Source organism: Muscardinus avellanarius (genome assembly GCF_963383645.1).
Source record: "Muscardinus avellanarius genome assembly, chromosome: 21".
Taxonomy (NCBI): Eukaryota; Metazoa; Chordata; class Mammalia; order Rodentia; family Gliridae; genus Muscardinus; species Muscardinus avellanarius.
In genome coordinates, this window is record NC_137807.1 from 11,122,588 (window position 1) to 11,185,731 (window position 63,144).

At 56.0% G+C, this 63,144-nt stretch overlaps 1 protein-coding gene across 2 annotated transcripts; it reads right to left on the reverse strand.

Moving 5' to 3' along the window:
* Positions 1–3,848: 3,848 nt before the first annotated feature.
* On the reverse strand, positions 3,849–37,579 carry TESC (tescalcin; the record flags this gene model as incomplete). Of its 2 annotated transcripts, XM_080717730.1 has the most annotated exons (8): positions 3,849–3,926; positions 5,475–5,522; positions 7,960–8,067; positions 8,151–8,212; positions 8,718–8,857; positions 9,873–9,953; positions 16,655–16,724; positions 37,522–37,579. In XM_080717730.1, 8 exons carry the CDS (start codon positions 37,577–37,579, stop codon positions 3,849–3,851), a joined length of 645 nt encoding a protein of 214 aa, XP_080573856.1. The 2 variants fall into 2 exon arrangements, with proteins under 2 accessions (XP_080573856.1, XP_080573857.1); XM_080717731.1 differs by lacking the exon at positions 9,873–9,953.
* Positions 37,580–63,144: the final 25,565 nt, after the last annotated feature.

The following is a 63,144-nucleotide window of genomic DNA, read 5'->3' on the forward strand; positions in this document are numbered from 1 at the left end:
CCCTGCCCGCTCTCGTCCGTCACTCACGTCCCGGGTGGCTGCGGGTTCCCTGAGTTGCTCCCGTTGGGTTCCCGTTGCACCACCCTTGTGTAAATCTCCCCGGTTAAGGTGTGTGTGTCAAACCACTATATTCTTTTATATTTTTTTATTTATTTTTTGGTGGTACTGGGGTTCCTGGAAGCCCTTCTACCTCCAGGCTACACTCCCAGACACCTATTTTATACTTTTTTATTTGGAAACAGGGTCTCTTAAGCCAGCGCAGCTGGCTTCGAACCTGCGCGATCCTCCTGTCTCTGCCTCCCAAGCACGGGGATTACAGGCGTGCGCCCCACGCCCGGCAAACTGCCATATTCTTTTAACACTCAGAAGACGCCGCCTCAGAACTCGGAGCTCAGGTTCTCCGGCCCCGCCTGTGGGCCTGACCTACCTTATCAGCATCCTTCAAATATTGACTTAGTGCTGCGTTCTGCCTGCTTCCTTTTACCTGGCGTGGTTCTAATGGAGGAAGGCCGCAGGCCAGCGTGCTTCTTTGACTTGACTTCGGACACACTTTGGCACATCTGCAGCGACTGCCACAGAGGAGGCACCGTGTTGGGTTCCACGCCCCGGCTGGGCGTGGAGCTGGCTGCTCTAGGTCAGGGTCTCTGCACCAGCTCCCACCCCGGACACGCTGACAGCCCGGCAGGTGACAGGAGCTATTCCCAAGACACCTGCTCCCATCCCGTCACACACGCCGCTGCCCAGACCGCAGGGCCAGCGCCAGGCCTGCGCCCAGAGCAGCCACCTCGGTCTTTTGTTTTTTTGGTACCAGGGTCACCCTATCTCAGAGTTTACCCCCAGCCCTATTTTATCTTTTATTTGGAAAGAGGGTCTTACTAAGTTGCAGAGGACCTAGGTTGCTGAGGCTGGCCTTGGACCTCTGATCCTCCTATCTCAGCCTCCCAAGTACTAGGATCATAGGTGTGGTGCACCTCCATGCCCACTGGGCTGGTATTGGTGTGTGTGTATGTGTGTGTGTGTGTGGGGGGGGTATTGGGGTCAAACCCAGGGGCACTCCAACCTTTGAGCTCTACCCCAGCCCTGTTTTTTATTCATCTTGAAACAGGGTCTAAGTAGCTGAGGCTGGCTGCGAGCCTGTGATCCTCCTGTCTTGGCAGCAGCTCCGCGGGTGCGGGTGCTGGGGGATTACCGGGCCCTGGGAGCAGGCTTGCACCAAGTGCAGCCCCAGGGTGGCTGCCACCGACCAGCGCGGAAGGGCTCGAGGGGATCACCCCGCCCAGCACCTCGGTGCCTGCCTGCGAGGGCCAGCGCCCCGCAGCTGTCGCACGCACTTTCCTCTGAGCGAGGTGGCCGGCCACAGCACGCTGGTCCGCTTTCCATTCCCCGCGCAGGCCAGCCTCACCCAGCGCTTCACAGCTGGTGCTGCTGTGAAGAGTCCCTGCCATGGCCTCGTCTCCCCACCCACAACTTGAGCACAGGGGCTGGGGGAAGCTTTTTTGTTTTTTGGTGGTGCTGGGGATAGAACCAGGGACGTTCTCGTCCAAGCTACACACCCAGCCCTATTTTTGTGTTCTTTATTTTGAAAAAGGGTCTCACTGAGTTGCAAAGGGCCTAAGTAGTGAGGCTGTCTGCGGACCGCGATCCTCCTGTCTCAGCCTCCCCAACGCTGGGATTGCAAGCGTGCCCACCACGCCCGGCTGCGTTGAGGAACTGCCTTTGTTGAACAAAAGGCAAGCCAGCCCCTAGCCGTGGGCGGGGGCAGCGCCCCTGCTGCCCCCGACACCTCAGGTCCCCACATGCACAGCATGGCTTGAGACGCTTTGCTGGACAGGAGCGCAACGCTGCCCTAGTGACGTGCTAGACGCCGACGTCTGGCAGCCGAGACGCTGAGGCCCCCAGAGGCGGGTGGGTGGGGTGGCCGCCTCCCAGGAGACTGCGGGCACCTGGAGAGTGGACACAGAGTCCTCTGCTCGGACCTGTGGCTTACTCCGCCCAAGCATGTGGAATTAAGTCCTGGCCATGGCTTCATACCATCTTCACTTAGAGACTGGGCCTGTGGCTTCTAGCCTCCGACCCACCCTGGGGAGGGGGTGCCAGGCTGCCACACTGCCCCCGCCAGGCCCAGGTGGCAGGTGCACAGCAAGACCCTGGCCGGGGTCCAGCCCGTGACCCCAGCGGGCCTCCCAGCCGCTCACGCCCCTGCGCCCTGGCCCCACAGGCTTCACAGGGTCCCTGAACTCACCACCTACTTTATTTTGCCTTCTAAATTTAGTGGTATTGGGGATTGAGCCCAGGGGCATTGCCTCTGAAATATTTTATTTTAAAACAGGGTCTAAATTGTTGAGGCTGGCCTGGAACCTGCGATCCTCTTGTCTCAGCCTCCCAAGTACTGGGTTCGCAGGCATGCGCCACCACCCCCAGCTTGCCTTTTACATTTAGATTCCAATTTGTACCTCTCCTGATGAGCTGGGAGGTTGTGTGATTATGTCTTATGTTTTTGTGGTCTAAGGACTGAACCCAGGGTCACTAGTTTGCTGAGTCTTGCTAAATTAACAAGGGTAGCCTTAAACCTGTGATCCCCCAAGTACTGGAGTCACAGGCATGTACCACTATACACAGCTAGGTTTTTGTTGTTGTTGGGTTTTTTGTTATTTTGTTTTTTTGGTGGTACTGGGGTTCCTGGAAGCCCTTCTACCACCGGGCTACACTCCCAGACCTGTTTTATATTTTTAATTGGAAACAGGGTCTCCTAAGCCAGCACACACGGCTGGCATCGAACCTGCACGATCCTCTTGTCTCTGCCTCCCAAATGCTGGGATTGCAAGCATGCGCCACCACGCCCAGCTATTTTTTTCTTAATTACACCTGCTGAAAGAAATTCATCCACATACCACCCAGAATCCCTTGGGACACCTTTGGTGGGGATGTGGGTGCAGGGGTGGGGGACACAGGGCCTGCCATCACCCACTGTGACGACTCCCCACAGGCGGGTGGCCAGGGCCCGTCCTAAGGCTCCCCGGGCAGCCTCCGCAGCAGGGGCCACTGGGCCGGAGCCCTCGCCCACCACCTGGGTGTGAGCAGATAAGTCGGGGCACCTGCAATAGAAAACCATCAATGAAAAACTAAAGTGCAAACAGCTGCAGTTGCCAGCTATCAAGAGAACTTTCTTGAAGGTGGCCCAGGCAGCTCCGGGAGAGTGCCGAGAGCCCAGCATGGGCAAGGGAGAGCAAAGCCCGTGTCCACCCACCCCGTGCACATGGCTGTGACCAGCACGCCCGCACGGACTCGACAGCCCCTCCCGTGCGCTCTTTCCCTCTGGAAACAGCACCAGTGATGCCGGCCCTGGGTTTGTAGCAGCCCTGGCTTCCCTGAGGCAGACACCGCGGGCCTCGCCCGCAGCAGGGCCGTCCTGCCTGGGGAGCCATGCGCAGCCCTGGCCGCCGTCCCCGAGGTCAGGGCTGGGCTCCGTGGCCAGAGCTGGGCTCCACCGTGTGCGGGCGGCCAGGCCCAGCCCCTCCGGACACCATGCGGCCCCGCGGCTCTCCTGCACCTGGCCTCCCGGGGCTGACAGGCAGAGGACACCGCCCCCAGGGACACACAAGCCGAGAGCAGCTCGTCAGCCTCACGGGACCAGGCTGCTTTCACAGACAGGAGGAAACGTGAGAAGCAGGGTCAGTAACAAACCTGTTTATTGTTAAGAGGTAAAAACTGCAAAGCCCCACCGCAGGACACGGATAAGAGGGCTCCTGCTGGGAGCGGCGCAGGGCCGGCTGCCTCGGGCCGGGCGGTCAGTGGCAGAGGGCAATGGCCTCCATGTTGAGGAAGCGCCGGCCTCGGGGGCCGGGCGGTCAGTGGCAGAGGGCGATGGTCTCCATATTGAGGAAGCGCACGTGCATCTTGGTCTCGATGTCGATCCCCTGCCAGATCTGGAAGGGACGCAGTGGCCTCAGCGTCCCCGCGCCCGCCCGGCGCCCTCCATGCGCCCCGAGGCTGTGGCTAAGCGAGGAGGGGACGCCCACCTGTCCTGTTGCAGCTATGGGCCCCGACGTCTGGGGTCCCCCCCAGGCACCGTGAGCCGGATTCAGCCCGGCCCCGCGCTCTCCTCCACCCGCCGCCCCCTGGCATCGTACGTGGGGGCGCGGGCACCTGACAGCGCCCACTCCACGGGGCAGTCAGGTGGAGCTGTGGTCCCCCATGGGAGTAGTCTGCCAACACATGGGGCCGTGCGCTCCTAAGGCCACACTAGGCCTTTGTTGTCAATTCAGAGAAACGACAGCTGGTCATTTCAACCTCTCTGGGGTCACCCAGGCCCAAGACCAACAAGCTGCAGCCAGGAGAGGGGTGTGTGGGGTGTTGAGGACCGGCCCCGCAGCATTCTACCTCCGACCTACACCACCAGCCCTAGTTTATGCCTCATCTTGAAACAGGGTCTCACTACGTCACTGAGGCTGCCTTGAAACCTCAAACCCTGTCTCGGCCCCCAGGTACTAAGACCGCAAGTGTGCACCAGCAGGCCTGGCCGGCAAGGTGACTCCCACTTAGCAACCATGCCGTGGGCAGACCTGGCCTGCGCTCACAGCCCGGCTGGCCGGGCCCTGGTGGACACAGGCTGTGAGGCTCTCGGCCCAGGACAAAGCCCGTCACCCCCACAGCCGCGCGTCCCTCCAGCTCCCCACAACTCAGGCCCGGGCGCTGGAGGGGAGAGACGGACGCAGGGCCCTGGTGGGCGGGCGCCTCGCTCTCTGCTGTGCGAGGACTTCAGGGACAGCCCCAGACTGGAAACGGGGACAGTGAGAGCCCACGGGCGCTGGGCCCTTCCCGCCCACGTCACCACCCGTAGCCCGGCCCAGGTCTGGGTGGACTAGACGTCCTCAGGGAAAGGTGCCTGTGTGCTGCTGCTAGTGCTGGGTGACCACAGGGTCGCCCAGGCTGCAGGGGACGAGGCCTGTTCTGCCCTGGCCCCTCAGCTCCCAGGAGGCCATGGAGGCGCTGCGTGGACAGCAGGTGAGGCGCTCCTGCTTCCAGAGACCCTTGGCAAGCCCGCAGGAGCCCGGGAGCACGCCTAACAGCAAGAGCCGGCCCCAGCCACCCACTAGCGGGGCTGGAGCCATCGCGGGAGGAGGATGGATGAGTGGGCGGCGGCCCACAGATGGCGTCAAGACACAGGGAGGGAGCGAGGGGCAGCGCCGCGCACGCTGCTCCAGAGAAGTGTGCACCAGGCACGGGCGGTTCTAGGACCTGCTCACCGTGAATGGGGCTGCCCTGGGGAGGGGCCCCGGGGCCCCACGGGAGATGCTGGCTTCTCACTGGCCACCTGTGTCCTGCTCCCGTTTCTGAGGGTTTCTGAATACTCGCCTTTCAATAACCTGGTGGAGCCAGCTTACAGCGCCTTAGAGGCCGCACTGGTCACTCAGGTCCAGCGGCTCCACAGGTCCTCAGGAGCAACCCAGGCAGCCCCGCCCCCGGGCACCCACCTTCAAGAAGTCCTCGAAAGTGATTCCGTCGTACACCTGGTCCGGCTCCTGGGGACAGCGACATGGCGGGGTGAGCGGCCAGGGCCCCTCCGTCCACTCCCCCGTGCCAAGCACAGTGGCTGGGGCTGCGCAGAGAGGCTCATCGGGGTCTCCCTGAGCCCTGCGTCCTCCCTGAGGCCAGCACAGGTTCACCAGGGTGGGGGCAGAGGCACAGGCCCCTACCCACATGGTCTTCTGCCCCCACCCAGCAGCAGAGATACCCCCCACCTGCCTCCCCGGGAGCTGCCTCGCCCTGCACTGGTTAACGGGCTCCACTGGGCTGGGCGAGCCACTGGTGCTGAGCAATCCCGGCCTCCCCTGCAGCCCTTCTGCTCTGGGGACGTGGCGGTCCCTGCCCCTTACCCTGCCATCTTGGGTTCAGCACAACCAGATATGCAAAATCCTGACTCTGCAGCACCCCGTGAATGCCAGAGTGCTCACCGCTAGACCAGCTAAGTATGCCGTGGCCATCCGCACATGGGCTGCCGGCCACGCAGCTACCGAGCGGGGTACAGGGCAGGTGGCGCATGCCTGTAATCCTGGCATTCAGGAGACTGAGGCAGGAGGATTGCAGATTCGAGGCCAGTGCAACAACTTAGCAAAACCACCAGCAACTTAGACCTCCTTCAAAATACAAAAATAGAGCTGAAGATGTAGCTCGGAGGTAGACTGCCTCTGGGCTCACTCCCCCGTGCCACAGTCATACACCTGTGTTGGCTCTACAGGACCCCCAGGGGGCTAACGCAGGGAGGGGCCTGGGTTTGGGGACAAAGACCAGGGCACACTCGGAGCCTCCTCTCTGACCGCTCTGAACCCTGCACTGTGCTGCAGGGCAGAAGGCAGCCCCCACCCCACCCCAGCCTGGCCAGCTGGCTCCCAGAGCGTTCCTGGGGTACAGGACTTTGCACCCTTTGGGTTTCTTTTTAATATTCTCTTCCTCCTTCCCCCTCCCTATATACATATATATAGAGAGAAAATAAACAGTCCTGCTGGCCTGGGCCAGCCCTGTCCCTGGGGCTGCCTTCCTGCCTGCTCTCCCCAGGGCTTCCGGCTGCCAAGGGGTCTAATTATAGACGGGCCCCTCTGCCCAGAGGCCAGGGCTGGGGGTGGCCACAGGCCAGACGGTGGGGGGGGGGGCATGGCCGGCCTCCAGCTCATTCCAGGTCTGTAGAGAAAGTGCTAGAAAGGAAGGTCCTGCCCAGTCCATAACCGGCTTCGGAAGTCCATTAATGAGGGGACAGCAGGTCGTGTCTTTGGCAGGTGGACAGTGGGAAACGCTAGGCGTCCTCAGAGGCCAGAGGGCGTTGAGGGCTGCGGCTGGCTCAGCTCAGGCTGTTTATCTGGCTGAGGCTCCCACAGCTGTACACGCAGGATCCAGATCTGGAGAGGCTCCCACAGGTGTACACGCAGGATCCAGGGGTGCAGCTGCCGCCCGCCCAGCCACGCCCGTGCGCCCGGCCTGCGCCACGCCGCCTCTGAGGCTGCTCAGATTGAACATTCCAGCAGGTGCCAGCTGCCAACAATTTTACTCCACCAAATTAAGAAAACTGTCGCCAATTAAAACTGGAGTGGGGCAGGGAGCAATTTGAGGAGAATGTAATTAAATCAAGTGGGAATTTGGCTCTGCCACGCAGCGGGGAGCCCTTCCCTGCAGGGGTCAACCTGCTGAGTGGGTGCGCTTGTCAGAGCCAGCGCCCCCCTCAGTCCCCAGGACAGGCATGAAGCAGGCAGGCAGTGGCCCCGCCTCTCAATGGCAGACCCTGTGCGCAGGAGCCATCAAGGTGAACAGACAGCGCTTCGAATACACAGGTGCCGGGAACCGAGAGCACCAGTGGCGTCCTGGAGTTGGCCGCCTGCCCGCCAGGCAGCCCGGGGCTGAGTCGGGTCAGAGGGAGGATCATAAGCTCCACAGGGTCCTTTATGTTTTCTGAGCCTCAGCTTCCCCACCAGCAAAACGAAACTAAAGCTTTATGAAGGGGTGGACAGATGAGGCCTGGCTGCCCTTCGGTCTGTTCCACACCGGCCCTCCATTCTGCCCTCGGGACTGACCCCAGGCCAAGGGGCCTCCCCAGTTCAAGAGACAGCTCCCTGCTGACCCCTGCTAAAGGCCAGAAAGCACCTCTGAGACACCCCTAAGGAAAAAGAGAATCTAACAGGCTTGGGGGCACACACTTGTAGTCCCTGTACTTGGGAGGCTAAGACAAGAGGACCTCAGGTTTGAGGCTACCTATGGCAACTTAGACCCTCAGCAAAGCAAGCCAAAGCCCGGCCGGGTGCTAGCTTCCCTGAGCCTCGCAGCCCCCAGGGCGGGGCCTGCAGTCTCCTAGGGAAAGCCGAGGAGTCTCTGAGCTCTGCTCCGAGCGCTGGTTTGAACTGTGAGCAGGACGCACACAGCCCTGCCCTCTGAGACCTTTCAGAAACACGGGCCGCGGCCGGAGGCGCTCACCATCTGGCCCACGCACACGCTGGCCGCCTCCATCATGGCCCCGTCAGCAATGGAGCGAGCGGATTCCTTCTCAATGTGGGGGTTTCCAGACAGCAGCTCCTCCACTACCTGCGGGCAGCAGAGATACACGGTGACCTCGGCCTCGGCGGAGGCCGGAGGCCGGGAGCCCAGGGCAGGGCGGCATACTTTACATTTCGATATTCTTCCAGCGTGATGCGTCCGTCGCTGTCTGAGTCGTACATGTGGAACAGAACTAGGGAATGACAGGGTGGGGGCAGTTAGGGGGACCAGAGCCCCGGCTGCCCCCTGAAATCCACACCAAGGCAAAGGCCATGGGCTGGTTGGCCGCTTAACCTCCAGTGCCTGGCTGCGCATCTCTGTGCCCGCCTTCGCCACTGCAGATGGGGACAAGGGGCGGCAGATCTGGCCCTCAAGCCCCCAGCGCTCACAGGAGGCGGGTGGATGCCAGGCACCATGGCCGTGGTTCCCACCGGCCCGTAAGCAGTCACCAATCACAGCCAAGCTCCCCTCCCCCACACTGGCATCTTCCTGAGTCGGCGGCTGAGCCGGGTGGGATGGAGAGCGATGTCGAGTCCTGGGAGCCCACGGGGAGAGGAGCAGCCTGGGCCACTGCTTGGACCACAGGCGTGGACCGTGCCAGGGACAGGAGGGTGCCGGCCTCAGGGAGCGTCGCCCTGCCCCACCCCAGATAACCAGCCTCCGGCTGCGGGAGCCCGGGTTCCGGGACTGGCACGCACATCTCAGCTTCTCTTTCCGGGATTGCGTCACGTGCTCCTCGCCCATGGTGACGTCGATGGGCCGGAAGTACGACATGATGGTCAGGAAGTCTTCGAAGTTGATCTCCTCGGCCAGGCCGCGGGGCCCCTTGCGCAGGTTCCTGTGGGGGGGCGCCCGTCGTCAGAAGCTGCTGCTGGGCCCTGCCAACCACATCTGCTGGGAGCCTGGCCCTCCCGGTGCCCGGCCGCGATGGCCGTCCTCACCTGGGCTGTGTCCCAAGGACCTGCTCCGCCTGCACAGGGCCCAGCAGGGAGCCCAGCCCCACCCGGCCTCAGCTCAGCGTGGGCCCTCACGCGTATCCGGGAGACTGAGGCACCAAGCACCCTAGTGACTCACCAGCAACTCTCCTGACCCCTCTTAATGTAGCCCTGGGGCTACAAAGGGCCTATTGCCTATTTCTGCAACGGCCTATCAACTAAGGGTTTTACTCTTGTGTGCACACTGCTGGGGCTCTAACCCAGGGGCAACCTACCACCGAGCTACATCCCACCCAGACTTCCTTTATTTTGTTTTGTTTTGTTTTAGCTTGAGGCAGGGCCTCAGCCTCCCAAGTACTGGGATGACAGGGAGGTACCAGGCACCCAGCTGTAGGCAGTTCACTTTCTTAAGTGGTTAAAAAAGTCTTAAAAATAAAAATCAGAGTAGCATTTGGTAAGAGACGCTCAGCCCGAGACCCTGGCCACCTTTTGCCTGGACCCCTGCCCCGCAGGGGAGGTGAGTTAATATACACTAGGCATTCCCTTGGAGCCGGGGTGTGGCTCAGTGGCACAGCACCGCGTAGCCTTCCCGAGGCCTGGCTTCCCGCGCCAGCTCCAACACACGCCAGGCCGTGGCACGCGCCTGCCATCCCAGCTGCCCGGGAGCTGCGGCAGAGCGCAAGTGTGAGGTCGGCCTCGCCGACTCAGCGAGACCCTGGCTCAAGGCAAGAAGGGCTGGGGAGCGTGGCTCGGCCTAGAGCGTCCCTTGGTTAAGTCCCCAGTACTGAAAATAAGAGGACGGGGCAGTGTGGGGTCTTTGCACCCAGCCAGAGATAACTAATAGCCTGGGGCCCGACACCCACACTCTGAGCAGCGGGGAGCAGGCGGCCTGCCCACCGGCACTCGGGAAGGGCCCACCTGTTGTCAAAGAAGGCACGGATGATTTTGGATCGGATCGGGTTGAGCTCCAGGTCAGGGACGTTGTCGAAGTTCTCTTTGCTGGTTTCCAAGGAGAAGCACCAGGGGAAAGGAGGAGGAAGCAGATGTGGGCCGCACGCTCCGAGGCCGCCGCCCGCCCTGCCGGCCTCTCCTGGAGGCCAGCTTCTGTTCATCTTCTGCTTCTGCTCCGCGGCTGTCCCGGGCAGAGCTTGGGGGCGGGGGGGCACACGGCCAGGCCGGCTGCCCCTGGGGTACGAGAGACTGGGTGGGGAGGTCAACCAGCCTAAAAGCAGCGTTGGGAAGGAAAGTGACAGAGCAGATGAGGACCCCAAGCACTGTGGCGGGAGTATGGAAGCACGCACGCACCGCGTGGGGGGCCAGGGCGCAGCCGCCCTCCCCCGCGCAGCTTCCGTCCTGGCGGAGACAGCGGGCGCCGGGCACAGCCGTGACCTGAGTTCACAGAGCGCAATTCCGAGGAAGAAGACACGCTCAGGCGGCTGGCCCGGAGTGATGGGCTGCCACGGGGCCACAGAATAAGGGAATTCTTTTGGATATAAAAGGAATGAAAGGAGCCGGGCGCAGCGGCACGGCAGAACCCCACTACTCCGGAGGCGGAGGCAAAGGCCAGGGCCTTCAGCCAAGGAGTTCGAGGTCAGCCTGGGCAGCACAAGACCCCATCTCTAAAACAAAACACCCCCAAAGGACTGAAGCTCTAACACCTGCTAGGACAGGATGAACCTCGGAACGCCATGCTAGTGGTGGTGCACGCCTATAGTTCCAGTACTTGGGAGGATGAACCAGGAGGACCGCAGGTTGGAGGCCAGCCTCAGCAACTCAGCGAGACTAAATAACCTAGCAAGATTCTGATTTAAATAAAGAATAATAATACAGCCAGGTGTGGTGGGGCATACTTGTGATCCCAGCACCTGGGAGGCTGAGGCAGGGCCACGGGTTTGAGGACGGTCTCAACAGCACAGCAACTCTCAGCAACTACTGAGACCCTACTTCAAACCAAAAAGAAATCTCAAAGGGGGCTGGGGGCATAGCTTAGAGGTAAAACCCTAGGTTTATTCCCCAGCACCACCACAGCGCACATTCACCACCAGCGACCTGGCCTCTCCTCGACCTGGGCAGCACCCCCAACGTGCCCACGACCCCTCCCGTAACAGGCGTGACACAGAAAGGGCCGACAACCTGCCCGGGCCCGCCAGCTGGACGGCGTCACGCTGGAACCTGCGGGCAAAGGCACACTGGGTCCCCACCCTGAGCTCCCGCCATCCCCAGCTGACAGGGCCTGTCTCCCAAAGTCCAGGTCCCTGGCTGAGAGAGGGAATTCATTCTGGGAGAGCCGGCTCCATCTCGCTGGCTGGCTGCGTGGAGGCGGGGTCTGGGCGCGGCTCTGGGACCAGCCTGGGTTGTACCACTCTGGCCCTGGACAGGGACTCTGCCTCTTGGGGCCTCCATTGGCTCCTCTGGGAATGGGCGTCCCACAGGGTTTTACAGCTTGTATGACAGGAACCAGGTAAGACGCTCAAGGGCTGGCACACAGTGGCCCCATGGACGGTGGCGTCGGTGCCCATGGAAGGGCTGAGATTCCCAGAGCCCCATGGGCCGGCTGCCCCGTGAGCAACTGGGTGGTGGGGCGGTTCCCTCCTCCCGCCAGCCTCCAGCTGAGCCAAGCTCAGCTCCCTCCCCGGGGCCAGGGAGGAGAGCCACAGGTCGTGGGAAGGCTGGGCCCACCCACGGGCCTCCTTCCAGCAGCAGCAGGGAGCAGAGCGCCCCTGCCGAGGACACCGTGCCCCACGGGCCTCCCCGATGCCCTGGCTGGCAGGGCTGGCCCCCACTTGCTGGGTGCCTCACTCTGAGCACCTCCGTCTCGCCATCTGGGAGGTGGGCACAGGTCTAACTCCCTCTGCCAGAGGGACGATGTGGTCACACGGGCAGGAGCAGGGGCCACAGGCAAGCGGCCGGGCACCTCAGAGCCTCAGGCTTCTGCACAATGGGCGTCATGGTACGTCGTGGGGCCATGAGTAAAACCCCGATCTGTATGCGCTGCAGCAGTTTTTATCTGGACGGACACCGTCAAGTAGCCATTGGGTGGATTCCACCAGAGGGTCCAGGAGCAGTCCCAAGGTGCGCACACGAGAGGCAGTGCCCCTCCACACGGTGGGCTTTCCAAGACCCCCAGAAACTCCGCCGCTTTTGTGCAGACTAGTTTTGGGGTTGCGTGGCCGCTCAGTGAGGCTGTGCGCGATTGTTGGTGTGGCTGGGAGCCTGAGCCCCACCCGGCGCCGTCCTTTCCTTGCAGGAAGGCTTTCCTGCCTCTTTTCTTCTGCCCAGTCTTACTTTTCCTATCTAACTACCTAACAGGAATATCTGGACCATCAGGGAGGCAACGAGATGGTTAAATGACATCAACCCATAGGACAGGCTTGGCACCATTGTGAGCTCTGTGTGGGGGGGTGCTGGGACTGAACCGGGGCACTCTACCCCCAGCCCTATCCTATTTTTATTTGGAAACAGGGTCTCGCTAGGTTGACAAGAGTCAGTGCACTTGCTGAGCTGTCCATGAACTGCCATCCTTCTGTCTCAATCTCCCAAGTACTGGGATTACAGGCATGCGCCACCACGCCCGGCACAAGCTCTTAATTTTGACATCATGTCAATAACAGCAATTAGACCAGCAATAACAAGTAATAGTAGCTACGACATTCATGGTACTTTAGGGGCTGAGGACCAGCGTGCCGAGGCCTGCGCTCCGTCCCCAGCACAGTCAGACTGTGAGGTCTGACTGTGACTCCAGGACCCAGGGGAAGTGCCTCTGACCCCCCCCCCATAAGTGGACCTGCCCTGGCCTGCGCCAAGCCCACCAGTCCCGCCGTCCCCACCTCCATAAGCCCTGGTCTGTACAGAAGGGGCGCCCGGCTCTTGTGGGCTCTTTCCCGGTCAGTGCCCCTCCCAGGCTTTCTTCCACGTAAAGCCTGTTCCGGTCCCGTATTTCCTGACTAGCGCTGCACACACCAAAGGTGGTGCCATGTTAATAACAGCGGCAGTTGACTTGGTGACTGTGGCCACCAACCAGTGAAGACAGGAGTCGCCAGACCCCTCAGGCCCCAAGTGCTCCCGCCAGCCAGGCCGGCTCACCCGCGGAAGCCTGGAGGTTCACCAGCACACCTTGCCTAAGATGACCCGCTTCAGGTAAGGCCAGGCCCAGCGAGGTGGAGGCTGAGCTGCTGCAGCTGTGGGCAGCAATCCCGGCCCCTCAGAGCCGCCTGCCCGGCCCCTTCCTTCCTTCGGGTTGGGTAACTTGACGCTAAGGTGAGAGGGGCGGCCTGCAGCTCAGCAGCACAGCGCTTGCCTAGTACACACGAGGCTCTGGGTTCAATCTCCAAATCCACCAAAGAGAGGAGGGGAGGACAGGCTCGTCTTGGGGGCGGAGAGGCCCGGGCAAGCGCAGCGCACGGCCACTGAGGGCCGCGCTGGCCATTCCGCAACCGCCACCTGACCGGGCTGCTTTCCCTGGCTCGCCTGCTGGCCGCCAAGGTCTCCCTGCAGCTGGAACCAGCCCATCCAGGCCCAGAGGCCACAGGGCGGAGCCTGCAACGGCTACAGGTGCAGCCCCCATTCTCGGTGGGCCTGGGGCTCCCCTCACCACCGCACAGGCCCCCACCCCGCACAGTCAACGTTTCTCACACTGAGGAAACTGAGGCCCCACAGAGGCTACTGAGGGCAGGGACCCTGTCTCTCTCAGCAATGCCGAGCTTCTCACATAAGGACGGCCAGGGGGTCAGGGAGGGGATGTTGGGGTGACGTGGAGGCAGGGAGAGAAGAGCAGCCCCCCACCCAGAGTGGGGAGGGACAGCAGTTTGCTGAGGGCTGAGCCGGTACAAGTCAGAGGGACACCAGGGTGACCCCAGGAGACTCGGGCTGGAAGGGCGAGGCCCTGAAGACAGAAAGGGCCGCCCAGGAGGGACTCATTCTGGGCCACCTCAGTGCCCTTGGAGACCAGGCAGGTGGGGAGCTGCTGCTTGAGCGTGGAGTTCAGGAAGAGGCCCGCAGCAACTTACTGAGACCTTGTTTCAAAATAAAAAAATAAAATAAAAAGGGCCAGGGTGTAGCCTGGAAGTAGACTGCCCCTGGTTCAATCTCTAGTACCACGAAACAAAATCAGTCCCTGTGAGTACCTGCTAATTAATCTAAGACCATCAAGGAAGCCGGGGTGCCCTGCACCGCGACCTGACTCCTCCAGCTCCCCTTTCTACATCTGCCCTGAGGTCCTCACCCCACGGGAGCGCCCCTCACCCCACTCTGACCCCAGGTCCTCACCCCACGGGAGTGCCCCTCACCCCACACCCTCTTCCTTTTCCAGGCAGCTTTAAGGTTTCCCTTTTCAAACAAACACCCCAGCTGCTGAGCGCCTGTTAACTCATTCATTAACCAGTGGAGCCCGGCCTGTCTCCTAGGTACATCTGCGTCCCATCCCGGGCAGGTAGCAGCAGAGGCCCCCGCAGGTGCTGAGGCCTGGAGCTGCTGTCGGCCTCTGAGCCCGCCGCCTGCGGCCCTAGCCCTTCCCCTGCAGTGCCGGGGTCCGGGCGTGCAGGGCAGCGCCCATCACCAGGATGTGGGGCGGTGTTGAGAGCGGCCGTGTGGACCACACCTCACACCGTGATGTTCTTGTGGCTGGCTCCAGCTGTCCCTCTGCCCCTCAGTCGCCTCCTCCCAGAGCATCTTCTGTGTCAGGCCAGGACTCAGCACCGACCCTGCTCCCTCAGGACTGGAGGCAGCGGAGGGGCTACGAGCCTCTGCTGTAAATGTCGGGGAGGGGCAAGCACGGGAGGCTGTGGGGTTCAGAGGGCAGGGCGGGGTCTTGGAGATGTGGTCCAGCCTCCGCAGACCCCTGTGGGCGTGAGGATGACATGCTGGGCAGCCACTGAGGGCTGCTGAGCTGGGGCAGCTCACAAGGTCCTGGAACAGCCCCGGCAGGCAGACACACGCAGGGCTTGTGGCGCAGGACTGGCACGCCGGTGAGCCGGCAGCCTAGGGATGTGCGGGGGAGGGCGGCAGTGCTGGGGGAGGCAGGACCCCTGGCTCACACGGCCCTGCCGGTGAGGAGCAGGGGACAGTCGCCCAAAACATGAACACAAAGGCTGTGCACAATCCTGGCTGCAGGTGGAGCTGGCTCCAACTGCAAGGACCTACTATGTGCTGTCCTTGGTGCTGAGCAATCTCTGCACTGGTTAGGAACACGGCTCAGGCCCCACCCCAGACAGGCTAGCAAAGCCCGCATGGCAGCCAGAAGATGGGAGGGGCCTCCCGCAGTGCCCCCCACCCCTCCTGGCACAGCACAGCAAGGACGGATCTACAAGCACGGCCGGCCCATCCGCCAAGTGCCCGGGAGCCTGGAGTACCCAACACACACGAACCAGATCCCAGAGGCGCGCTCACTTTACCCAAGAGAAAACTAATCTAAATCTGTCTCCCAGTCTGGGGTTTACACCCCTCAAGTCTGAAGAATTCAACGCACGTGGCTTTGAACCTAAAGCTTTCTCCAGCCAAGGTGGGATCTGACCCCGCCCCGCTCCTTCCCAGCTCTGGGGGTGGGAGGGGAGCCCAGTTTGCATTTCTGGGCACTGCCCCAGTGATTGGCTCGGAATCGGGCCTGTGACTCCATCAGAGCCGATAAGAAGCCAGGTCCCTCCAGGCTGGGCTCCGGCGCCTTCTCCATGGGCCTGTGTGGTACTGAAGGTGTGGGTCTTTATCGCTGGATTAACTAAGCTGAGACCACCGCGAGGAGACCTTCACGCAATGCGAGCTCTGGCACTGATGCTTGGAGACTAGATTCACAGTGCGCCTCTGTTTAGGGAGAAGAGCAAGTGGGGGTGTGCCTGCCCTTCCTGTCCTCAAAGGGAAGGCGAGACTAAGTCTGTCCTCTGAGGAGGAGGAGGAGGTCTCCCTCCACTGTGAAGAGGTTTGTTTTAAAGTTCCCACAGTCACCCCGTGCCCTGGCTGTTTATTTGGGGTCCCTCCCTCCACCGGGGAGTTTACAGTGGACACCTGGTTGCCTGGCGCTGGAACGGCCTGCAGCTGCCTGGCACCCTGCGCTGGTCAGCCCTGGACGTCGAGCCCCATCAGGATGGGGCACACTGGAGCCGGAAAAGTGTGTGTGTGTGTGTTTTATTGAGGACCGAGCCCAGGGGAATTTTACCTCCAAGCTACATCCCCGGCCCTTTTTTTGTTTTGTTTTGTTTTTTCTTTTTGGAACAGGGTCTTGCTATGTTGCTCAGTGTCACTAAGTTGCTGAGGCTGGCCTTAAACCTGTAATCCTTCTGCCTCAGCCTCCAAAGTACTGGGATTACAGGCATGTGCCACCACACCTGGCAAAAAAAAATTAATTTCTAAAACACAATGGAAAATGTCAGTTTCCCTTGACGAAAACGGGAGGCTGCCTCCCCTGCATCTCGCGTGAGGCTGGAACTAACCCCAGCAAGCAGAATCAAGACACAGGGACCTCAGGACACTCTGGCACCCCCTGGATTGCGCTGCACCTGCTGACTCACCCAGCACTGAGCCGGATCCTGGCTTCCAGCAGGTGCTTGGTACCCATCTAGGATCCCAGGCACAAGTCCAGGAAGGAACATGGTGTCTCAGAAGGGACCAGAAGAATGAAAGCAGGTACAGGTGTGGGTGAGGGCACAGGGCAAACGCAGGGCGCTGGCAGCACAGACAGGAGGAGAGCCCGCTCCCCAGGCCCGGGGTCTTACCGGATGGTGGGCTGGTCCCCGCTCAGCTGCTTGAACCTCCGGTGCAGCTGCTCGATCTGCTCCGACGAGACTGGGAGAGAAAGGAAACGAGACGCCTCACCACCCCGCGGTCCCGCAGGACCCCCATCGGTCGGAGGCGGCTGCTCCGCGCCTCTGCCCTCCTCGCCTGGCGCCCGGCCGCCACGCTCTCGCGACGCCTCCCAGGGAAGTCCGGCCTGGGCGAGGAGGCCAAGGGGGACCAGCCGCACCTCGCGCCCAGCGATGCGGTTCCGGGTTCCCGGGGTTCCTCGCTCTTTCTCAGGAGTCACACGACAGCTCCGGGTGCAGGAGGAGCGGGAACCAGGCCCGGGTCCCAGCTGTCCCTTCCCAGACCACTGAAGAGAAGCCTGTGTCTGCCTGTCTGACCACTCCACCTCTGTGGTGGGGGCTGGGATGGACCCCAGGGGCGCTCTGCCTCTGAGCGACACCCTCAGCCCCTTTTATTTTTAATTTTAAGCCAGGGTCTCACTAAGTTGCCGAGAGTCTCACAAAGTTGCTGAGGCTGGCCTCAAACTTGCAATCCTGTCTCAGCCTCCCACGTACTGGGATTACAGGTGTGCACCCCCACACCCAGCCTCCTCGCCCATTTCTGATGATACCCCAACGTAAGAAAAGCAGATTAAGAGATAAAGTCAAGCCAGGCGTGGTGGCGCACGCTTGTCATCCTAGCATATGGGAGGTAGAGACAGGAGGATCGTGGTTCACAGGCAGCCTCAGCTACTTAGTGAGGCCCTTTGCAACTCAACGAGACCCTGTTTCAAAATAAAGAATAATATATAGGGCTGGGGGTGTAGTTTGGAGGTAGAATGCCCCTGGGTTCCATCCCTAGTACCATACACACAAAAAAAGATAAAGTCACCTCAGCAATTCGGGAGGCTGAGGTAGGAGGATTGTAAGTTCGAGGCCAGCCTGGGCAACTTAGTAAGACCACATCTCAAAAATAAAAAGGGCTAGGATGTAGCTCAGTGGTAGAGTGCCCCTGAGTTAAATCCCCAGCAACATATGCACACAAAAGACAGGTGAGTAGGGATGGGGGAAAGGCTGGAGTAAAAAATGATTTGAAGCCAGGCATGGTGGTGCACATCTGTAATCCCAGAACTTGGGAGGCTGAGACAGGAGGATCACAGGTTAGAGGCCAGTCTCAGCAACTTGGCAAGGTCCTCAGAAATGTAAGGAGACCTTGTTTCAAAATAAAAATTAAAAAGGACTAGAGCATGGTTTGGAGGTAAAACACCCCTCACCAAAACAAAACAAAAAAAGCAAAGATTGGGAGCCCTGCAGACAAACGTCCGCAGAACCTGGTGGCCCAAGAGCGACGGAGGGAAAGGGTTTGCAAAACTGAGGCCGTGGGTGAGAGTCCGCTGGTGCCTCTGGAGCCCACACCTTTATCAGCGCCCCCCCCCCACTAAGATCCATCCGGGCTCCGGACTTCCCAAGGGATACACACGGGCTGCCCACGTGTCCAGAGCTGACGGCGAATCCCTGTCTCCCTTCCCCTGCAAAGCAACTCCATAAGGGCGACTGTTATCTTGGTTTTATCACTTGAAAACTGCAACCCAGCAATCTCAGGCCCGGCAAGCCTGGGCTCACCAGAAGCTGCCCTTCCCGTGCCACGTCGCCTCTCTGCCCAGGACGCGGGTGATGGAGGCCTTCGGGGGCAGCTCCCGGGGACCCTGCAGCTGAGCAAAGCAGCGCCGTCCCAGCCCAAGCCCCACCTCCTCTGCTCTCGCAGCCCAGAGTGAATTTCTAGGACCAACTGGCCAGGCCCTTCCCGATCCTTTGGTTTGTTTGCCTCCGGTCACGCTGTGATCTTCTAGAACCCGGGGCCTGGCTCCTCCGGTCCCACGGCTGCCGAGGGCCGGGAAACACTGGCAGAGCTGCCGCGTGGCCGGTGGCTCCACGGGCGCCCTGCACAGACCAGATGTCACCGGGAGTGGCCAAGCCCCCGGGGCAGAGGTCTACCTTTCTGGAGGAAAGATGGTCCTTCATGGCACGGGACGGCCGCAAGGACGCTGGCCCACCTGAGGCCCAGCGATCCCATGGCCACCCTGCCCGACAAGAACGAGCGCTCGCACTCACCCGAGGACACAAGGATGCTGGGGTGGTCCCAACATGGCCGCCCACTGCCACAGCCACACGCCCAGCAGAGGCAGAACAGCCAGGCCCAACAACTGAGGAACGTACACGATGGGAACGGGCGCGCACAGCACGGACAGGAGATGCCAGCTGGGGGGTGCACTTTACAGTTTTATTTCCATGAAGCTCAAACCCACGCACAGCTCCTCTGCAGGGACAGGGCTAGACGGCAGGACAGTGGCCACCTGGAGGGGCCAGAGACTCGACAGGATGAGGAGGGGCTCAGTGCAGGGACATCCATCTCCTCATCTGAGCACGGGCTACGCAGGCGTGTTCTTGGAAAGGTCATGGGAAAGGTCATACGCTCAGGAGTATATGCTTTTCTGTGGGTGTTATATCGCCATAAAACAGCTTTTGTGTGTTTGTGTGTGTGGTACTGGGGTTCCTGGAAACCCTTCTACCTCTGGGCTACACTCCCAGACCTATTTTTATACTTTTTTATTTGGAAACAGGGTCTCTTAAGCCAGTGAGGCTGGCTTTGAACCTGCGCGATCCTCCTGTCTCCGCCTCCCAAGCGCGGGGATGACAAGCGTGCGCCACCACGCCCAGCACTCCCAGCCTTTTTTATTTGTTATTTTGAAATAGGGCCTTGCTAAGTTGCTGAGAGCCTCACTAAGTCACCGACGCTGGCCGCAAACCTGCAGCCCTCCTGTCTCCGCCTCCGAGCGTGCGGGGACTGCAGGTGTGCGCCGCACGCCTGGCTTGCACTAATTGCTTAACATTTCTCAGTTCACACGGGGCCTGGTGGGACGGCCAGGGATCTGCAAACGAGCGGCACTAGTGAGTCATCCTTGGCTCAGGACCAAGTCCCAGAAACACATGCTCCTCTGTAATCCTTTCCTTGACCCCATGAAGGACACACTCTTCGCTCTGACAAAGCAAACCCAGCCCCAGAGGGAGTAGGTAACTTGCCCCGGGCCACTGAACAGGCGGAGCCGGGACGCGGGCTCGCGGACTGGTGAGCCCGGCAGAAGCCCAGGGCTCCCTGTGCTTGCCCTCTTCCTCTTCTGCCGCCGCACACTGCCCCCTTGGTTTGCTCACAGGAAGTCCCCGGCCCCGACCCAGGCCCTCAAAGATGCAATAATCTGGTGAGAAATGATGATCGGAAACTGCTTTAGACACAGGCGCCTGCAACTACTGTCAAACGCGGCAGGGCCAGCGGGGCGGGGAGGGAGGGCCCGGGAGGCGGTGCACACAGACCAGAGGCTGCCGGGGCTGGGGAGGAGGGTGGAGCGCTGCTAATAGGGACTGGCTTTCTTGGGGAGGGGAAATAAAATGTCCTAACAGTGAGATTATGCCAAAAGCGGCTTAATCCAGTGGCTGTGCTAAAAAAAACTACAGAGTACTGTGTAAACAGGTGAATTTCAGGTGTGGGAATCATAGCTCAATAGAGGCACTGACAGCCAGGTGTAAGCTGGTGGTGCACGCCTGTAATCTCGGTTCGTGGGGGCTGAGATAGGAGGATCACAGGTTCAAGGCCAGACTCAGCAACGTGGTAAGACCCTGTTTCAAAATAAAAGACAAAATAGAGCTGGAGGTGGAGCTCGGAAGTAGAACAACTCTGGGCTCAGTCCTAGTACCAAAAAAAAAAAAAAAGTAGTTAAGAAGAAGCCGCACACACCATCACCAGCATGAGAGCACCCGCGGAGCGTCTAGCGTGTGCGCGGTGGCGGGCAGGCCCTGGCTCGCGGAGCCCGCCCGTCGGTCCCCCAGGCGGGTACCAGCCTCTCTCAGCTCATTCTAGAAAAGGAACATCCAGCCAGGAAGAGGCGTCTCGACCACAGACCAGGTTTATACAAAGAAGGGCTGCCAGCTCACCGCATCAGAGCGCCGGCACCTGCACGCTACACACGCTCCCCCTCCCGCCCAGGCTCCGCCGTTTGGAGGCACGGGGTCACAGGGTCACAGGCTAGATGAGGGGCACAGGCCTAGTCAAGGGGCACAGGGCTAGGAAGACAGCCCTTTTCCTCCGGGTCCCTTCTTTTTGGCACCAAATCCCCAGAGCCCAGAGCTCAGCCTGCAGCCTAGGAGGCCCGGCCACAGCACCTGGGAGGGAGGAGGGCTTCAGGAGGCGGTGGAGCCGGGGCAGAGCCGGGGGCAAGCTCCTGCCCAGGTACCCAGGCGCCAACAACACACACAGAAGGCCACCCCAGGCCCTGGCGGTGGAGCTGGCCCGGTCTCCGCACTAGGGCAGCCTCCACCTCTGGTGAGGGCAGCCTCCACTTCAGCCCAGGCCACTGACGTGACGTAAGCTGCCTGAAGGGGCCTGTCCCTCCGGCCCCGCATGGAGCCTGTCCAGGCCCCTGCGTCCGCCTCCAGCCCTGCTCCAGGCTGCGCAGTTCCCTGGCCGGGTGGGCAGAGGCGGGCTCTGCTCCTGGGCCTCCCACCTCCTCACTGCAGGTTCTACTTTACTTATATTTGGGGTGGGGGAGGATCAGGGATTAAGCCCGGGGGCATTCTACCTCCAAACTATGTCCCTAGCCTTTTTTATTCTGAAACAGGGTTGTACGAAATTGCTGAGGGCTGGCCTCCAACCTCCAATCCTCCTGTCCCAGCCTCTCAAGTACTGCGATTACAGGCTTGCAGCACTCATACCTTGGGGTTTAGATTCCAACAGGAGGCAATTTTTAGTCCAACCGCAGGAAATGGTGGGAGTTTAATGGGGGGAGGGCTTATCATGTTGTATCAAAAGTGTCCACAAGAAAAGAATATGCCTACACTGTCTGGTATGACCCACTAGCCACCTAGGGTTACTCAGCCTTGAAAAGTGCCAAGGCCAGTGGGCCCGGGGGCCACCTGTAACCCTAGTGTGGCCTGAGAGGCTGAGGCAGGAGGATCGCAGGCTTGAGACCAGCACGTGATAACAAGACCCTGTTTGAAAATAAAATAAAATTAAAATTAAATAGGACTGAGGGTGAAGGTCAGAGGTAGATACTCCCAGTTCAGTTCCCAGCACTCTCTGGGCACAGTTGGGCACACCTATGACCCCAAGGCCGGGATTAGAGCCTGCTGAGGGGTTAGGCCAGTGCCAGGGCCAGCGAGGCCAGGATCGGAGCCTGCTGTGAGGCAAGGCTGGAGCTGGGGCCTCCGAGGGCGGAATCGGAGCCTGCTGAGGGGTTAGGCCAGTGCCGGGGCCAGCGGCCAACATCGGAGCCTGCCGTGAGGCAAGGCCGCTACTGAGGCCTCCGAGGCCGGGATCGGAGCCTGCCTTTAGGCTAGGCCAGTGCTGGGGCCACAGAGGCCAGGATCGGAGCCAGCTGAGGGGTTAGACCGGTGTCGGGGCCAGTAAGACCAGAATCGGGGCCTCCCATGAGGCCAGGCCGCTGCTTGAGCCAGTGAGGTCTGGATCAGTCCACAGGTAGCCAGGCCACTATTGGGGCCGTCAAAAGTGGGATCAGGACTTGCAACGCGGCATGCACAGAGAAATATCGCAGAAAATAAAAACCAGATGCTTCCCCTAATCAGCAATAACTAGGAGGAAAGGGGCAACAGGAAGAGGTCGAGCTATAGAAAGGGCCCTATAGTGAAGCAATTAAGGTGACCAATCAGAGGGTATGGGATAGGGGAGGATGGAGCCTCTTTAAAAAGCAGGAGGTACATAAACATATGTATCAAAGTTAATCACCAAACAAGCATGGGATGAGGGAGGGGGAGGGAATGGGATGGGGGCTGGATGAGGGCTAATTGGATGATGTGTGCTTGTATATCCTCTCAAGTCTTGTACTCCAATGTGATGTATGATTACAATGCACCAATAAAAATAAGTTTAAAAAAACCCAGCAACTTGATCACTAGGAAAAAATTCTGAGGAATTAAGGAGTACACAAAGATTAGCAGATAAGACAAGCACTATTGTTTATTCAGAAAAAAATTGAAAAGATATTAAGCCTCAGGAAACCGGCCAAATAAATCCTGGGACACCTTAAAGTCAATGCTACCCAGCCTTCACGAATATTTCTTAAATAATTTGAGATATAGGGGAAATGCTCATTGCAGGGCACCAACAGGTTAGAATTTCCCATTTACCCATGAATACTCATGCTGATGTACACGTGCGCGCACCGGAGAAAGCGCACAAAGGCGCTGGCGTGAGCCATAGGTCCTTCCTAGGTAGCACAGCTCTAAGGTATTTCTCTCTCCTTCCCTCAGCCCTTAATTTGCTTACCTGTCCCTTAACTTTTCTGCAATAAACAGGATTGACTCCTATGCTTTTATTCAAATTAAAAGTCTTTTACCAGCGGGGCGTGGTGGCGCACGCTTGTAATCCCCGCGCTTGGGAGGCTGAGACAGGAGGATCGCACGGGTTCGAAGCCAGCCTCAGCTACTTAGTGAGGCTCTCAGCAACTTAGCGAGACCCTGTTTCCTAATAAAATATAAAATAGGGCTGGGAGTATAGCCCGGAGGTAGAAGGCCCCTGGGGTTCCACACCCAGTAAAACACACACACACACACACACACACAGCTGTTTACCTTGACGATTTAAAATGAAAAATAAAGCAGAAAATAAGAAACGTTGGTGAGGCTGAGAAACGGAGCTCTCGCGTGTCGTGGCTGGGGACGCCCGGCAGCTGCCATGGAAAGAGAGTGCTTGATAAATTATAGACGGTCACCGGTGCCCTAGCAATGCCACTGCAGAGCACACGCCCCAGAAAAAGAAAAGCATACGCCCACACGGAGACCTGGAAAGAAGTGAAGAAATAATAAACAAACTACGGGAGCCCCGGGCATCCCAGGGGGCTGGTTCCAGCTTCCTCGCCCCCGGAGGGCGCCCAAGTCCCCGTGGACACCAGAAACCAGCCAGTATCTCCACATCGCTCTGCCACCCCACAGGGCTCGGATGGCCTCCAGCTTGCTTACTACTGGCAGCGTGGACAGCTGCTAGACTGTACCTTAGAAGTGTGTGTGACCAGTCGGAGGCAATTTTTCCAACGTGTTTTGATGGGGTGCAGAGCCCCAGGTCCCGGCACAGGACAGTCACTGCGCCAGCTAGGCCTGGTGAGCCGCTGGCCCGGGCCCTGGGGACTGGCTCCCGGGAGCGAGGGCTCTCGGGGGGGAGAGGCGCAGGCCAGGGGGTCAGAGGCCACCACCCAGGAAGAGGGAGCACGGCTAAGAAATGGGCCTGAAACCACCCCCGAGCCCAGCCTCCCCCCGAGCAGGCCTCGGCCTCATGGCAGGAGCCATGGCGAAGGGCAGTATCGCCCGCCCACCCGCCCTCCCTTCCCTCTCTTCCTTTGTGTGTTTTTGTGTGTGTGGTGCTGGGGATTGAACCCAGGGGCATTCTACCTCCAAGCTACACCCTCAGTCCTATTTTTAATTCGATTTTGAAACAGGATCTCTCTAGACTAATAAGAATCTCACTACTTGCAGAGGCTGCCTCAAACCTGCCATCCTCTCCTCTCAGCCTCCCAAGTCCTGGCACTGCAGGTGTGCACACCATGCCTGCTGGCTCACCCAGCAGGGTGACCAGGGTACCACGGGAGGGGGGAGCTTCCAGGGCCGGGGCTGGGAGAAAGAGGGGGCAGCTGGGGTGGACAGAGCCCTGGCGGGGATGGGGGGCACGGCTCAGGGGGCCACGAGCGTCCCACACTGGGGGAGGTGGCCAGGCGGAGCCACCTAGACCTCACTGTGAGCGACAAGGACACCTTGCCCGGCTCAGGTCTCACGCAGCTGGCCGCAGACAGGAAGGCGGATGCAACAGGGCGAGGCCAGGACCTGGCCAGGATCCCGGGCGGGTGAGCAGAGGCTCCGGACGCAGAGCCGGCGAAGACCGTGGGGAGTTCTCCTGCCCTCCAGGGCTCCCAAGCCACCTGCCTTTTGCGGTCCCCTAGCTGAGCCGAGCCCGCCTGGGCGCAGCCCCAGGAACCCGGGGCAGGAGGGCATCACCAAGTAGGTCTCGGGATTTCCAACCTTCCAGGGCTCTCTGGCCAGGACTCAAACAAAACATTTCCCCGGAACAGAGGCACGCCAGACCAGACGGCAAGGTGAGCTCACGGCGCGCTGCCGGCATGCCGGTGTGACCCCAGCTCTGTGTCCTATTAAAACAGTCTCCCAGCCGGGCGTGGTGGCGCATGCTTGTAATCCCCGCGCTTGGGAGGCAGAGACAGGAGGATCGCGCAGGTTCGAAGCCAGCCGCGTGCACTGGCTTATGAGACCCTGTTTCCAAATAAAAAAGTATAAAAAATAGGTCTGGGAGTGTAGCCCGGAAGTAGAAGGGCTTCCAGGAACCCCAGTACCACCAAAAAAAAAAAAAAAAAAAGTCTCCTGGGCAAGCTGCCCGAGTGCCAGAGGCATAGGACGACCACAGCACCTGCCTGGAGAGGTCGCCTACCATGCAGAAGCGAATCACATGGTTATTCAGTCCCTAAAAGACGGCACCCACCAAAATGCCCCTCCGGAGGTGGAGGGGTAAAGAAAAGGGGCAGATGCCAACCAGGGAGCATCGCTCGGCAAGAAGGGAAGCAGCCGGGCGGCAGTGCACACCTGTAATCAGGAGGATTCCAGGTTTGAGGACAGCCTCAGCAACTTATCAAAATTCTGTCTCCAAACAAAAGATAAAACAGGGCTTGGGGTGTAACTTGGAGGTACAATGCCTCTGGGTTCAATCATCAGTACAGAGGAAAAAGCGAGGCTCTGACACACACCAGGACACGGTGAGCCTGCAGAGACAAAGGGCTCGTGGTTGCCAGGGGCGACGGGGAGAAGCGTCCCACTCGCGGGCACAGGGCGGCTTTGGGGCAGATGTCCTGGGGCAATGTGCTGCACATCCTTGTGATGAGCTTGACCAACACCGCCAGGCTGTGCCCTTAAATTGGCTAAAATTGTGACTTTTGTGTTACATTGAATTTTTGCCCCAGTTTAAGGAAAAGAAAACCACATCCACCCTGGCATCTGGCGGCGTGCTCGAGGCCAGGAGCGGCCCCGACAGTTGTTATTCTGCCCGGGCGGCCCTGTGAGGCGGCTCCACTGTTCAGCTGGCTTCGGGCGCAGGAGGGAAGCGGGGACCCGCTGTGTGCCACCTGGGGCTTCGGCCAAAGCAGTGACTGAGCCTGGGCTCCGGGCAGCGGCAGCTGCCTCCTCAGCCCCGCTGAGGGCCGCGTCAGTGGTCCTTCTCCCCAGCCGCACGCTGACGGGCCTGAGCCCTGCGGCCTCTGTCCTCACCTGGGTTCTCCTCCCAAGCCACGGGCCAAATGTCTGCACGTCAAAGACACATCTCGCTGCTGGAGGTGTGTGTGTGTCTGTCTGTCTGTCACTGGACACCGAACACAGGGGCGTTCTGCCTCTGAGCTACACCCCACTCCTATTTTCTTTTTCATCTGAAACAAGACCTCACTATGTTGCTGAGGCTGGCCAAGAACCTGCTGGATCCACCCCCAAGTTCCAGGATTATAGATATGTGCCACCACGCTCTGCTCCTTTTGATTTTGAAACATGGTTGCTAAGCTACCGAGTGCCTCGATAAGTTGCTGAGGCTGTCCTCGAACCTGTGGCCCTCCTGTCTCAGCCTCACAAGTGCTGGGATTACAGGTGTGCACCACCACGCCTGGCACTGCTGCTGAGGTTTAACACACGTTCTCCCACGTGGAGAGAGCAGCCGGACTCTAGCCTCTGGCTTTTCCCCAGCACTTCACAATGGTTTCCACGCTAACTGCAACCCACTCCGTCAGCCTGAAAGTCATGGAATGCCCGGTCAGAGCCGCCCGGCCACGCCAGCACAGGTGACAGCTAGTCTCGGGCAGCAAGGGGCCTGGATCTCTGCGGGCTCTGTCTACATGAAATCGCTCTCTGGAGGGGGACTTGGAACAGAGGGAACTGATGTAGCTTTTTTTATTCCCCCCCTCCCTGAATCCAGAATCCTTATAGCTCTGAGCTACATCCCCAGCCCTTTTTTATTTTACACAGGGTGTAAGTTGCTGAGGCTGGCCTTGGACCTGAGATCCTCCAGTCTCAGCCTCCTAAGTACTGGAATTACAGGCATGCACCAGTGCGCCCGGCTCTGGTGTGACTTCTGAGAATCTCCCGCTCTCCTGAGCCGCGAGGCAGCCCAGGAGGCTGCGGGAGGGGGAGGGCGCGCCTTTCAGATCAGCCTGCGCCTCATCCCAGCCCCTCTTCCCACGGCTCGCTCTGTTAGGATCTCTGACAGCGATCCTATTAAGTATCAGGTGTCAGCACTGACTCGGGCGGACACCAAGCCAAGCACCCAGCAGGTCCCATCTCAGTTCTCCTAACCCTGCCTACCTGTTATGATCCCTCCTAAGGACCAGGACACCCAGAGAGGCTGAGGCACTTGCTGAGGGCCACACCGCTGTGAATGGCGGAGCTGGGGCCTTCACTGATGCTGAGGACTGAACCCCAGGACATTCGCTTCTGAGCGACACCCCCAGCCCTGTTTATTTTTTGCTTTGAAATAGGGTCTCACAAGGTTGCCCAGGGTTTTGTCAAATTACTGAGGCTGGACTCCCGGCCCTGGGATTATAGGTGTGCGTCACCAGGCCCAGCTGAAGCTGGGCTTTAAGCCCGGGCCTTGCGGTCCAGAACCTGTCCTCAGAGATGCGTGCTGTGCTCGCTGCCAGGCCTAGAACAATGGACATGTAGCATTTATGTGACTAAAGAGACAAGGATGTCTCCGTTAAAAAAGAAAAAAGACTAAAGATGCAGAAGGGGGAGGAACGCAACTGTGAATCAGTAGAGATCTGAAGAGTGGGCGTCCTTCAGAGCATCTGAGAAAATGGTTTTCACGTCTTTCCAGAACTATCTTCAGCTCCAGATCATCCCACGGCCGAGTTGGGACAGACGGACCCAAAGCAGAAGAGCGAGTGGTGGTAGAAGCGAGACAGGGAAGCCCAGAGCTGCTGCTCGGGGTGCGCAGACCACCCGCCAGAGAGGACATGGAAGAGTAAAGAAGGGGAAAGGCAGTGTTCGGTTCAAAAGAAAGAGCTGGTGTGAGGGTGCGCGCCTGCGATCCTGGTACTTACGGGGCGGAGACGGGAAGGCCACAGATACTTATGAGGCCCTCCGCAACCCAGTGAGAGCCTGTCTCGAAAGAAAAAAGGGCTAGGGTGCAGCTTGAAGGTAGAATTCCCCTGGGTTCAACCCCCAGCACCAGGAAAGAAGGAAGGAATGAAGGGAGGGAGGGAGGGAGGGAGGACGGGCCAGCCAAGGCGGCAGGCGAGGAGGGCACTGAGACCCAGGAGGGCGAAGGCAGATGCTGTGATCCCCTCCATGTAAGGTGAGCCAGAAAGAGTGTTCTCCACTGGCCCAGAGATAACAAGGGCAGTGTCTCCGCTGGAGGGCGGAGGGCAAGGGAGGCTCCTGCGAGGGACCAAAGCTCTGAGCCTGCTCCATGCATCACACTACTGTGGTGTGGAAGATCCAAACTGAAGTGAGTGAGTGAGTGAGTGAGTGTGTGTGTGTGTGTGTGTGTGTGTGTGTGAAAGAGAGAGAGAGAGAGAGAGAGAGAGAGAGAGAGAGAGGGGGGGGGGGACCGACCTCAATGTGGATCCCAGGGCCCCGCACGTGCTCTACCACTGAGCTACACCTCTGGACTTGAATTGAGAAGTTAATATAGAAACTGTCTCCAAACTGGTGAAGATCTAAGACCTAAGATCTGTCCAAGCACACAGCACCAGGTGAGGCCCCTCCATAAGCCAGGAAACAGGGGCGCCTGCGGGGCTTAGGGGAGCTCAGAGATGAGCTCAGGGCCAACTCCAAGGCTCATAAGCAAGTGCACGCAGTATGGGAACGCTGGCAGGCGCCACTCACAAGAGGGTTTGCAAGGAGAAGGCAAACCCAGAGGAGACAGTATAATGAGCCTTAAGTCACTACAAAGAATTAAAGTCCTGGGAAAGGAATGACCCCAAATATGGCTCATAGCAATTAAAATGTCACAAAATTTGGAAGTATTAAGGAAGAAGATGAGAAGGGAAAAGATGTTATCGTCATGGTGGAAGATATGAGTCATCTAGAAGGAAAGGCACAAAACATTTTCAGATAAGATATAATAAACCCACACCTAAACAACATACACAAAATACCACTGACAAAAAGTTTAAAACAGAGGAAGAGGGCTGGGGGTCTAGAGCTCAGTGGCAAATCACAGGCTTAGCATGCATGAGACCTTAGGTTTGACCCTCAGCACAGAAAAAAGAAAAGAAAAACAGCCCCATGTGTGCTATTTTAGCGATTCAGGAGGCTAAGATGGTGGAATCCCAAGTTTAAGGCCAGCCTGGGCAACGAGGTAAGATCCTATCTTAACAATAAAAATACCAGAAGGAAAAACTAGGTTTTTTATAAACAATTAAATTATCAACTAAAGAGCTGACTCCTCAACAGCAACAAGAAGTCAAAAAACAAAGAGCTCCAAGAAAATATCCAGCAACCTCAAGTGTTATCCCCGTCAAATGATCACTCGCGTGTACTGGCAAAAGAGAGGCATTCTCTGATTGCGTTTACACGTCAGTCTTCCTGAAAAATCTACGGAGAAGTATATTAAACAAAGAGTAAAAACGAGCCAGACTTGGCGGCGCACACTTGTAATCCCAGCATTTTGGGAGGCTGAGACCAGAGGATCATGGTTCAAGGACAGCCTCAGCTACTTAGGAGGCGAGGCTGTTCGCAACTCAGTGAGACCCTGTTTCAAAAAATTGAAAAAAGACTAAAAAGGAGGGCTGGGGGTGAAGCTCAGAGGTAGAATGCCCCTGGGCTCCATCCCAGTACTGCCCCCCACAAAAAACAGGTAAAAACAATCCATAAGGAAGAGGGGTCGCGAGAATTAGTGTCTGCTTAAAACAATAAAGAGACCCATTTTATACTTTATTTGGAAACAGGGTCTCACTAAGTTGCTGAGAGCCTCACTCAGTAGCTGAGGCTGGCTTCGAACCTGTGCGAATCTCCTGTCTCAGCCTCCCAAGCGCGGGGATTACGAGCGTGCGCCACCACGCCCGGCTTGAATGGTTGTTTTTTGTTTTTTGTTTTTTGTTTGGTGGTACTGGGGTTCCTGGAAGCCCTTCTACCTCCGGGCTACACTCCCAGACCTATTTTTACATTTTTATTTGGAAACAGGGTCTCCTAAGCCAGCGCGCGTGGCTGGCTTTGAACCTGCGCGATCCTCCTGTCTCTGCCTCCCAAGCGCGGGGATTACAAGCGTGCGCCACCACGCCCGGCTTGAACGTTTTAACAATAATGAAGAATACTGTGGAGTGACACATTAAGTCCCCAGTTATCAGAAGGACAGAGATAATGATTGATTTTAAGTATGTAGAAAATGGCTGACATGTCAAAAGTGGAGTGAATTTCTGAAGACGGTTGCTGAATGCATGCTTACAAAGGAGATATAGGGCCCAGACTGCAAAGCTCGTCATCAAAATGACAATGTACCTTACGTATTCCTTTTTTGTTATTTCTTGCCTCCACTTTAAAAAAAAATTTTTTTTTTAGTAAAAGGATTTGAACCCAAAGACTTTCTACCTCTGAGTTATACCCTTGGCCCTACTTTATTTTATTATTTAGAAACGGTCTCCAAAAATTGCTATGGGCCTTGCTAAATTGCTGAGACTGGCCTTGAACCTGCAATCCCCTTGGTCAGCCTTCCAAGTACTGGGATTACAGACGCGGACCAGCATGCCTGGCTGCGGGCGAGTATTCCTCATCCTAAGTGTTCAGAGCCAAGAGTACTTTGTATTTAAGATTTTATTTTTCCTTAGATTTAAGAATACCTGCATCTACATAATAAGATGTCTTGAGGGATAAGTCTCAAGTCTAAACAAGAAACGCATTTATGCTTTGTACACATCACGTGTCTGTAGGCTGAAGGCAGCGTTAGACAATATTTCTAGTGCGCTTTTTATTTTAGTACTGGGGATGAAACCCTTCTACCTCCGGGCTACACTCCCAGACCTATCTTATATTTTTATTTGGAAACAGGGTCTCTTAAGCCAGCACAGCTGGCTTCCAACCTGCGCGATCCTCCTGTCTCTGCCTCCCAAGCGCAGGGATTTCAAGCGTGCGCCACCACGCTTACATTTTGACTGCAACCCATCACACAAAGTCAGGCTGGAATTTCCTGCCTGGCATACTGGTGCGCAAAACTGTGTTTGGATTTGGGAGCATTTGGGATTAGGGCCGCTCAAGCTGTGCCTTCCGACAACCAGTGAGCATCTGTGGTAGGTACATTAAGAGCTTTACCCCAGTTCTTATCTAAACCTCAGTGACACAAGTTCTTCCTTTACTTCCATTTTACAGATGAGAACACAGAGTCCAGGAGGTGGGGACAATGTGCTTTGCCTAAAGAGTCAGAGGCACCCACTGACCTGGACCCACATCTACCTACTATAAAGGGCAGGGGGGGGGCTGCCACCGTGGGCTCTGGCTCGGTGCTTGACAAGGGAGCGCCTTAGGACCCCCAGGTGGGTGGGGCCTGTGAAGTACACCTGCACACCCCTTCCAACCTCTGCACCCGGGCAGGGCTCAGTCTCCTCCCGGGCACCTGGGTCCCCAGGCGGCCTCTGCCGGCTCCATCCTGCTCCTGGGGAGCCTTGCCCAGAACAGAGGGCCCTTCTCTCTGCTGACAGCCTGCCCGTCCGCAAAGGGCACACACGGCAGGAACACAAAGGGCCTTTTTGTCCTGGTGCTTAAGGTAACCGCCACCACCAGCGGAAATCACCCACTCGACCTTCTGGTTCTATGAATTAATAATTAAGTTGCAGGAGCGACAGGCTGGCTGGCAGGGCAGGGTGCCGAGCGCCTCCCTTGAGCCCCTGGCCTTGCAGGGCTCCCCACTCCCCTAAGGAGGCCCTGACCTTCCTCCTCAGAGCCGGGAACACCTCGCCCTCAGCTCCACCAACAGGTACCAAAGCGCTTCGCAAACTCATCACCGCACGGCGCACGTGTAGGCTGATTGAGTTCCCAGCTGCATTCTGGGACCACTAACTAACAACAACATGTCCTGCCCGTGGGGCGGGGAGGCGAGGAGGACGCGGAGGACCTAATTGTCATCCACAGGCCTGGCAAGTCTGCGGGGACAACCAGCAAACCACCCAGTAAGACCCTGGCAAATGGGGGGGGACGCTCCTGCCTTCACCTCCTCCCAGCCCCAGCCCCGTCACCGCCCGCACTGCCCAGCCAGAGTGCAAATCCCACAACTTTCTATACGGCTCTGCCGTTTTCCACCAGTCCTACCTTCTCAAGGTCCAATCCTCCCCTTGCCAATTTAGCACACACGGGCGTGGGACACTGGCAGAGGCTGTGGGTGGCAAGGTGGGCCGGTGACGGGACCCGCAGACAGCCTTGCCCGTGTCCTGTGGGCAGCTTTCAGGTGAGAGCAGCGTCCCTCCTGGCTTGTGGAGGCTGCTCTGGGATGTGAATTCAGCGTCCGCGTGGCCTTGGCCGGCAGCCCACCCGCCCGAGCTTCGGTCTCCTCATCTGTAAACTGGCGACAGTAAGAACAGAATGGCCGGCCCCAGGGTAGGCAGTGCCGCCTCGGCCAGAGAAAGGGACCACAGACCACCCGGCCGGCCACGGCCTTCAACCAGGGTGTTCTACCTCCAAGCTACACCCCAGCCTTTATTCACTTTTTATCTTGAAACAAGGTCTTGCTACATTGCCGAGGGTCTCACGACTTGCTGAGCTGTCCTTGAGCCTGCCATCCTCCTGTCTCAGCCTCCCACGGACTGAGATGACAGGCGTGTGCCCCCACGCCCGGCAACCACTGCCTTTTCCAAGGGGTGGAATTGGTGGCTCAAGGAGGGACGCGGCTTGGGCCAGGTGACTCAGCAGGGCAGCAGAGAGCGGCTCCCGGTGCCCGGTGCGCAGCCAGCCCCGGGGCCTGCTCCGCGGCTGACCACGTTATCAGCGGGTCAGAGCAGGGAGGTGCCCCGCCATTCCGTACACGTGCTCCCCACCCCTGGAAAGCTTCCACACAGCATCACTGGGGAGGTGCAAAGGTTCTGCGGCTCCCATTGCCCCTTTTGTGTGTGGTCTTGACCGCCTTACCCCCTACAAGTCCTGGGCTTGCCAGAGAGCTGGGCCGCAGGAGAATGGCCCCTCCCCCTCATCGCAGACACTGTCTGCCAAGGCCCACTAGCTCTTGTTTTTTTTCTATTAAAAAAGAGTAATTGTTTGGACCATCGTGATTTGCATACAATGGACTGCATCGCACTGTTCTGAGGGCCTAAGGACAGCAGTGGGGTTCCTCCCAGAGCACCCTGGCCATGCTGTGCCCAATTTCCTGGGGTTCAGAATTGCCCTGAGAGCCTGAGGTTAAAAGCCACACCACTGCAGGGCACCAGCGAGGACTGTGGGCGTGGTGGGGCACTGTCCCATGGTGCCTTGGCAGGCGACAGCAGTGGGTGCTGGCTGGGGTCACCTTACCCCATCAGCGATGCCCCTGTGCCCTGCAGTCCTGGGGCTGCCCTCCTTCGGGACTCAAGGGCAGACAATTCATCAAGCCTCCCGGTATCCAGTGTCTGAATCAGAGAACAGATAATGGCTGAGGGCATGGTCTGGGGCATAAGGCTTTAAAACCCCAGAAGCAGCCGGGTGCGGTAGCACACGCCTGTAACCCCAGCACTTGGGAGGCTGAGACGGGAGGATCGCAGGTTTGATGACAGTTCAGCAAGTAGTGACTCTCAGCCACCTAGTAAGACCCTGTTTCAAAACAAAAAATAAAAAAGGCACAATGTCGCTCAGAGGTAGAATGCCCAGGGTTCAATCTCTAGTACCACCAAAAAATAAAACAAAAAAGCCACGCCCACCAGTTGGCCACAGCCGTCCAGCTCCGTCCCTCCCACAGGATGCTGGGACTGGAGGGGAGTGGCATTCTCTGCACCCTGCCACTCATCTCTTCAGCCCCGACTTCCTCATCTGTAAAATGGGGGGGGGGATCCCAGCAGCCCCCATGGAGGGCCTGCAGGGCTCAGCCAGTGCCTGGCAGATGATGGCGCCAACAAACACGGGCCGTCTGGGAGGACGCCTGGACTCCAGGCCTGCGCTTTGGCTTTGCCTTTTCCTTCTGGCAGCTTCTTGGCATCTATGGCGACATGCCCGTGGAGCTGTTTTGGAGGCTGAAGGAACAAACAGACCCTTCACCTTTCCCAGAACCCTCCTCTCTCACTTCCCTGGGGAGTCTAGGAGCGGGCAGGGAGAGGGCCACCTGGAGGCCAGCTCCTGTGGGCCCACCCCGCCAGGCCATCCCCAAGGAGCCCGGGCACGCCGCGGCCGCTCCGCTCCTGCGTGGGCAGGAGGAGCTCAGCCGGCAGCCCCCGCCGCACCGGACGCCTCCACCCCGGTGTCCGCGTGAATCTTAACTCGTAGGCAGGAAGCTCCTTGGCTCAGAAGAGATGCTGGTGTATGTTGTAAATCAACCAACGCAGCTCTTAGCAGGCGAGGAGGAGGGCGGTGGACGCGTGGCCTGAAGATGCCCTGCGTGGGCCAGCGCCCGCTCTGCCGCTTTCGGCGGGGCTGGCGCGGCAGGGGCCGGGCTGCTCTGGGTGCCCACGGGGCTGCGCTCTCCTGGGTGGCCTTGGATTACCAAGCGCCCAGAGACCTCACGGCCTCCCCCTGCAAACCCGGAACCTTGTTCAAAGGTGAAGGAGACATGTCCTCTCTGACCTCAGCGGACTTGTTTCCAACGGGTGGCGGGTGACAGGGCTGACAGCTGAAATGGGGTGCGATTCTTGCCATGACGGGGAGGAACGCAGGCACCACCAGAGGCCTGAGGAGGCCGTGGACCCACGGAGACGGGATGGAGAGCGGCCAGGCACGGCCTTTCGGAAGGGAGCATAGCTGAACCACACCAAGCCCTGGACGGTGACAAGCATTAGCCTTGCAGAGAGACAGGGTTAAGAGAAAAGGTTTGAAATCTTAACCTGGGCGGTGGGGTCAGGGCAGGCTCTCGTATAAACACCGCACTGGGCATGTTCAAGAGCAGAGAGCCCTCCAAGCAGAGGCCAGGCTGTGCAAAGGCCTTGAGACAAGAGCAGACAGGGCAGCTCCTCCTACTGCCTGGGTCTCACGAGCACTGGGGAAGCACAGTGGTGGAAAGAGAGCTTGGGAGCCCTTCGGCAGCTGTGAAACTGCAGGCAAGCGGCTTGACCTTGCTGCGCCTTGGTTTTCTTATCTGTAAAATGGCCACATTACAACTTGTCTGGAAGATTCCTTGAGTGTGCGTGCAAAGGGCTCAGCACGGAGCCAGCAACCCAAGGGCACAGCCCATTCTTGGGTCACCCCAGGCTGGGGCACTCTCCTTCCTTCGGGGCATCTTCCAAAGGGAACGCCCGGGGTTAAGTAAACCAGAAGAGCCATGGAGCTCTGCAAAGGCCCGACTCCACGCACATGCACAGACACAGCCTTCGTGAATCCCACAGCGTCTCCCGGACCCAGATGGGGACACCAAGCTTCAGAGAGCACATTGGTTTGCTCCAGCCCTGAGCTGGGGAGCAGCGGGGCCAGACTTGACTCTCAGCCGCGGCTCCAAGTGGCTGAGGCATACGAGTGAGTTTAAAGTGTTTTTGATAATATACACACTTGTAGTCTGTTCTATTTATAGACATTAACTCTTTAATTCTGTCCATTTTATTTATTTATTTTTCTGTGTGTGATACTGGGGGTGGAACCCAGAAGCTTTCTACCTCCAGGTTATACTCCCAGACCTTTTTTATATTTTATCTGGGAAACAGGGTCTCACTAAGTTGCTGAGAGCCTCACTGAGTAGCTGAGGCTGGCTTCGAACCTGCGCGATCCTCCTGTCCCAGCCTCCCAAGCGCGGGGAATTACAAGCGTGCGCCACCACGCCCGGCTCTAGCTGTCCATTTTATAGGAGATGAAACTGGGGCCCAGACAGCATAAGGCCCATGCCCAAGGGCACGGACCAAGCAAGGCGTCGGCTCCCGCAACCCGGATCCCTGAGGGGCGCGCCACTGCCTCCCCGGAGCTCCTTCACAGGGCCTCTGATTTGCTGTTTCCGGCCCGAGGTGCCCCCGCCACCCACTTTCACATCACAGGCTCCTCATTTGGGCCTCTGTTCTGCCCCAACACCCCAAGGTGCTTCCCCGCCCTGCCCCCACTCTCCTGTCCCTGCTTTATTTTGTTCACAGAATGTAAAACCTATGGATTGAGCCAGGCACGGTGGACACACCTGTGATCCCAGTACCGGGGAGGCTGAGCCAAGAGGACTGGAGGTTCGAGGTCAGCTGCAGCAACTTAGTGAGGCCCTCAGTAACCCAGCAAGACCCTGTTTCAAAATAAAAAGTACAATATGGCCGGGGTGTAGCTCAGAGGCAGCATGCCCTTGCGTTCAATCCCCAGCACCACACACACACCTATGGGCTGGTTTGTTTACTGTGTGTCCGCCTAAGGGGAACTGGCCTCTCTGAGTCACCTCTCTATCCCCACACTCTGATACACAAATATGTATTAAGTGGGTAAAAGTGCCCAGACTGTACCAGCCACTCTCAGAGGCCCCGGAGCTGTCCACCCACCTGGAGCTCGGAGGACCAGGGAGCGTTCATTCTCCCCTGGAAGCTAGTCGCACTGCCACCCCAACCCCAAGCATCCTGCGCTCTAGGCGGCAAGAAGAGACGCCCCACCAGCCACATCTTGAAAGCCGCGAACGCATCTGTCATGGGAGGGAGATTCCCAGCATGCTCTGCAGCCCCAGCATCTGCCAAACCCACCCAGGAGGGATTCCCCAGAAGGCCAAGGGCACCTGGGTGTGGAGTCCCAGCTAGGAGGGACCCCGCCTCCACTGCCCGGAGAGAAGGTGGCGGGAGGGGGCACTGGACACACAGTACAAACTGGGGAAACCCAGCAAAGTAAGGCCCAGGGGACCCTCTCCCCTCCCTCCCATGAGCCTCTGGTTGAAGCCTATTAAACTTTCTGGACAAGTGAAATATTCACATATTTCAAAATGAAAATATAAAAAAGGTTTACAGTGAAAAGCCGACTCCGTTCCCACCCAATTATACACCGTCCTTACTATATTGTGAGGTTCCCCCCCCCCCCTCTCTCTCTCTCTCTCTCTTTCCCTTTTATGGTACTGAAGGATCGAACCCAGCGGCATCCTACCTCTAAGCGACGCCCCTAGCCCCTTTTTGCTCTTTATTTTGAAGCAGGGTCTTACTATAAAGTCGCTGAGAGCCTTGCTCAACTGCTGAGTCTGGCTTTGAATCTATGATCCTCCTGTGCCAGCCTCCCGAGTACTGGGATAAAAAAAAAAAAAAAAAAAAAAAAGGCTGGAGCCACCGCGTCTGGGCTTCTTCCAGGCTCTGATGCAAAAAAAAAAAAAAAAAAAAAAAAAAAAAAGCCATTACAAATATATAATCTTGTTTCCTCTAGCCTAAAGGGTTTCATGAATGTTAACAGAACACTTTTTTCCTCTAGTTGGACACAATCCTACCTTTATATGGAGGGACATACGCACGTACAAATGTGTGTGTGTGTGTGTGTGTGTGTGTGTGTGTGTGTGTGCACATGCACACCAGCCACTAAGAAGGGTTTTCTAGTTTTCGCCCGTCTGCGGGGAAGGCTGCGGGGTCCGGGATCGCTGTCGAGCGGGGCGCCGTCCGCACCGAGCCTGCGCCGGGCTCGCCGGGCTCCCTCTGCCCGGGAGGGGGCGGCGGGAGAAGGACCGGCCCAAGGTCACCCCGCCGGGGCGCGGCGGGCGGGCCGGGGGCTCCGGGGGGGGGCCGGGGCGTACTCACAGCCGGTCTTGCCCTCCAGCTCCCGCACCTCCGCCGACGCCGACGGCGCAGCGCCCATGGCTCGCGGGCCGCGGCGGGTCCGAGCGGGAGGCGGCGCCGCCGGGGGTCGCAGCCGCGGGCTCCGCGAGGGGCGCGGGCGCCGCCTTTTATACCCGCGGCCGGCGGGCGGGCGGGCGGCTCCGCGGTCCTAGCGCCCGCCGGCTTCGCGCGCGGCGGGGCCGGAAGCCGCGCCGAGCTCGGGGCGCTGGGGTGGGTGGGGGGGACGGAGCGCACCGTGGAGGCTCCCGCGTCCCTGTCGTCGTCGCCGCGGCGGCCGCGCCCGTGACGCCTCGCCCCTGCCGCACCCGCGCAGGTGTGCAGAGAAGCAAGGGGCGAGCAAAGTGGGGGGAGGTTCCCCGCCCCATCCCACCCCACCGCGCGCGCTCCCGGGGCTCCAGCTGCGAAACTCCGCCGGGATGGCGAAGGAGGTCAGCGAGCGCTAATGAGCTCCGGGTAATGGTAATCCAATTTGGATTCGCAGCGTGCGCTGCTTAGCTACTTTCAGAGAAGGCCCCCCCCCCCGTGCTTCTCCCTCCACCCCACCCCACCCCCGTAGGACCCCGAGGCTGGGCAAAGGGCGCGCGGCGCCCACCCTCCGAGAGCTCCCGGAGGCCGGGCACAGGTGGCATCGTTAGCGGTAAGCGCGACTGAGAGCGCCACGGAGGCGGCCCCCGTGCCCACTGCGAGTTTCTGGATTACCATCCTTTAAGGGTTTGGCTGTGTCTCTAAGGCAGGGTGACTTAGACCCGTCCTGCCACCTGCCTAACCATAATTCCTCCTCCTTAAACTGGGGTACATTAGCCGTGAGCCCAGGACACGCCTGGAATCCCAGTACTTGGAAGCTGAGACAGGAGGATTGCAGATTCAAGGCCGGCCACGGGCAACACAGAGATGGCCTCGGCGATTTAGCAAGATCCTGTTTCAAAATAAAAAATGGGCTGGGGTGTAGCTCGGAGGGAGAGTGCCTCCTGGGTTCAGTCCCCAGTGCCACGGAAAATAAAAGACTGCACCTTGCCCCGGTGCTCTGTTGGTACTCAGAGCTAGGTGCATTTGAGGGTGCATTTTGAAGCACCCTTAGGGGGTGCAGTGCCCCCGCCAGGCTGAAGAAATGTTGGCTGTGGGGCCTTAGCTGTGGGGCAGTCTGGAGAGGGGGCGCAGAGGCTACATTTGGGTTCAGAAGAATTCTAGAAACCCAAACAGACCTTGGGGGAGTGGGGTGGAGGTCAAGAAAGGGGTCCCGAGGCCCTGGGAGTCACACACTTCACTGTGTCCATTGCACCCGTCCGTTTTATTCCAACCTGCAGTATCTGTTCTTCCAGGGCTCGGCGATGGGTCTGCCCGCTGGGGAGTCCGGAAGTGGTATTCTCAGATCCAGACACTCAGATCCAGACAGTGCAGCTGCTGCTGATGATAAAAGCCTCGCGTGGTGAGGGGCATCACGGTCTCCACTGGATCTGGATCCCTGTCTACACTGACGGCTGGCTGCTGTTGACTCTAACCCGCACTGGCTCTTGGTCCTTCTGCCGGGCGGGGGGGGAGTTGCACAGATACCAACAATAATAAAGCAGGCTGGGCGAAGTGGTGCCCGCCTATGATCCCAGTACTCGCGAGGCTGACACAGGGGGATTGCAGGTTTGAGGACAGCCTCAGCAACCTAGGGAGGACCTGTTTCAAAACAAAATGAAGAAATGGGCTTGGGGTGTGTCACTCAGAGATAGAATGCCTCTGAGTTTAGTCCCCAGTAACACACACACACACACACACACACACACACACACACACTCACACACACACCAGTAATAACCAGTAATAACAGTAAGAAAGCAAAACAGGGGCCAGGCATGGTGGTGCACACTTGTAATCCCAGCATTTGTGAGGCTGAGATAGGAGGATCACGGTTCACGAACAGCCTCAGCTACTTAGGCCCTTTGCAACTCAGTGAGACCCTGTTTTAAAATAAAGAAAAAAATAGGGCTGGGATATAGCTTGGAGATAGACAGTCCCTGGGTTCCATTCCCAGTACCACAAAAAGAAAAGAAGAGAAGAGAAGGAAGGAAGGAAAGAAACAAAGAGAAAGAGAAAGAGAGAAAGAAAGAAAGAAAAGGAAGGAAAGGAAGCGAGCAAGCAGGCAGAGGGCATGGGCACTGCGGGCTCACATGGGCCGCAGAGACCTGAAATGTTCATGCCAGAATTTCCCCGCGTGCTCCTTCATGCTCCACGCTGAGCTGGGGAGAGTCTGATCGCCCCCCAGCTGCAGCCCCAGATTGAGGTGGCCCCGTGGAACCTCTGCCTGGCTCCTCTACGCTCCTCTGCGGCACACCCACACCGTGGGGGGCCCCCACACCAGTGTCACGCCCTCATCCAGTCCCCTCAAAGGCCCCGCTGGCGTCAACAGCGCCAGATCCAGGTCTGCAGTTTTCCCTGCGGTCCTCCGGGCTGATTGGACTTGTTGTCTGGAGCCCAGGGAGGCCTGCCCCAGGAGGGGAGCTTTGCTTTAATGCGGGGCCACCTCCTGAAGTCTGGGAAACACTTTGGTCACCAGGCAACTGCCTTTCTTCTCCGGGCACCACGCCCCTGGGGGAGCTGATCCGAGGCAGAGGCTACAAAGACCTGTAATCTTTTTTCCCCAGCATGACTCGTGGGTTGGTACCTGTGACGCCCCAGTGGGCACGAGCCCAGGGATGACCAGGTCCTTTTTCACTTTGCTGGCCCGCCAGGGAGCTCAGGCAAGTGACCCAGCTTTCCTGAGCCTCAGTTTCCCCATCTGTAAAACTGCAAGAACAATGGCACCTTCCTCATGGGGTGATTGTGAGCGTTAAGAACCCAAGCACTGTGGCTTATGTGTAGTGGCATGCCTGTAAGCTCGGTACTTGGGAGATACGGGGCTTGCAGGTTCAAGGCCAGCCTCAGCAATTTAGTTATACCCTGTTTAAAAATAAAGGGCTAGCCGGGCACGGTGCCATGCTTGTAATCCCAGCATTCGGGAGGCTGAGACAGGAGCATTGCGGTTCGAGGACAGCCTCAGCTATTTAGTGAGGCCCTTTGCAACTCAGTGAGACCCTGTTTCAAAATAAAGAATAAAAAGCCAGGCGTGGTGGCGCACACTTGTAATCCCCGTGCTTTGGAGGCGGAGACAGGAGGATCGCGCAGGTTGAAAGCCAGCCGCACTGGCTTAAGAGACCCTGTTTCCAAATAAAAAAGTATAAAATAGGTCTGGGAGTGTAGCCTGGAGATAGAAGGGTTTCCAGGAATCCCAGTACCACCAAGAAAGAAAGAAAGAAAGAAAGAAAGAAAGAAAGAAAGAAAGAAAGAAAGAAAGAAAGAAAGAAAGAAAGAACCAAAAATAGAGCTGGGGGTATAGCTAAGAGGTAGAACGCGTGAGGCCAGCCTCAGCAACTTAGTGAGGCTCGTAGCAACCTAGCAAGACCCTGATTCAAAATAAAAATCAAAGCCGGGCGTGGTGGCGCACGCTTGTAATCCCAGCATTCGGGAGGCTGAGACCTGGAGGATCGCGGTTCGCGGACAGCCTCAGCTACTTAGTGAGGCCCTCTGCAACTCAGTGAGACCCGGTTTCAAAATAAAGAATAAAAAAAAAATAGGGCAGGGGGTATAGCTCAGGGGTCAAAAGCCCCTGGGTTCCATCCCCAGACCCACAAAAAAAAAAAAATAAATAAATAAAAATAAAAATAAAAATAAAAATCAAATAAATAGGGCTAGGGGGTGTAGCAATCCCCGGACTACACACAAAAAAAGGTTTTTTAAAGGAGGAGGAGGTGACGGCCACGGTGGCAGCAGAGGAGGAAGTCCTGATTGGTGCCATTTGCCAATTTCCATGGTGTAAATATTCCCCCGTGGTCCAGTTCAAGCCACCAGTAATTTCACAATGGGCTTGCAGAATTTCTGAGTATTTAACTGTTGCGTCTCGAAAGCCAGTACAGCACCAGCACATCACCGCCCTGTGGGCTGTTGTTACCCTACACTGAGCCATGCACCAATCCATTCTCGTGCACAGGGCTGTGGACGGGCCATCATGGCACCCTGGGGGACGGACCCACAGGTCTCCATTTTATTGATGGGGAAGCCAAGGCGTTCAGGACGGGCTGTGGACAGAGTCAGAACACAGACTTGAAGTTTTCTAAGCAGCTCTTTCTGCAGTTCACCTGTCCCTTTGCCTGCTTGCTTTTTTTTTTTTTTTTTTTTTTGTGTGTGTGTGTGTGTGTGTGTGGTACTAGGGATTCAACCCAGGGGCATTCTACCTCTGAGCTACATCCCCAGCCTCATTTTATAATTGTTATTTTGAAACAGGGTCTTATTAGGTTGATGCAAGTCTCATTACTTGCTGAGGTTGTCCTCGAATCTGCGATTCTCCTGTCTCAGCCTCCTCAGTACTGGGATTACAGGTGCGCACCACCAGGCCCGGCCACCTGTCCCTTCTGGTCACTCAGTGTAGGGCAATCCCGCGGCTTGTTAATGCTCTAAGAGTGACGCTTTTTTCCTTAATCTTGAAGCTACTTACTCCAAGAAATTTTCAGGAACCTCAAGGAACATCTTGCTTGGGCCTGACTTAGAGAAGCTCACACCTAAAGTGACCACACCAAAGAGGCAATAATTAGTGACTTGTGAAGCCAGAAGCCTGCAGGCGGCCGACGCCTGTGCTTTGGCTCTGTCTGGGCAGTTCTCATTTTTTATCTAAGCTCCTTTTTTTTTCCAACCCTATTTTATTTAATTTTGTTTGTGGTATTGGGGATTGAACCCAGAGGCATTCTACCTCCAAGCTACACTCCCCGACCCAGCTTTATTTTATTTTGTTTTGTTTTGTTTCGAAGCAGGGTCCCCCTAGGTCGCGGAGCGTCTCACTCCTTGCTGAGGCTGTCCTCAAACCTGGGATCCTCCTGTCTCAGCCCCCCAAGTACCGGGATTACAGGCGTGAGCCACCATGCCTGGCTTTGTTTTTTATTCTAAAACAGGGTCTCGCTAAGTTGCTGAGGCTGGCTGCGAACCTGTGACCTTTCGGCCTTAGCCTCCTAAGCACTGGGATTGCAGGCGTGCGCCCTCACGTCTGGCTTATTCGAGCTCCCCGTGTCATCCCCAATTTGCATTTTGGATTAAAGTTTTCTCTTGGCGGTCCTTATCCACATCCTTCCTTGAAGGCACCAGATCTTTTCAGCTAACCCTGGGTGACTGGCTCTGCCCGTCTGGGCTGGATCCTGGCTCTGCGGTGCTTGGCTGCGTGCCCGGGTCGGGTGCACGTCCCCTCCCAACCTCAACGTCCTCATCCGTAGAAGGGGCAGCATGGTGCCCTCTCTACAGTGGGCATGGCGGGCTGGCTGGTGCAGAGCCGGCTCTCCCTACCTGCCTGCTCCTCCCCCTGCAGGATGGAAAATATCCAGGACTTAATAGCTAGCTTGGCCCTCTGCTTCTCTCTGGCTTTCTGCCCCTCTCTTTCCATGATTCCTAGAAAAAAAAAAAAATGGAGCTCAGACCCAAACCTCCTTCAAGCACCCTTCTTACCAAATTGTGTTGATCTTGGGAGCTGATCTCAGCAAGGGACTTCAGGACATGCGTGTGTGTGCGTGTGTGTGTGTGTGTTTTACTGGAGATCGAACTGAGAGACATTCTACCTCCAAGCTACACTCCAGCCCTTTTTATTTATTTATTTATTATTTATTTATTTATTTTAATTTTGAAACAGGGGTCTTGTTAAATTGCCGAGGATTTTACTAAGTTACTGAAGGCTGACCTCGAAACTGTGATCCTCCTGTCTTGGCCTCCTAGGATCACAGGCCAGCAACACTGTGCCGGGCTCCTTATTATTCTCTGAAAGCTTTAAACTCACAGGCATTGGAAAGCCCCATTCTGTGGATTGCCTGGGAGGAGGGCGCCTCGGGGTGTCGACCGCAGACCCTTTTGGGTCCCAGGAACACCTCTCATTCTTCCCCTTTCCAGGCTGGACCTCAGAGGGGCGCGGCGCCACAGGATGTGGGGGCCGGGGAGGAGGTCCAGCCACCTAAAAATAGGAGCCCGGCGCCCTTTAGAGAAGGCAACTTGAGTGTAGTTTTCAATTATTTATATAATTATAAATAGTGACCAGTTACTGGAACTTACAGGGGACACTGGAAGCCTGTCCCTGGAAGGGCTTCAAGCTCTGCATTGTTGTTCGAGAAACAAACTTATCAGCGAAGCAGAACGTGGCAGGGGCCCAAAATCTATTTTAACCTCACCGCCACTTTATATGGGGCGCAGGACGGGCTTGACGGGGTGGGAGGCCTGGAAGGGCCGGGGGAATCTGCGTGCGCATGGGGCGTGTCCCAGGCCCAAATTCGGCAGCCCCGAGAGGGGTTCTGGTGGTGGTACGTTTTCTGAGTCATTACCTGTGACATGGAGGGGAGCATCTTACACCATAAAATAGGAAGATGCCTGGTAGGATGCAAAATAGCCCCAAAGAGGTCCACGACCAACCCCTGGACCTGCGACTCTGTAAGGCCATACGACAAGGGGGGTGTGGGGCTGCAGGTGGGTTAGGGTTGCTAATCAGCTGGGGTGAGTACCTTGATCATCCAGGTGGGCTGTGATCAGCGTTTTATAATCTCTGGAATAATCACTGGCATCCGTACACAGAAAAGAGGCAGGCAGAAAAGCCAGAGGAGAGACCGGTAAGGGTGTGAGCCAGGCACGGTGGCTCACGCCCATGACCCCAGCGACGCGGGAGGCTGAGCCTGGAGGATCACAAGTTCCAGGGCAGTCAGAGCAGCCTAGTGAGACACTGTCTCAAAATAAAATAGAAGCCGGGCGTGGTGGCGCGCGCTTGTAATCCCCGTGCTTAGGAGACAGAGACGGGAGGATCGCGCAGGTTCGAAGCCAGCTGCGTGCGCTGGCTTAGGAGACCCTGTTTCCAAATAAAAATATAAAATAGGTCTGAGAGTGTAGCCCAGTAGAAGGGTTTCCAGGAACCCCAGTACTACCAAAATAAGTAAATAAATAAACAAAATAAAACAGAAAAGGCTAGGGGCATAGCTCAGTGGTAGAGCACCCCTGGGTTCAATCCACAGGAGAGAGAAGGAGAGGGAGAGGGAGAGAGAGAATATAAGAGAATCAACTGACTGGCCATCCTTGGCTTTGAAGATGAAGGAAGGGGCCACGAACCAAGGAATGCAGGCAGCCTCTAAACACTGCAGTATGCAAAAAAATAATAATAAAAAGGACCCCCCCCCCCCCGCTGCGGCAGAGCCTCTAGAAGGAACTGTGTCAACAGTGTCACCACGAACGCTGGGATCCCATGAAGGCCTCATTTTTGAGACAGGAGAAAATAGTGGCTGGGAAAATGGTGACAGTCCCCTTTCTGCAGGAATGACTTCCAAAGCACAGCTCTGGGCAGAGACCAAAGGAGCCGCCCGTAAGGAGGGTCTGTGCGGCTAGTAGCAGCACCGTTGTTCTGGAAGCATCCCATGTAAGCACCAGGGTCTGGGCTGTAGCTCAGGGGTAGTGTTCGCCTAGTGTGCGTGAGGCCTGGCTTCAATTCCGTGCTTTTTTTTTTTTTTTTTTTTTTTTTTTGGTGGTACTGAGGATGGAACCCTTCTAGCTCCAAGCTACACTCCCAGACCTATTTTATATTTTATTTGGGAACAGGGTCTCTTAAGCCAGCAAGGCTGGCTTCGAACCTGCGCGATCCACCTGTCTCCACCTCCCAAGCACGGGGATGACAAGCGTGCGCTACCACGCCCGGCTACTTTCTTTTTCTTTTGAGGTACTGGGATTGAGTCCAGGGCCATTTTACCTCTGAGCCGCACTCCCAGCCCTATTTTTTTTTTTTTTTTTTACTTTGGAAACAGGGTTTTACTAAATTGCAGAGGGGCTCACTAAATTACTGAGACTGGCAGCAAACTTGCAATTCTCCTGTTTCAGCCTCCCAAGTACTGGGATTATGTGGGCATGCGCCACCACATCCGGCTAATCTTATTTACCCTTCACTGGCCAAGGATAAGTGTGGGTAATTTATCCTCCCTGTGGCATAAATGTGAAGGCTGAGTCCAAGGGGGCTCAGGCTGCATATGGAAGGTCACATGGTTAGCAAACGACAGCCCCCAGGGGTTCCAAGCCCCAGACCCACAGGCCAGTGATGGTTCCAGCAGGTCTCTGTCTCCTGCAAGTTACCTGGCTGGCTAGAGAGGAAGAAAAGGGGCTGGCGTGGTGGTACACACTTATAATCCCAGTACTTGGGAGGATCACAGGTTCAAAGCCAGCCTCAGCAACTTAGGGAGACTCTGTTTCTAAATAAGAAATAAAAAATCATGCCGGGCGTGGTGGCGCACGCTTGCGATCCCAGTAATTGGGAGGCTGAGACAGGAGGATCGTGCAGGTTCAAAGCCAGCCTCAGCAACTTAGTGAGACCCTGTTTTCAGATAAAGTATAAAATAGGTCTGGAAGTGTAGCCTGGAGGTAGAAGGCCCCTGGGTTCTATCTTTAGTACCACACACAAAAAAGGGAAAAATTTAGAAATTAAAAAATCAGTGTAAGCCAGGCGTGGTGGCGCACACTTGTAATTCTAGCATTTGGAAGGCTGAGACCGGAGAATCATGGTTCGCGGACAGCCTCAGCTACTTAGTGAGGCCCTCTGCAACTCAGTAAGACTCTGTTTCAAAATAAAGAATAAAAAATTAAACAGGGGTGTAGCTTGGAGGTCAAATGCCTCTGGGTTCCATCCCTAGACCCTCAAAAGAAAAAAAAAGTCAGTGTAGTTTGGAGGTAGACTAACTCTGGGCTCAAACCTCAGTACCAATAATAATAATAATAATAGCCGGGTGTGGTGACGCACACTTAGGAGGCAGAGACAGGAGGATCACGCAGGTTCAAAGCCAGCCTTGCTGGCTTAAGAGACTCTGTTTCCAAATAAAAATATTAAAAAAAAAAATAGGTCTGTGAGAGTAGCCCAGAGGTAGAAGGGCTTCCAGGAACCCCAGTGCCACACACATAATAATAATAATAATAATAATAATAATAATAATAATAAAGTATCTTTTGAATCACATTGGCACCATGTAGCTCAGAGTAAGGCCGAGCTGTCCTTTACTAGGCCCTGGGTGCTTTGTGTATTCTGTTATCCTCATTGGCCCCCAAGACCCCACAGAGCGGGCACTCGTCACACCTCTGCCCTGAGTGTGAGGAACCGAACCGCGGCTCGGAGATGCCAGGCCAGCATCGCCGATTGCGGCTCCACATGCGAGGTTCTCCAGCAGAAAACACATCCCCCACGATTCCCTGAATTTGCATTTCCAGGGATTTCCTTCTCCACCTTCTTTTTGTGGTACTAGAGATCGAACTCAGGGGCATTCTACCTCTGAGCTACGCCCCCAGGCCGATTTCACGTTGTACTAAGTAGCTGAGGCTGTCTGCGAACCTGCGGTCCTCCTGGCTCAGCCTCCCAGGTACTACGATTACAAGCCTGGGCCACCACGGCCGGCTTAGGACTCTGCACCTTCCATCAGGGTCTGCGCTCATTGTGGTGCAAGCCACTGGAGGATCGTGACGAAGGAATCCCACAATGCCTCCGGTTTCTGAAGTAGGAAATGGGGTCCAGGAGTGCTCATCTGGGACCCCTTCAGGAGGGGATCTGCGAGATCCTTTCGTGAGCCCGGCGGCACTCAGGGGCGCTGAGAGCCCTGTGGACCAAGATGCACCCTCCCAGGCACCCGCAGGAGCCTACTCCTCGCCCAGGGTCAGGAGGACAAGCCTAGCCCTCCCAGAAAGCCGGCTCCCAGCACGACCCCGGCCATTCCCATCCCCTGGATTCAAGATCTCCAGTGCGCCCCGCCTCCTGGGTAGGCCCACAAGCTGCCCCGCGCGGTAGTGATGCTGCTGCTGGCTGTGAAAGGTGTAGACAGCTACACCACACACTGTCCCAGGGCCTCCCCGGCCTGGGGGCAGCGGGGGCAAGGCAGCCCGGCCTGTTCTCCCTCCCTCGCTCCTGGGGTGACTGCAAAGACCATCAAGCCCTGCAGAGAACCTGGGAGGCTGGGTGATAAATACACGTTGGGGCCGAGGGTTGGCACAGTCTGTAATTTGGGGCTTACCTGGGGGAGGAGGCAGCAGGCTGGCTGGGCCAGCACAGGGGGAGGAGAGGCAGCTTGCTGACTCGGCAGAGCGCTGCTTCCCCGCTGTCCACTGTCCTCCCTGCAGTACTGGTGGGGCTGGCTGCCCAGAGCTGCGGGCACGGGGTCGGTTTACCCTTCCTGAAGGAGGGGGAAGGTTGGGGCAGGAGAGAAGACAGCCGGCCTCCCGGCCCCTCTCTGGGCTTCTTAGGTGGCGGGCGGGCGCCGCCCCTCTGCCCAGGAGACTGTGGAGTTTGCAGGTGGGGACAGAGAGGCTCCGGATTCCCTGGGTGCATGCAGAGGCAGGTGCAAAGCCTGGGCAGGCTTCACTGTTGAGGCCTGATGCTGGGGCCTGCAAGGAGAAGCTAGCCAGAAGGCCGCCCTCCGGCCCTCCTCCCCACCTTGGGTAGGAGCCCAGCTGGGGACTCCAGGAAGGGCTGAGCAGCTCCTCAGAACTACATAGTTCAACCCCATCATTTGTTTTATTTTGGGGGGTACTGGGGATGGAACCCAGGGGCATTGTACCTCTGGGCTACATCCCCAGCCCCATTTTTTATTCTTTCTTTCTTTCTTTTTTTTTTTTTTTTGGTGGTACTGGGGTTCCTGGAAGCCCTTCTACCTCTGGGCTACACTCCCAGACCTATTTTTATATTTTTATATTGAAACAGGGTCTCTTAAGCCAGCGCGGCTGGCTTCGAATCAGCGCGATCCTCCTGTCTCTGCCTCCCAAACGCGGGGATTACAAGCGTGCGCCACCACGCCCGGCCTATTCTTTATTTTGAAACAGGATCTCATTGAGTTGCGGAGGGCCTCACTAAGTAGCTGAGGCTGTCTGTGAACCGCGATCCTCCGGTTTCAGCCTCCCAAATGCTGGGATCACAAGTGTGCACCACCACGCCTGGCACAATCATTTGCCTAGTGGAGAAAATAGAAGCTCAAAGTTGCCGGGCGTGGTGGCGCACACCACGGCCGAGGGTGTGGTCAGTTGGTCAGTGGGGATGGGGAGGGGCGGTGGCAGGAGAGGGAGTCTGCAGACCCCCCCATGCTGGGGGTGGGGAGGTCCCCAGGAGTGGGTCTGAGCCCAGGGTGCAGAGAGGGGTCAGGGTCGCGGCAGTGGGCGTAGGCAGGTGGGAACTCGGCTCGAGGGGCCTGTTTCTCGTCCAGGAGGGCGCAGGCCATTGCTTTGAGTTAGCTTGACATCCAGAAAGAAAGGGAGCAGGCTTTTCTGGAGCCTCGCATGTTTGCAAGGGGCAGGGTGTCTCCTTGGAGGACCTGGGGAGGCAGCCCTGTCGGCTAGGGACCCAGAGCCCGCGCACAGAATCAGCTAGGTAAAACAGTGGTGTCAAACTCCTTGTGCTGGGGCCGCACCCAGACCCCAATCAGATCAGGCGGGGTGGGGGGAGCAGGGAGGGCAGCACCCAGATAATCCACGTCCCCAGGTGATTCTAATATAATCCAGGTTTGAGGACCACCCTCTGGACGCAGCTGCAAAGAGACGTGTCTGGGGAACTCTAATCCCAGACAGTGAAACCTGAGTCCCCGGGGCATGAGGTGTTTTTTTTGTGTGTGTGTGTACTAGGGAATGAAACCCAAGGGGTCATTCTACCTCCGAGCTATGTCCCCAGCCCTATTTTTTATTCTTTATTTTGAAACAGGGCTTCACTAAGTAGGCGAGGCTGTCCAGAAACCACAGTCCTCCAGTCTCAGCCTCCCAAATGCTGGGATTACAAGCGTGCGCCACCACGCCTGGCAAAGAATAATCTTAAAAAATTTATTGTAGCCGGGCGGGCGTGGTGGCGCACGCTTGTAATCCCCGCTCTTGGGAGGCGGAGACAGGAGGATAGCGCTGGTTCGAAGTCTGCCCCGCTGGCTTAAGAGACCCTGTTTCCAAAAAAAAAAAAAAAAAAGTATAAAATAGGTCTGGGATTATAGCCCAGAGGTAGAAGGGCTTCTAGGAACCCCAGTACCACCAAAAAAAAAAAAAAAAAATTACTGTATGCCCTCTGTAGGGCGTATAAGGGACCCGTAGGTTGTTTCCGCATCCTGGCTGTTGTGACGGACCTTGAGGTGAACATGAACGGAATGCAATGTCCCTTTCATATATTGCTATAATTCCTTTGGACACAGACCTGGTAATGGGATTTCTGGGTCATAGTGCCAGCTCTATTTTTAATTTTTTTGTGGAACCTCCTGACTGTTTTCACAGCGGCGGCACCAAGCTGAAACTACTATTTCAAGTGAACCCGTTTAAACTGCCCCTCCCGCCCGCCATCCCCCCACTAAAAGCTCGCAGCTGCTGGTGGCGGCCAGCCTTTAACTTCGGCTTCGCTTCATCTTTGTGTTCCCTCCCCAGGATTTATTTGCGCTCCAAGGAAAATCAAGGGACAACTGCTGGGTTTTTGAGTAAGTTAGACAGGAGCTTTCCTCTTAGAAGTAAGAGTTCCGAAACGCTGGTGCCCACACAAGAACACCCTGGAGCGTCCCTCCGGCGGGCCGGGACAGCCTGGGCCCTTGTTATTAAAATCCCCCTCGTGCGTGGTGGCGCACGCTTGTGATCCCCACGCTGGGGAGGCTGAGACAGGAGGATCGCGCAGGTTGGAAGCCAGCTTCGGCTACTGAGTGAGGCTGTCAGCAACTTAGTGAGACCCTGTTTCCAAATAAAATTTAAAATAGGTCTGGGAGTGTAGTCCGGAGGTAGAAAAGCCCCTGGGTCCCACCCCCAGTACCACACACACACTAAATAAATAAATAAATAAATAAATAAATAAATAAATAAATAAATAAATAATAAATAACCCTCTTCCCTGGGAAGGTAACACAACCCTGGTCCCTGACTGACCTCTGCTCGTCGTCTCCCCCTACTGGCCAGCCAGCCTTCAGCAAACAGGGATGATGGCCAGGAGGGAGAAAGCTCCAGCCTGGGTACCCGGGGGGCCCCCAACCCTTCCTGTAACTGCCTCAAGCCTCAACTCAGTTCACCCCTCTCGGGAGGGCTGGGGTGCACCCCCAGGGGCAGCTGTGGCTCAGCCAGAGGAATAAAAAAACCTACGTTCCCTCCAAATCGCCTGGTGCTGCTGCTGCTGCTGCTGCTGCTGCTGCTGCTGGGAGCTGATGTCGGCAGCAGGCACCTCCTGTCAAGCCTCTGCCACTATTCTTAGCTCCAGAACACACCTCCTCCTGTCAGAAGTCTCTCCGATTCAGCTGGCTCTGTATAAATAACTTAGCAACGTGGAGTGCGCGGGGTGCCGGCGGAGGGCTCTTATACCAGATGTTTGAGGCCTTCGGTGCCAGTCCTAACCCAGTACAGGTGGCTGCCCCTCTGCAACTCCTGACCTGCAGCGAGCGCCCCCGGGGAGTCTGGGCAGCTGTCACCTGCTGATGCTGCCTTATCACGGGCTGCAGCTGCCTCTCTCAGGGAGGCCCCGCCGGCCCCGGGCCATAAGTGACTCCTTGCAGTCAGCTCTGTCAGTAACAGAAACAGGATTTTTTTTCTTTTGTGGTATTGGGGATGGAAACTACCTCTGAGCTACACTCTCAGTCCTACTTTATTTTTGAAACAGGGTCTCACTAAGTTGCTGAGGCTGGTCTCAAGTCTGTGATCCAGCCGGGCGTGGTGGCGCACGCTTGTCATCCCCGCGCTTGGGAGGCGGAGACGGGAGGATCGCGCAGGTTCGAAGCCAGCCACGCGTGCTGGCTTAGGAGACCCTGTTTCCAAATAAAAATGTAAAAATAGGTCTGGGAGTGTAGCCCGGAGGTAGAGGGGCTTCCAGGAACTCCAGTACCACACACACACAAAAAATCTGTGATCCTCCTGTCTCGGCCTCCCAAGTACTGAGAATGGCAGGTATGTAGTACATGCCTGGCCAGAAGCAGGGTTTGCGCTGGAGTCTTTTACTGTATGGCTTGTGGTCAGTTAAAAAACAGCTGCCCCCTAAAGCCTGGGGGAAATCAGACACGAGCAAGACGAGGGCTGTCCCACCTGTCTGCACCACTGATCAAGAGGACCACAAGCGGCAGGTGCGGTGGTGCACACCTACAATTCCAGTCCCGGGAGGCTGAGACAGGAGGATCGCACAGGTTCGAAGCCAGCCTCAGCTACTGAGTGAGGCTCTCAGCAACTTAGTGAGACCCTGTTTCCAAATAAAGTATAAAATGGGTCTGGGAGTGTAGCCCGGAGATTGGAAAAGCCCCTGGATTCCACCCCCCAGTACCACTAAAATAACAATTAATAATAATAATAATAATAATAATAATATAATAATAGGGGCTGGAGGTGTAGCTCAGAGGTGGAATGTACCTGGGTACCAGTCCCACAAACAAAAGAACAGAACAGCCACCCCTCTGCCCTTCCCCAGGGCAACCAGCCTCCTCCCACACCTGCTACTTCTCCCTGGTACCTAAGCAACTCCGCCCATCTGGCTGAGCCTCTGTCTCCTCATCTCTAGAACGGGTTCCTAAGAAGGAGCAGTACAGGGGCCAGCGTGTGTGCTCTTATGAGGCCCCTTCCCCATCTCTTCTGGCCCCAGCGGGGCGGGGACCTCCTGGCTGGGGCAGCCCCCTCCCAACCTGCTGTGTCCAGGAGGCGCCTCAGCTGAGGGTGCTCCGGTCCCCCTCCCGTGTCCCTGCAGACCCTCCAGAGCCGGCTGTGTGTGTGGGTCCCCTCCCTCCGAGGAAGCCGGCTTCAACCCACGTCCCGGCCCGCAGGTGTCCAGCCCCACTAGGCGGGTCCTGATACTCCTGTCCTGAGTGCCCGCCCCAGGCACCGCTGGGCCTCTGCAAGGAGAGTGCCCAGGCGGCGGCACATCCTTGGCTGACACTCCGGGTGTCTCCAGAGCCTGCAGGTGACTGGCGGGGGGCGGGGAACAGGCACACACTTGCCTGGTCTGCATCCCCCGCCCTGTAGCCAGCTCCAGGAGCGTGCACACGCCTGGCTGGTACTCTGCTCCCCCTTTCCTGCCCGTTCCTCCTCCCAGGACCCCCCTGCGCCACCGGAGCCGGCGTACAGGGTCAGAAGGCGGTCGATGGATAGCAGGACTCAGGGCTGAGGCTCAGAGGGAGAGGGAGGCCGCAGCCTCCTGCTGGGGAACAATCAGGATTTCAGTCATCAGGGGAGCTGGGCTTTCAGAAGCAGTGAGCGGGCAGGATTCGGACAAGAGTTTACCCGGGGTTCCTGGGAAACCAGCCCCACCTTCCAGGCCAAAGGCACGGGCAGCATGCGCAGTGGGATTTGCGTGAGGGGCCCAAGCTTTTTCTTTTTCTTTCTTTCCTCTTTCTCCTCCCTCCTTCCCCCTTCCTTCTCTCTCTCTCTCTCTCTCTCTCTCTCTCTCTCTCTCTCTCTCTCTCTCTCTCTCTCTCCTCCCTTTCTTTCTTCTTTCTGGATTAAACTCAGGGCTGTTTTACCTCCGAGCTATACCACCAGGCCTATTTTTTATTCTTTATTTTGAAACAGGGTCTCACTGAGTTGTGGAGACCTCACCAAGGAGCTGAGGCTGGCCATGAACCTGTGATCCTCCTGCCTCAGCCTCCCAAGCACTGGGATTACAAGCGTGTATCACCATGCCTGGCTCTGTGATTGCAATTTTATATGAAGTAAGTAATTGGCTATGGCCAGATCTTTTTTTTATATTATTATTATTATTATTATTAATTATTATTTGCCGTACTGGGGATGGAACCCAGGGGACCTCTACCTCCGAACTACACCCCCTGCTCTATTCTTTATTTTGAAACAGGGTCTCTGAGTTGCAGAGGGCCTCACTAAGTAGCTGAGGCTGTCGGCGAACCTGGATCCTCCTGTCTCAGCCTCCCGAATGCTGGGATGACAATCGTGCGCCACCCATGCCGTGCTCATCTTAGCCTTTTTAAAGTGTACAGTTCAGTCGTGTTAAGTACTTTCATAGTGTTGTACTGGCCAGATTTTAATTGGAAAGTTTTAAGAGAAGTTTTATACTAAGTTTGTAGACAGAACACTACTGTGAGAGGAATGTAAGGCTTGCCTTAACGTTCCATTTAAAGCCATGCGCGGTGGCGCACGCCTGTAATTCTAGTAGCTGGGAGGCTGAGACAGGAGAATTGCAGGTTCGAGGACAGCTTCAGCAAATAGTGAGACTCTCACCAACTTAGGGAGACCCTGTTTCCAAAAAAAGAAAATTGGGCTGAGGGTGTAGCTTGAAGGTAGAATGCTTCTGGGTTCAGTCCCTAGTACCCCCCCCCCACACTTCTATTTATCCAGGCTTGGATAAACAGCACACCTATAATCCCAGTATTTGGGAGACTTAGACAGGAGGATCGCAGCTTAGAGGAAAGCCTCAGCAACTTAGCGCGACCCTATTTCAAAATAAAAAGGGCTGGGAGGCCGGGCGTGGCGGGCACGCTTGTCATCCCCGAGCTTGGGAGGCGGAGACAGGAGGATCAAGCTGGTTCGGAGCCAGCCGCGCTGGCTTAGGAGACCCTGTTTCCAAATAAAAAAAAATAAAAAATAAAAAATAGGTGTCTGGGAGTGTAGTCCAAAAGTAGAAGGGCTTCCAGGAACCCCAGTACCACCACTAAAAAAAAGGGGAGGGGGTTGGGAGTGTAAATTGGAGGTAGAATGCCCTTGGGTTCAATCCCCAGGACCAGCAAATAAGTCCAAGTTACACTGAGTGGATCCGTAAGAGTTGATGATGAAATACTTGAGAAGGTTTTCAAAAGGGCTTAAGTCGAAATCAGATACATTAAATCATTAGCACGCTTAAAGTACTCCAGGGAATTTAAGTAAGTGCTTACAAGCATTAAAGATGATTGTAAAATGTAGTTGATTTATAGCAAAATGTTGATATTCAAAAATTAAACACCAAATCTTAGGGAAGATCTTATGTTTGTAATTTATATTTGTAATGCTGAGAATATTAATATTAATATTGAACCCAGGGATGTTCTACCTCCGGGATACATCCCCAACTGTGTGTGTGTGTGTGTGTGTGTGTGTGTGTGTGTGTGTGTGTGTGTTACTGGAGATTTAACCCAGAGGCATTATACTTTAAAACTATACCCCCAGCCCAATTTTGTTTCTTTTAATGCTAGTGAATTTTACAAGTTTAATTAAAATTACTTTGGTGCTGGAAGCCTGGTGTAGTGGCGCACGCTTGTAATCCCAGCATTCGGGAGGCTGAGACAGGAAGATCGCGGGTCGCAGACAGCCTCAGCTACTTAGTGAGGTCCTCTGCAACTCAGTGAGACCCTGTTACAAAATAAAGAATAAAAAATAGGGTCGGGCTGGGCGTGGTGGCGCAGGCTTGTAATCCCTGTGCTTGGGAGGCTGAGATAGGAGGATCGCATGGGTTCGAAGCCAGCCTCAGCTACTTAATGAGGCTTCCAGCAACTTAGTGAGACCCTGTTTCCAAATAAAATATAAAAAAGGTCTGGGAGTATAGCCCGGAAGTAGAAAGCCTCTGGGTTCCACCTCCAGAACCACCAAAAAAATAAAATAAAATAAAATAAATAAATAGGGTTGGGGGCCGGGCGTGGTGGCACACGCTTGTCATCCCTGCGCTTGGGAGGCAGAGACAGGAGGATGGAGCAGGTTCGAAGCCAGCCACGCGCGCTGGCTTAGGAGACCCTGTTTCCAAATAAAAATGTAAAAATAGGTCTGGGAGTATAGCCCGGAGGTAGAAGGGCTTCCAGGAATCCCAGAAACACACACACACACACACACACACACACACACACACACACACACACAAAATAGGGTTAGGGAGCCAGGCATGGTGGCACACACTTATAATCCCAGCATTGGGAGGCTGAGACAGGAGGATCGCGGTTCCAGAACAGCCAGTGAGGCCCTTTGCAACTCAGTGAGACTCTGTTACAAAATAAATACAAAATAGGGCTGGGGGTGTAGCTTGGAGGCAGAATGCCCCTAGGTTCCACCCTTAGTACCGCAAAAACAAAAACAAAAACAATTTATTTTGGAGCTGGAGATGAGACCGAGGACCTTGCACATGCTAGGCCTGTGTTCTACCACTGAGCACCACCCTATCCCAGAATATTAATTTTTCAAAAGCCAACAAGGAGCCAGGCATGGTGGCACATGATTGTAATCCCAGTATATAGGAGGCTGAGACAGGAAGATCACAGGTTTGTGGCCAGCCTCAGCAACTTAGTGAGATCCTATTTCAAAACTAAAAAATAAGGCCAGCATGGTGGTGCATGCTTGAAATCCCAGTATTTGGTAGCTGAGACAGGAGGATGGCAAGTTTGAAGACAGCCTGAGCCCAAGGCAAGAGTCTCATCAACCTAGCAAGACCTCGTTTCAAAATAAAAACTAAAGGCCGGGCGTGGCGCACGCTTGTCATCCCCGCGCTTGGGAGGCGGAGACAGGAGGATCGCGCAGGTTCAAAGCCAGCCGCGCTGGCTTAAGAGACCCTGTTTCCAAATTAAAAAAAGTATAAAATAGGTCTGGGAGTGTAGCCTGGAGGTAGAAGGGTTTCCAGGAACCCCAGTACCACCAAAAATTTAAAAATAAAAAAATAAAAAAATAAAATAGGGCTGCCAGGCATGGTGGCACATGCTTGTAATCCCTGCACTTGGGAAGCTGAGACAGGAGGATCGCACAGGTTTGAAGCCAGCCTCAGCTACTGAGTGAGGCTCTCAGCAACTTAGTGAGACCCTGTTTTCAAATTAAGTATAAAATAGGTCTGGGAGGATAGCCCGGAGGTAGAAAGCCCCTGGGCTCCACCCCCAGTACCGCAAAATAAATAAATAAATATAAAAAAATAAAATAGGGCTAAGTGTACAGTTCAGAGATGGAATGCCCCTGGGCTCAATACACACACACACACACACACACACACACACACACACACACACACCCCAACAAGGTATCCCTGAATAATCTTTCATAAAAGCCTTTATCAAAACCCCCTGTTGGCAAACATGTGTTCTACGGTCCTCAGCCCATTTGTGCAAACAGCCCCCATGCCCAGTGGCTCACAGACTTGGCCTGTCCCAGAAGCCTTTGCGGGGCTCATTAAAACACAGACCGCTGGCTGTCAGCCGTGAGTGCCTGACCTGGTGGTTCTGGGGCCTCAGAGTTCGTTCTTTCTTTCTTTCTTTCTTTCTTTCTTTCTTTCTTTCTTTCTTTCTTTCTTTCTTTCTTTCTTTCGGTGGTACTGGGGATGGAACCCAGGGCCCTTCTACCTCCAGGCTACACCCAGACCTATTTTATATCTTTTATTTGGAAACAGAATCTCTTAAGCCAGAGAGGCTGGCTTCGAGCCTGCGCGATCCTCCTGTCTCTGCCTCCGAAGCGCGGGGATGACAAGCGTGCGCCACCACACCCGGTAAGAAATCTGTATTTCTGACAAGTTTCCAGGTGATGCGGATGTGGCTGCGCTGGGGCCAGAACCACTGTGCTACCTGCAGAGGGGCCAGGCGTGCGGTCATCACAAGCTGTGCTATCTTAGCTAGTTACTGCTGTGTGTGTGTGTGTGTGTGTGTGTGTGTGTGTGTATGTGTGTGTTGCTGGGAACTGAACCCGGAGACATTACCTCCAAGCTACAGCCCCAGCCCTATTTTATTTTTTTGGAGGGGAAGTTCATTTACTGGGTGGAGAAAGTCCAGGACAGATCCAGCAACAGTATCCCAAAGAAAAAGGCTGCCTCCCCAGTGGATCCCTGCCACGCGCCAGAGGCAGCGACCCACAACCAGTGCCTCACCTCCCAACCTTGGGACCCCCGGGTCATCCAGCCTCTGAGAGGCAGCGGCATTCTAACTACAAATAAAAACCCAGGCGTGGTGGTATTCTGGAGGCTGAGACAGGAGGATCCCAGGCTCAAGAAACCAGCCTCGGCAATTTAGCGAGGCTCTCAGAAACCTCGCGAGACCCTGTTTCTAAATAAGTAAAACCGGCCTAGGGGGTAAAGCTCAGAGGTAGAATGCCTCTGGGATCAATCCTCAATGCCACAAAAATAAACAAACAAACAATAAATAATCACAGAGTAGCCAGGCACAGGGGCATATGCGGCACATGCCTGTAACCCCAGTACTTGGGAAGCTGAGACAAGGAAGATCACAGGTTCGAGGGCAACATCAGCAATTTACTGAGACCCTCAGCCACTTAGCGAGACCCTGTTTCAAAGTAAACAATAAAAAAAGGCTGGGAGGTATAGCTCAGGGGTAGTATGCCTCTGGGTTCACTCCCCAGTATAAAAAAAAAAAAGTAAAAATAAAAAAATCACAAAGAGCTGGTGTCTTTGGGCAGATGGCCAGGCTAGGGCTGTGGGCTGTGGACCAGTCCACTCTCTCTGTGACCTCTGAGTCTGCAGCTCAGTAACAGACATGGCACCAAACTGGTGTCTGTTGCTTTCTTCTGCTACCCAGAGAATGACAATGGAAAGTTACCCCGCTCTCGGGTTCCTTGGGGCGACGGCAGAGCCGGGGCCACCTTGCGGGCGCTGGCCGTCGCTGTGCCCCGTCCAGCAGGCTCCTCTCGGCTGGCCGCAGGTGCCGGCAGCACTCCATGGGCTTTTCCGGTAGCGAAGCTGCTCGCTTGGTCTGCGGCGCACCAGGCGTGACTCCTGCAGAACAGGCCCCGCCGTGAGCGGAGCCCATCGCTGCAGGATGAAAACTACAAAACCTGCCCGAATCGCTGCCCCCTTCCCCACGCCATCTGTTAGCGCCTGTGACCCCGTGTGTTGCTGGTGGGGTCTCCCGACCTCGTCCATCGCTGACCCACATCTCACAAAGAGACCGCATGTCCAGCCTGCAGCCAGCCCTTCTGTTGGCAGAAATGTGCCAGATCTTCCCCCGGCTCCAAACAGGAGGAGCCAAACTCCAGCGAGGAAGATGGTAACCGGGTGGGCAGGGAGGCTGCTGTGAACGATCAAGAAAAAGGCCAGGGAGCCCGGCGGGCGTAGCAGCACACATTGTAATCCCGGCACTCAGGAGGCTGAGACAGGAGGATTGCAGGTTGGTGGCCAGCCTCAGCTACTTAGTGAGACTTTCTCTTTTTTTTTTTTTTGTGGGTCTGGGGATGGAACCCAGGGGCATTTGACCTCTGAGCTACACCCCCTGACCTATTTTTTATTCTTTATTTTGAAACCAGGTCTCACTGAGTTGCAGAGGGCCTCACTAAGTAGCTGAGGCTGTCTGCGAACTGTGATCCTCCAGGTCTCAGCCTCCCAAATGCTGGGATGACAAGTGTGCGGCACCACGCCCGGAGACTCTCTTCAACTTAGTGAGACCCTGTTTCAAAATAAAGAATAAAAAACAGGGCTGGGGGTGTATCTCAGAGGTAGAATGTCCCTGGGTTCCATCCCCGGTAACACACACACACACACACACACACACACACACACACACACACGGTTCAAGGACAGCCTCAGCTACTTAGTGAGGCCCACTGCAACTTCGTGAGACCCTGTTTCAGAATAAAGAATGAAACAGGGCTGGGGGTGTAGCTCAGCGGTAGAATGCCCCTGGGTTCAATCCCTGGTACAAAAAAAAAAAAAAAAAAAAAAAAAAAAAAAAAAAGGATCAAAAATAGAGCTGGGGATGTAGCCCTGAGGCAGAATACCCCTGGGTTCAATCCCCATTTCTGAAAACAAAAAAGGAAAAAAAAAAAAAAAAAAAGAAAGAAAGAAAAAGGCCGGGCATGGTGGCGCACACTTGTAATCCCCACGCTTGGGAGGCGGAGACAGGAGGATCGCGCTGGTTCAGAGTCAGCCTTGCTGGCTTAAGAGACCCTGTTTCCACATAAAAAGGTAAAAAAATAGGTCTGGGAGTGTAGCCCGTGGGAGTGTAGCCCGGAGGTAGAAGGGTTTCCAGGAACCCCAGTACCACCAAAAAAACCAAAACAAACAAGAAAAAACAACAACAACAACAAAAACAGGTGAGACTCCTGAGTAGCTGGGACTCCAAGTATGCACCACCACTGCAAGTCCTGGTTGCCTTTTTCGGCATGAAAAGCATGGGATTTCTGACCCTCTTCTGTTCTATGGTAACTTCCACACCAGCACTTTTTTTTTTCTCTTCAGTACTGGGGATGGAACCCAGCGGCATCCTCCCTCTGAGCTACACCTCCAGCCCTGTTTTTCATTCTTTATTTTGAAGGAGGGTTTCGTTTAGTTACCAAGGGCCTCACTAAGTAGCTAAGGTTGGCTGCGAACCGTGATCCTCCTGTCTCAGCCTCCCAGATGCTGGGATTACGAGCATGCATGCGTCACCATGCCCAGTCCGAAATAAAAATATTTAAGAAGCTCAGAGATAGAATGCCTCTTGGGTTCAATCCCCACAAATAAAAGAAAAAAAAAAACAGGGAAGATAGAGAAATAGCAACCATTTCTGCACATCAACAAGAGGAGGAAGCTGGCCAGCAGCAGGGCGTGCCGAGTGCGTCTCAGCTCGGTGAGCGCCTCACCTTGCCCAGTGGCGGATGAAGGAAGCCACCCGAGGGTCAGGGGAGGAGAGAGCAGCACCAGGCCATGAACCAGGACTGGGCCGCTGCGGAAGAGAACTCGGGTACCACCCCCAATACGCGCAGGCTTGTTAGTTGCTTAGTAAAACATCTGAGATCGTCGGCAGAACGATGGCTCCCGAACTCCAGTGGGAGGAAGAGCTCTGCTGGACAGGGAGGATGTGCCCTGACCTGCTGCCCGCAGGACCAGGAGGGCCCCCAGAGGACCTGAGGGCAGGGCTCTGCACCAGCTCCCCCATGTCATCCTGGCTGGGCACCTCCCGGCCCCCCCCCCCAAGGCACTTCCCAGCATCCTCTGGAGCTGGGGCGTGGCCTGCTGGGCCAGAGGGAATCAACCCAAGGAAAACACTTTCCCTTTACAGCAGAGGCATCTGCTGGAGGCTGAAGAAAGCCGGGAGAGGGCAGCCTGGCGTAACCTAATATGCTAAGAAGGACCAAGCGTTTTAGGATGAGAATACCGCTTTAAGTGGACGCTGTAAACTGTAAAAGCGAGTTAAGTCTTCGTGCTGGCTCTCCCAGCCAGATGACGAGGCTGTGGAAATGCCCTTCTGATGGAGGGCTGAGGCTCAGATGACAGAAGGCCACCCTTCCCAAATGTGACTGGCTGGATAAGGTCAGCAAACACGGTGCTTGGCAGAACTGGTCTGATGACAAGGCAGGCTAGTTTGGAGCATCTCCCGCCTCAATGAAACAGTATCGCAGAGAACTGTGAACACCAGGTCCCCGGGGTGCGAGTGCCAGGGAGTGAAGCCCCAGGCCCTCCCGAGGACAGCACAGCGCGCTGCCGCTGCTCCTGCAGCCGCGGGCTTGGGCAGCACTACCCCAGGGCGCGGCTCCGCTCGGGGCCTGCGTGGCAGGAGTGCTGCAGAGGGCTCCGGAGGACATTCCGGAGACGCCATGCACGGCGACAACAGCACCTTGGAATCGGTTTCCCTCCAGGCATTTACGGTTCTCCTTTAACAACGTTTTCACATCGTTAAGAGGATCCAAGCTTCGCAAGGCAACCAGATACCTCTCAAAGAGTACCAGAGCGCATGTGATTAAGGCCGGACCAGGGACTCCCAGTGCAAAGGTCCCCTGCCCGCTCGCCAACGTTAAGAGCAGATACTTTCATACTTAGGTCAGAAGAGGGGCGTGATCCTTCTTCATCATGGCTGTGCTGTGTATTCTGAAACGAAATCGGGCAGGCCATTTGCGCGGTTTCTCTGGGTAAGTTCCATTTATTAATCATTATACAAAAAAATCTTGGCATTCATTCGAAGAGAAAAGAAGTTACTATATCCAAATATTTAATATTTTAACATTGTGAAAGGTCTACTTTTATAACAGGGCTTTTTAAAATGGAGAAACTTTTGGAAAAAATTTTAAAAAGAAACTTATGATTTATTAGAGTACAGGATCCAAAACACGTTTTTAGAAAAATATAAAGTGCCCAAATACCAACTTACACAGGTGATACAGGCTTCCTGGAGCCAATGAAGCATTCATGAGAAACACATTAGAAACCGTCTAGATACATATTTACAGTTGGGTCATAAAGGGAAAACCATCTTTCCTGGCTTTGATGTTACTCTAAGAAAGGAAATCAAACCAGAAAACCAACAACCACAACTCTCAGCATGCTCCAGTTTCTTAGTAATGCATCTCATTAACGTTAATTCCATATTATCTAATTTTTACCTTTAAACGCGAGTAGTGTAAAGTCCCTGCGACCGCAGGCAGGGCAGGTGCTGTGAGTGGTCACATTTTCAAATGCAAGTTCAAGTCGCCATCTGACTTTGGGTTTGGCTTTGAGGGACACAGACACGGGACGATAGCTAATTCAGGCTGGAAGGCGGCAGCAGGCCACATCCCCCTCTTCCCAGTGACGGCCTAGGGCCTTCGCTTGCTAGGACGTGGTCTCAGGTTCAAACCTGGGTCAGCCCAGGGTTCCCAAGGTGGACGGGCGGTCATTCAACGTGGTGTGGGAATACCGCATGCAGTGGACACAGGCCGGGCTGGCTGAATCTCGGCCCCGAAAGCCTCATTCACTAGAGCAACTGTATTATGCATTTTAAATGCAGAGCGCAAAGTAACTAGGTCCTAACTCCGAAGTTGGCTTCTACTGGTTAACTACAAGGTGGCTGGCTTGAGAACCGGCAGGTGGCGAGTGGTACAAGTCGGGAGCTGCACAGAGACCAGGCCCCTTCACGCTCAGTCACTAAGAACCCGGAGGAGGGCCGGGGCCACCGGAGGCAGACTTCCCCGCGGACTCGAGAAGGCTGCGTCCTGCTGGCTCCGCGCACGCCTCCTTCCCCACGAGTCCAACACTCTTTAAATGAGACATTTGTTTCTTTCTGCCCCACATTCAAAAGGGTCTGGAAGAGACGCTAAGGAATGACAAGGAGTGTGGAATCTCTCCCTCTTTTTCAGATTAAAGTTTACTAGTTCTTTCTTTTTGACTAAGAAGATGAAATCCCATATTTTGGTCTTTCTCTGGAGACCAGAGTACAATTTCTAAGAGCAAAATATTTCAACATCAGATTTCTATGTCTCACTACAAAAAAGAACCCAACACTGATTTAAGACCTACTCACGACAGAGGAGCAGACTTCTATAATTTAAAAAAAAGTAGTCATTTGAAAGAACAGATGAATTGGACAACTTCACTCCTAAAGGCCATATTATGCATTTTCTCAGAGAATCTTATGTAATAAGATAGAAAACTCATGATTTATAGAAATGTGCCTAAACTCAAAAAAGAAATACAGAAGAGAAAACTGTGTTATTCTCCCAATTACAAAAAAAAAAAAAAAAAAAGATGAACACTTGAAATCCGTGTTTCATGTATTAGCAAGAAAATAAATTGTAACGAATCTATCCAGAGCTTGTTAATGTCTCAAGCAAACAACTTTACCTCAGAATTCAGGGTAAAAAGATAAGGCAATCCTGCCTCAGGATTGCAGGCGTTCCAGAGAGAACAGGGAAGAAGTGGTCACAAGTCTATAACCCCATCTGTCCAGCAAGCGCGTGTTCCGGGACAAATGCAGACAGACGCAGGAATGG